Source organism: Gossypium hirsutum, chromosome D12 (genome assembly GCF_007990345.1).
Source record: "Gossypium hirsutum isolate 1008001.06 chromosome D12, Gossypium_hirsutum_v2.1, whole genome shotgun sequence".
NCBI lineage: Eukaryota > Viridiplantae > Streptophyta > Magnoliopsida > Malvales > Malvaceae > Gossypium > Gossypium hirsutum.
In genome coordinates this window covers 55,337,567-55,408,334 of record NC_053448.1, presented here as the reverse complement: position 1 = coordinate 55,408,334, position 70,768 = coordinate 55,337,567, and the positions used below count along the sequence as shown (strand labels likewise).

General features: G+C 32.7%; 8 protein-coding genes and 1 long non-coding RNA gene across 11 annotated transcripts; 3 read left to right on the top strand and 6 right to left on the bottom strand.

Annotated features, from left to right (window-relative positions):
* Positions 1-18,534: 18,534 nt before the first annotated feature.
* On the bottom strand, positions 18,535-20,896 carry LOC107955103 (uncharacterized). Its single transcript, XR_001699807.2, has 2 exons — positions 20,421-20,896; positions 18,535-19,117 (listed from the first exon to the last, which is right to left on the bottom strand). It is a non-coding gene; the product is annotated as an uncharacterized lncRNA (long non-coding RNA).
* A 1,031-nt stretch (positions 20,897-21,927) lies between these two features.
* LOC107955102 (zinc finger CCCH domain-containing protein 2) lies at positions 21,928-26,719 on the bottom strand. Its single transcript, XM_016890815.2, has 2 exons — positions 26,429-26,719; positions 21,928-22,875 (listed from the first exon to the last, which is right to left on the bottom strand). The coding sequence occupies exons 1-2, from the start codon at positions 26,661-26,663 to the stop codon at positions 22,145-22,147; spliced, it is 966 nt and encodes a 321-aa protein (XP_016746304.1). The 5' UTR covers positions 26,664-26,719; the 3' UTR covers positions 21,928-22,144.
* Positions 26,720-38,537: 11,818 nt separating this feature from the next.
* LOC107956276 (probable transcription factor At5g61620) lies at positions 38,538-39,863 on the top strand. Its single transcript, XM_041107242.1, has 4 exons — positions 38,538-38,984; positions 39,174-39,403; positions 39,499-39,656; positions 39,730-39,863. The coding sequence occupies exons 1-3, from the start codon at positions 38,585-38,587 to the stop codon at positions 39,559-39,561; spliced, it is 693 nt and encodes a 230-aa protein (XP_040963176.1). The 5' UTR covers positions 38,538-38,584; the 3' UTR covers positions 39,562-39,656; positions 39,730-39,863.
* Positions 39,864-39,990: 127 nt separating this feature from the next.
* Positions 39,991-41,787, bottom strand: LOC107956819 (GTP-binding protein YPTM2). 2 transcript variants are annotated; one of them, XM_016892325.2, is made up of 7 exons: positions 41,668-41,787; positions 41,522-41,594; positions 41,389-41,436; positions 40,893-40,964; positions 40,648-40,803; positions 40,450-40,553; positions 39,991-40,375 (listed from the first exon to the last, which is right to left on the bottom strand). In XM_016892325.2, exons 1-7 carry the CDS (start codon positions 41,679-41,681, stop codon positions 40,276-40,278), a joined length of 567 nt encoding a protein of 188 aa, XP_016747814.2. In that variant the 5' UTR covers positions 41,682-41,787; the 3' UTR covers positions 39,991-40,275. The 2 variants fall into 2 exon arrangements, with proteins under 2 accessions (XP_016747814.2, XP_040963177.1); XM_041107243.1 differs by having other exon boundaries at positions 40,450-40,543.
* Positions 41,788-42,404: 617 nt separating this feature from the next.
* Positions 42,405-44,236, top strand: LOC107955101 (peptide methionine sulfoxide reductase A1). The gene is made up of 2 exons (XM_016890814.2): positions 42,405-43,144; positions 43,816-44,236. The coding sequence occupies exons 1-2, from the start codon at positions 42,626-42,628 to the stop codon at positions 44,065-44,067; spliced, it is 771 nt and encodes a 256-aa protein (XP_016746303.2). The 5' UTR covers positions 42,405-42,625; the 3' UTR covers positions 44,068-44,236.
* A 5,077-nt stretch (positions 44,237-49,313) lies between these two features.
* On the top strand, positions 49,314-51,093 carry LOC107955100 (cyclin-U4-1). The gene is made up of 2 exons (XM_016890813.2): positions 49,314-49,863; positions 50,616-51,093. Exons 1-2 carry the CDS (start codon positions 49,502-49,504, stop codon positions 50,896-50,898), a joined length of 645 nt encoding a protein of 214 aa, XP_016746302.2. The 5' UTR covers positions 49,314-49,501; the 3' UTR covers positions 50,899-51,093.
* A 197-nt stretch (positions 51,094-51,290) lies between these two features.
* Positions 51,291-54,627, bottom strand: LOC107955097 (glutamate dehydrogenase 2). Its single transcript, XM_041107240.1, has 9 exons — positions 54,149-54,627; positions 53,922-54,035; positions 53,353-53,574; positions 53,176-53,250; positions 52,956-53,072; positions 52,608-52,858; positions 52,244-52,319; positions 52,087-52,173; positions 51,291-51,715 (listed from the first exon to the last, which is right to left on the bottom strand). Exons 1-9 carry the CDS (start codon positions 54,254-54,256, stop codon positions 51,530-51,532), a joined length of 1,236 nt encoding a protein of 411 aa, XP_040963174.1. The 5' UTR covers positions 54,257-54,627; the 3' UTR covers positions 51,291-51,529.
* A 333-nt stretch (positions 54,628-54,960) lies between these two features.
* On the bottom strand, positions 54,961-57,598 carry LOC107955099 (polyadenylate-binding protein 1). Of its 2 annotated transcripts, XM_016890812.2 has the most exons (6): positions 57,282-57,598; positions 57,080-57,182; positions 56,735-56,805; positions 56,062-56,253; positions 55,860-55,978; positions 54,961-55,502 (listed from the first exon to the last, which is right to left on the bottom strand). In XM_016890812.2, exons 1-6 carry the CDS (start codon positions 57,432-57,434, stop codon positions 55,457-55,459), a joined length of 684 nt encoding a protein of 227 aa, XP_016746301.1. In that variant the 5' UTR covers positions 57,435-57,598; the 3' UTR covers positions 54,961-55,456. The 2 variants fall into 2 exon arrangements, with proteins under 2 accessions (XP_016746301.1, XP_040963175.1); XM_041107241.1 differs by lacking the exon at positions 57,282-57,598 and having other exon boundaries at positions 56,740-56,805; positions 57,080-57,149.
* A 388-nt stretch (positions 57,599-57,986) lies between these two features.
* Positions 57,987-59,640, bottom strand: LOC107955098 (pectinesterase 1). The gene is made up of 4 exons (XM_016890811.2): positions 58,987-59,640; positions 58,692-58,901; positions 58,360-58,607; positions 57,987-58,284 (listed from the first exon to the last, which is right to left on the bottom strand). The coding sequence occupies exons 1-4, from the start codon at positions 59,461-59,463 to the stop codon at positions 58,116-58,118; spliced, it is 1,104 nt and encodes a 367-aa protein (XP_016746300.2). The 5' UTR covers positions 59,464-59,640; the 3' UTR covers positions 57,987-58,115.
* Positions 59,641-70,768: the final 11,128 nt, after the last annotated feature.

Sequence of the window (70,768 nt, the reverse complement as noted above, 5' to 3'; positions counted from 1 at the left end):
GAAAGGACTGAATTGATGAAAAATAAAAGTTTTAGTACTCAATTTAATTAAAATAATAATAATAAACTATTGATTTTTGAATTACTCTTCATATGCTTATTGTACCCTTTTGCCAGTACTCTTTATATTAACAATATTGATATTTAAACAAAATAAAGGTTTAAAGATAAAAAAAAAGCTCTTAGTAAAAAAATAAAAATATAGTTTATTTTATTAAGCCTTTAATGACACAAAAAATTTAACTAGGCTCTTTCGTTAACGAAACTATTAATTGATCAGTTTAACCGTTAATTTTGTTGACATGGCATGTTGGTGCGGCAAACAATGCAACAATGTGATATGTCACGCCAAAAAAATAAAAAAAATTATAAAAATATACATCTAGAATGAACATGGACAATCATTGTTTGATTGACTAGGTTCATTCAAGATGAGTACAAAACTATATGTATTTTAAAAAATATATAAAATTTTACTATAAATTATAAAAAAAAGATATAAAAATTTAAATATGTAAACAATTATAAAATATTTAAAAATATCAATAATTTATGATAAAAAATAATGTGTCATGAAAAATTCAAAATTCCGAAACTTGTCAAAAATTAAGCAAAAGTCGTGAGAGAAATTAAAATGAATATGGTTAAATGCAATCTTCGTTACAGGGAGAGGTGAAAGAAAGAAAAAAAGAAAAAAAAAGTATATATAACATTTTTATAAATGATATTTTTTACATATTGAAAATATTATAATATATTTATAAGTTATAGTAAATTTGATCAAAATTGTATTGTTTTGTACTCAGTTTGAGGAGCTGATAAGGCATTTGTTGCAGCAATTTAGAAAAAGCAGTAAATTGGAACCGAATTTCATGAAATTCATCAATAATTCTCTCTCTTTCGAAATAGAAACAAAAGCACGTTTTAGGAGCTGAAAATGAAAGGCAACCAAAGAAAATGTTTTCCACGGCCAATGTAAACAAGTCCTGGAAAACATTATCATTGTTTGGTAGGGGTTTAATTATTAGGATAATTTTAAATTTCTACGCATTCTAAATACATCATTTATATTCTTTTAAAAATATTACTTGCTATAAAAATCATCAAATCTAATATGTATGATATGTTTACTAATAAAAATAGCCCTTATACTCTTCTAAACTTTTAATTCTGAGACTTGAGTCCCTATACTCTTTCTTATTTCAAAATCTTGGTCCCTCCATCAATTTTACTATTATTTGTTGATGCGACTAATATAAAAAAGATAAAATAACTTTTTTAGTCCTCGACATTTATATTTTTTTGTCTATAAAAGCACATAAACAATTACAAAAATTCATTTCTTTTCGTATTTTCAATACAATATACAAATTATTGAAAATGCAAAACTCTTTAAAATAAAAATAAAAATACTTTTTTTTTAAAATATGAAAAAATAAAAATTTTCAAAATTTTAAACAATGTGTTAATTACTTTATGAATGGTCATAAGGTCTCTCCAAACTTTGAGCTACGTATTCAGTTCATATTAAATCAAACTTCTGTAATGACCCAAAATTCACAAGCATTAGAAAAGTACATTATCGCGCCTCCGTCTTAGTAAAATGAGTCAAAAAAATATAATAATAATATTTGAAGTCATTATGAGTTTAGTTGAGTGCTTAATTAGGTATTAATTGGGTGAATTTAGTTTAATTAAGAGAAATTAGGAAAAAAGGACTAAATTGAATTAGGGGTAAAAGTTGAATTATAGATTAATAGAAAATAAAAAGGATTAAAATGGAAATTAAGCCATTAACAAGAAATGGGACGGTATAAGTGATAAAAATCTTAGATTTTTATGTTTTATATTATATTATATTATATTATATTGTATTATATTATATAAATTAAATAGATGACAAATGTATGGTAAAGATTAAGACAAGTGTAATAGTAATAATTACATAGGTACACTTGTAATAAAAATAAATATATGCTTAAATAATAAGTAAAAGATTTTTTTTATATAATATATATTATTAATATTACAAGTTAAAATAAAAGAAATAAAGTAAAGTAAGTAAAATAAAAAGACAAAGAAACAAAAGAAGAACAGAATAGAAACAGAGAAAGAGACGAAAACAGGGGAAGAAAAAAGGGAAAGAAAAGAAAAGGGAAAATTGAGATTTTAAAGCTTCAGTTTAATTGGTAAGCTAAATTTAGTCCTTTTTTCTTTATTTTAATGTTTTAAAAGCTTTAAAACAAAGTTTTGTTGAAATCAAGTGGAGGTTATGGAAGTTCATAGGTTTTTGAACATGATTCATTTTGAACAAGTTGTTAAATTAGGGGTTTAGTTGATAGAATTTCTAGTTAGAATAGATAAAAATATTGATTTGTAAACTAAGTTATAAATTTTACATAGTTGGGATTAAGTTATAAAAAGCCTTAAATTAGGGCTTAATTGTGAATATTGAATAGTAGAGTTAAATATGGCAAGACATTAAGTAGAAAAGAAGTATGAATTAAGTTAGAAAAATAAGTAAGCTTAGTTAGAATTAAATTGGGAATAAGTAGGAATTGAATAAAATTTAATTAATAATATTATTTTTTAATGCTGTAATTAATAGTGAAAATGATTATTATTTTCGTAGCTAACAAGGAAAATGAGGCATTGGCATCCAAAGGAAAAGAAAAGATCGTTGAGGAGTAAACGCGTATTTCGGGTTTGTATTAGTATAACTTAAACTATTTACTAAATGCTATATTGAAATATATGTGAATTGAAATAATAGATGTTTTGAATTGTTTGAGTATTTGAGATTGTTATGGAAATGAATTCGAAATTGGAAAAGTAAAATAATACCATATTAACTTATCGGACTAGATTGGATACAAATGGCATGCCATTGGATTTGTGATGTGATGATGAGATTTGTAGTTCAGCCGAGAAGATGATTATATTATTATATGCTTCAGTTTATCCGAAGAGACATTTAATGCCTTATTGGTGTGTTATGGAGGATTTAAATAATTCCGGGTGTGTTTAGGTTGGATATTCTAGTGTGTTTGGGTGGAATCCTCGTATCTGTCAGAGTCCGAGCCTTGTTAATAGGGTAAATAATTGAAATGAAAATTTGAAAATGAAATTGGTTGATTTGACACTATAGAAAAATACGAGAAAGAATGTATGAGTTAAATTATAAATTGAATTAGTATGTAAATATAGGGGAAATTACCAAAAAAAGCCCTATTTTTTAAAATTTACCGAAATGGCCCTGGTATTTTATTATTTACCGGAATGGGCCATTTTCCCCGAAATCGCGTCCACGTCAGCGCGATGTCAGGGGACGTGTCAGAACATCGCGTCCACGTCAGCGCGCTTTGCTTACGTGGACACAAATCGCGCCTACGAGGACGCAATTTGCTGACGTGGATGAACAGTTTATGTTTTTTAGCTTGGAAAACTTTGAAAGGCCATAACTTTTGGCTCGGTTGTCCAATTGAGACGATTGTTTTTTTGATTTCAAATAAATTTTCGAGATCTACGCGCTGACAAACAGCCGAAGGCGGTTTGCCCAGTTTTCGCCAAAAAAATCCTTTTTTGCCCCTAAATTTTGATTTTTTCGGTTTAAAATTAAATTTTGAAACGTTCAAATCATTATTTTCCTTATTTATTTGAAGTAAACACCGGATTTTTTTTACAGAATTGTTGTATTATTTTTTCTGATTTGACACGTGTATGGAATAGGTTCGATAAATCGTTAGAACGTAAGTAATATAATTAAGATAATAACAGTATTTCTATAATATGTCAATTAATTAGTTTAGCTTAGTTGGTTAAGATGCTTGCTCTTTTCCTTTAGTACCTTGGTTCAAATCTTGTTGGTAACAATTTTGAATCTTTTTTGTACTTGTTGCTATTGATGTAATTTTGAATCTCGCGCTGACGTGGACGCGATTTCCCGGAAAAAGGACCATTCCGGTAAATAATTAAAAAATGGGTCCATTTCGATAATTTAAAAAAAAAGACTTTTATTGGTAAATTACCCGTAAATATATATATATAAATCTTTTACTTATTATTTAAGCATATATTTATTTTTATTACAAGTGTACCTATGTAATTATTACTATTACACTTGTCTTAATCTTTACCATACATTTGTCATCTATTTAATTTATATAATATAATACAATATAATATAATATAATATAATATAAAATATAAAAATCTAAGATTTTTATCACTTATACCGTCCCATTTCTTGTTAATGGCTTAATTTCCATTTTAATCCTTTTTATGTTCTATTAATCTATAATTCAACTTTTACCCCTAGTTCAATTTAGTCCTTTTTCTTAATTTCTCTTAATTAAACTAAATTCACCCAATTAATACCCAATTAAGCACTCAACTAAACTCATAATGACTTTAAATATTATTATTATATTTTTTTTGACTCAGTTTACTAAGACGGAGGCCCGATAATGTACTTTTCTAATGCTTGTGAATGTTGGGTCATTACAATTTCAACAAGTTTTTTTTAAAAAAATTTAAATCAGATTAATTATATATAATTTTTTATGTAAATTTAATTATAAAGTACATTCAATATTAGTATAAAATAACTTTTAGATAAGGATACAAACTCTTAACCAGTTGAGATTAAATTTAATATAACTTTTTTTTTGCTTGTTTAGAAATTATTTTATAATATTTTTTCATATACTTTATAATTAAATTTACATAAAATAATTTTGATTTATAATTAATCTTATTTAAAAAAAACTTGTTCAAATTTAATTTAGTATGGCCCAAATGAATAGCTCAAAGTTTGGAGAGATCTTATTACCATCGAAGTTGTTCACGGGCGAGGCTAGGCGAAATCTCTATTTCAAAAAAAATTCCAGCTTCAACTTCATTTTGCCCAAATGGATCCTTTCTTTGCTTAAAAATAATAATTTATTTTATATTTAAATTTAATTATCAAATTAATATTGATATATTTTTATATATGTTTTTATTATTTTAAATAGTAAAACGAGTCAGCCACGCCAAACCAAGTTTTAGAATATAAGCCCAAGGTCGTCCCAAAACGAGTTGGGCCAATCAAGCCAATTAGGATAGACGACCTGTAATAACCTGATTTTTAGTGATACTGAAAAAGGTAGTTTTGGAATCTCATTTTCGTAAACCAGGTCCATAAATATTAAATATAAATATTTACGGAGTTGGTATAAAGAACATTAAAGTTTAGTTCTTCAATTTATTTTTTAATTGTTTAATTTAGGTATAGGGACTAAATTGTAAAAAGTCTTATCGTTAATAGTGGAAAATGATGTTATCATCCACTAATTTTTGTTATTTATGATTAAGGTTAATTAATTAAAGCTAATTAAAGTTTATCCAAGTATTAATTAAGGTTCTCCTTCAACATGTACACATACTTTATAGAGGACATTCATTCTTTTAATTTTTCCATTATTGCCCATGCTCCCTACTAGCGCTCCAGAACATCAATTGGGCGAGTAGGATCACGCCAACCAGATTTCCTTTGACTTACACACCCAGACTCAAGACATCGCCAAGTCTGGGTGTTACAATTATATAATGTATAAATATTTGATATTGATGGATTGAATGAAATAATTGCATAGATCAAGAATTGGATCAAATCAGAGATAATTGAGGAAAAGCTAAAATTGTTGATTAGTCCCTAGAGGTTCAACTTGTTTACTGTTTAGACCAGTTAAGTTCATATGGTATAAATGTGTTTAAGTTGTTTTGTATTTGATTTGTGTATGCATGTTTGATTGTGGGTTGATTTGTGGTAAATTGGTATAAAAGATGAGAATTGGACTAAATAGTAAAGAATTTTTTTTTGTGTGTTAAAGATGCTTGGGTAAACTCAGTAAATGTTAGGATATGATTGGCATGCCAATAGGGTCTTGTGCACACTCGTACTAGATTGATTAGCTTGGATGATATTTTTTTCTTGTGTATTAAAGATGCTTGGGTGAACTCAGTAAATGTTAGGATACGATTGGCATGCCAATAGAATCTTGTACACACTCGTACTATATTATCAGGACCTTCATTTACTGCGGATACTCAAATGCATGTGACACATGTTTAGCTTGGATGAGTAGCTTGATGTCGTTTTAAAGGTTTATCCCGGACAGGTAACCTGACAAGAATATACTTAGCTCGGACGAGCAATTGGTGTGATGTAGATACCTGTCTATCCAAGTCTGTTTACTAGCGTTCATCGGGCAATACTTCTTATATGAAATGAGGAATTGAATTGTGATAAAAAGAACTTGATGTTCAAATAGAAAGATGTTGAATTGAGCATGAACCATGTGTTTGAATGAGTATGAGATTGAAATCGTTACTTAATATGTCATGAACTAGCATTTGATCACTTATAACATCATATGGTTTGATTTTGGTATAAGACTCACCTTGTTGATGTTATGATATGTTATGTTTAGCCAAAATATATCAACATTATGGTAGCTTAATGTATTTAATTTAAAGATAAGGTAAGTTGTTGTTTAATGCCTATGAACTTATTAAGTACTTTATAAGCTTACCCCGTTTATTTTCCTTTTTTCTTTGTAGATTGTCACATTACGGAACGAGTTAAGCCGGATAGTTCGAAGCTCACACTATCCTATCACTGAATCAGTAGGTGTTTGATCATTTTAAACTTAGGGTTGTGACATGTATATAGGTTTCTTGGTACATACCTTCAGGTATAAAAGTATTGATGAATTGAACATGGAAATGAATTTGGCTTATGATATTTTTGAATGTTGTTCATGGAAATTGATTTGGTTAATGCATAAAATGGTAATGTTTGATGTTTTAAGGAGGTGATATATGTACCTATTTAAATTTAACATATAAAAGATTGTGGTATAAGGTAAAATGAATGATTAAGTTGATGTATGAATTTGTATAGTATGTGTAGTGATTTTGCTTAAGGTATATGTTGATAAATGATTATTTTGGTTCATGGTTAATGTCATAAAAGTGTAAATGAATGAATTATGTGTGTATTAAAAGTGAAATAGTATATTTTGATAGATTTGGTATAGGTAAGGTTAAGCATTTGAATGAATTTGGTTGGTATGATCAAATGGTATTGAAATGCTTTAGTTTAATTGGTGAAAGTGAATTGAATATCTTGTTAAGAAGTTGAATTGAGTGTTTATGTAATACCCCTAACCCATATCCGTCACCAGAACAGGGTTACGGAGCATTACCGGAGTTTACAGATTAAATACAGTTAATTTATATAACTTACTATTCATATCCAAAATAAATCATATAGTCCCTTAAATGGCCCTCGAGGCCCAAAATATGAATTCAAAACAAGTCGGGATTCAACCGGGAACTCAGAGAATTTTTCGTAAAATTTAAAAATTTTTCCTAGGTACAGGGGACGCACGCCCGTGTGGCCAAGCCGTGTAGGCATTCGAAATAGGGCACATGACCGTGTCCCAGCCCATGTCCAATTTAGGTTGTTTACTGACTTGGGTCACACAGCCAAGCCGCACTCCCGTGTGCTAGGCTGTGTGAACAATTTAAATTGCATTAATTAAGTGCAGGGATCACACGGCCAAGATACACGCCCGTGTGCTAGGTCGCGTGTCACACACAGCTGAGACACACGCCCGTGTCTCTGGCCGTGTGAATAATTTTGAGCATTCTGTTTCTCAATTTTTAAGATGCAGAGGACACACAGTCAAACCACACGCTTGTGTGCATGACCGTGTGTCACACACGGCTGGGACACACGCCCCTATTTCTGCCCGTGTGGACAAAAATAGGCCATTTTCAAGGCCATATTTCTCACCCAACTTGGCATCAACCTAACCAACCAAATTTGCACCATTACAAAGTCATAATAAGACCTTCAATTCAGACTAATTTCAAGCTCAATACATGTCATAACATCTCATATTTCCAAGTATTCAATCTTACCTAATTAGCCATATAAATATATATAAGTATATTTTACCAATTCATGCAACCCTTAACATACTTATGTAACTTCTACCATTCAACCATTTCAAACATACACACATCCAACATGTTTAGGCCATATATTTACTTCTCAAAATATACCAAACACAAGCCATACCAATGGCTAGTTTCAACCAAATATTATTATGCCATCATTTGACTAATTTAACCTATACATGCCATATACCAAAAATTAAGTTTGCTATTTATATCGAAATGAGCTAAAAGATAGTGTGATGTTGCTCTGACCCACGTTCAAACTTTACAAGCTTCCAAGTACTATAAAACTGTGGAAATAAGACAAAGTAAGCATTTAATGCTTAGTAAGTTCTTATAACAAGAAATTAATAAGTTCTTATAACAAGAAATTAACTTACCATTCATTTACATTTAGTGTAAGCATACAAAGAAATGCATCTAAGCAAATTTGGCTAATTGCCTAAACACACAACTTCATCAAACATGTTAGCCAAGTATTTCGTGTGAATATCAATAATTAGGGATGAACTCATCAAATATCAAATTTCCATATATTTTCAGGTGTATACAGGTAACATTTCATTCAGAATTCATCTTAACTTATATCAGAACTTTATCCGTTGAACCTTTTGAAATATTGATGGATACACAGGTAGTACACACGAAGTGTACGAATCTATAATCTGTCAATTCATATTCAGGAGTGCTCATTAAAGCACATAATTGGAAAGCCCTCTCTCGAGACATATAACGGGAAGCTTATGTGAGTCATGTAATGAGAAGCTTATTCGAGCTGTATAACGGGAAGCTCATAAGAGCCATATTCAGGAAGCTCATGCGAGTCAATAACGGGTAGCTTCGAAGAGCCATTAATCGGGAAGCTCCGGATAGTAATTTATCGGGAAGTTTAAGCGAGCCATATCGGGAAGCTCACGAAGAGCAATATATCAAGACGCCCATAAAAGTTGCGGTGTGTCCACAACACATTCAGGATCACAACCAATCGGGATGCTTCGAAGAGCTATTAACGGGAAGCTCGCAAGAACCATATAACGGGAAGCTCAAAAGGGCTAATAACGAGACGCTCTTTCGAGTTGTGGTGTGTCCACAACATATGCAGGACCACAACCAAATATGGGAACCCTGTATCCATCAAATTTCATTTATTCAAACGGGACTTAATATTTATCAGGCTTTGTTACATATATGTAATCCATTTCGTGTACATGGCAATGATACAATCACATACATACAATTCAATTAACACATATAAATTCTTAATTTAGTTACACGAACTTACCTCGACAATGTTCGTGAACTTGTATGCTACTAATCTGTTACGTTTTCTTTACCTTGATCTAGCTCCGTATTTGATTTATTCGGATCCAATTAAGCCAAATAAACTTGCTTGAGTTCTCTTCTCTTAGCTAGGGTTTTCATAGAAAAAACTTTGGGAAAGATGATGAAAAAGATGATATTTGCATTATTTAATTAATATCATCTTTTATTATTTTTACTTTCCAATTTAGTTTTTTTCTTTAATTAATTTTTCATGGATGAATTATCAAACTTATCTACTAACTCCTCTTAATGGTCTAGTTGCCATATAAGGACCTCAAATTTTGAATTCCATAGCTATTTGATCCTTTTAGCTACTAGATTTTAACTTTTGCATTTCATGCAATTTGGTCTTTTTATCAATTAAACATGTAATCTGTAAAATTTTTCTAACGAAATTTTTATACGAAATTTTTATCATATGGTAGACCATAAAATAATATTAAAATAATTTTTTTATGGAATCAAATTTGTGGTCCCGAAACCACTGTTCCGATTTCACTAAAAACAGGCTATTACAGTTTAAACTTGATTGCTATGGTTTTAGGTATGTTTTGGACTAATTGAATTTGGTATTTGGTGCAAATATTGTAGGTTTGGGTTGGAAAGTATGAAATAGGTATCAAATGGTTCATTTTTACCAAAAAATAGACTCATTGTCTTGACAAACATCTTTCTTCATCGCAACGTAGATAGACAGTAAATGACATCGTGGCACCCAGTAGTTGATTTTTGCTGTTGAAACCAATGCCAATTAAAGTTGATGTGAGAAGCAACGAATGTAAAAAGTTGATGAATTGTCTTTTTAAATCAAACTTTTCAAACCGTAAAATTTCCCTTTTATGTTGGCACCATCATAACCTTGTCCATGACTTCTTGATGTGCTTAATCCAAATTTAGCCAAAAAAGCATCAATTGTTGCTTTAAGTGATAATGCAGTAGTATCATTAACATGGACAATTCCCAAAAATCTTTCCAAAACATGTCCCTTCTTGTTGACATGTCATGACATAATTCCCATTTGTTCTTTATTTGATACATCACGTGACTAATCTACCAACAAAGCAAACAAGTCATATTAAAGATCTTCAATCATGGTATTTGTGGCCTCTATTGCAACAACTCGTGCAATGTCTTTTTAAATATCAGGAGAAGTTAAACATTTGTTTTCTAGAGCATTTTCCAAAGTAACTTTTTTCACCATATCATTATGATCATCAATTAACTTAAGAAGTTCAAGAAAGACATAAGCAATTAATCTTGTTCGATAAATAGGACGAGCTTCATTATGAAAACTGTCGAAACCAATTTTTTAACAAAAGGGGTCGACTTTCATTTTGAAAATGAAAATGAAAAAAGGGAGTCACCATCGATATTTTATTGAGGTGTGATCGGATCACCTTGCAATTTAATCGTTTTAATAAAATGTTTTAATTTTAAAAAAAGCAATGATTTTGGTCGACGAAATTCAAGAAAAACGGGTTCGGGAGTCGGTTACATGCGAGGAAGGATTAGCACCCTTGTCATGCCCAAAATTGATACCTAATTGATTAATTAATGTCTTAATGTCGAAAATTGAAAATTTTGAGGAGATTTAAAATACGATCCTTTGTTACAAAATCACCTGATTGAATTTTTATAAAGAAAATGTTTCATGTTAATCGAGAAAAAGGATTACGTCTCGTAAGTTATGATGCAATACCTTAAATTCTCGAAACGAGAATAAACAACGAAAATTTATTTATTTTTGGAAATTTTAATTATCTTGGTTTCGGAAAAGAAATCATATCCCATAAGTTGAGACACGATCCTTTTTTGATTCCCGAGATAATTTTAAAAATGTATTTTTCTGAAAATAGTTCGTATATTTGGATTTCACAGGAAAACCGAGACCCCGTAAATTAGGGAATGATCTCTTGAATTTCAAAATACGAAATATTACTTTAGAAAAAAATGCATTTGAGTCGAAATTAATGTAATATTTAAATGTTACACGAAATAAATATTAAACTGACCAATGGCTGCAATACAAATGTATTAATAAATAGTTCATAGCATGTACAACAACAATGATTACATAACAAACATCATTTTAATGCTGATATTATCAATCAAAAAGAATAAAATAAGTAATAAAAATGAATAGCCACAACAATAACCATAATAATAAAATAAAAATTTGAAAGTATTTAAAAAAAGGCAAATAAATTAATGATGGAATAAAACAATACTAATAATGGCAAAAAAAAACATAAAAAACAAATAAAAAAAGCAAGCAATGATAAAATAAAAACTAATATAAGATAGATTAAAAATGAAAATAGATAAATAAAATATTAAATGAAATATTAAATAAAACAGTAAAAAAATGATGAAAATGATGATGATAATAATAATATTGTAAAAACAAGATAATAAATACGTAAATAAAGCATACATATGACCATATTTAAGGATTATAAAAGAAATAAAAAATAAATTAGTAAAAGAAATATTAAGATTTAAATGTACATAAAAATAGATATAAAAACAATATTAACTAAAAAAAATGAAGAACAATAGACAAATCAATAGGTAAATAATAAAGTAAAATTAATCAAAGGACTACATTAAAATCGAATTGAAATTTGAAGCAAAACTTGTAGTAAATTTAAAGATAAAATCAAAATAGGATTAAAATGTAACACGCACGAAGAAACGAGGACCAAATGGGCAATAAACCCAATTCCTGGACACGCGTCACTTCCCCAGAGGATTAGCGCTCGAGGGACTAAATTGCAAAATGGAAAAAATCAGAAGTCCAATTTAAAAATAAAAGAAAAAATGCTAAAAGAACCAAATTGAAACAGACCGAAAATACAGAAGGGCTAAATGTGAAAATATCCCATTAATCAAAAACACACGGATCCTTTCCCTGGTTGGGTCAATGCGCGGGTCGTGGCCTTATATGTCGTTGTTTTGGCCACTGGGATTAAAGCCCAAAATGTCGCCGTTTTGATCCTCTATATAAACCAATTTTTTTTTAAAAAAATCATTTTCTTTCCCTTTCTAAAAAAAAACTTAGAAAAAATCCTCTCCCCTCTTCTTTCAGCCCTAGAATCCGGCCAACCTAGGTTGTCGGACCACCGCGACGGTCGCCGATCGTTGGCGACGGCGCTGCCGTCCGCGGTGGTCGAAAAACTGAAAAGTCACCATTTTTTGGTTTTTTTTTCAGTTTCCGGACCCATGGAACACCGATTTTCATCAGAATCGGCACCTCTCACAAACAAGGTATAGTCTCGGTTTTTATTTTTATTTTATTTTTCTTTTTTTTCCTAAAAAAATGAAAGAAAAAAACAATAGAATAAAAAATCTACCTTCGTAAATCTATTGTTTTGGATTGAATATTTTTGGTATTCTGTTTTCATTCATTCGTAAGTCTATTTAGAATACAGAAACGGGATTTTTATAGCCCAAAAAATCATATTTTACAAACTGTTTTTCCTCCTATTTTTTTGCTTTTAGATTCTTCTAGGCTATTTTGCAAGTACAGTGACGTGGTGGCACACGTGGCGGAGGAGCGGTGTGCTGAGGCTGCTGTTGGGGCACGCGGCTGAAGCTTGCTGTTGCCTAGGCTAGGGTTTTTTGAATATGGGTTTGGGTTTCTATAATTGGGCCATTTGGGCTACATTGTTTTGGGCCAATGTAAATGGACTGAAACCTTATTTTATTTAGTTTATTTTTTGTTTATTTAATTGGGCCCGGGCAAATTGGGCTTAATACAAAAACCATTTGGACCTACAACATGCATGCTTAATCTGTCTTTTTTATTCCAATTGTTGAATCCATAAGTCTCAAGCGTGCTACTACCTTTCTTATTTTGATTAGAACTAAAAAGATAGCAACATAAACAAAATACAACATCTTCTTTAATATTGTATTCTAGTCAATTTCCATAGTCTTTATACCAAGAAGTTGGTGATCTCCGCTCTACTCCCGCAACTTTCTTTAGAGAAAGTTGTGATTGCAAAGTTGACAAGGTTCTTTTTGAAAATATGCCTTTTTTTTATATTCTCTCTATGGTTTGGAGGATAATATGTAACCTTAATTCTCAATCCTGGGTCTACTGTAAGGTTTTCAAGGCTAAACTCAACTTGACTCTTTTGATCCTTTTTTGAAATGGTTTGTATCTCACTTTAGTTAGTCAGTCTTTTTTCTTGTTGTTCTACCTCTACCCTACTAATAAACTTTCTTTTAAAATATTTTTCCATTCTTGTTAAATATTTAAAACAAATAAATCTAAGCCTTAACCACAAAAGTTTTCATGAAGCCAACATACAGCTAGTACTTTTCTTTGACAAAAATAAAAAATAAAAAAAATCACATAAGTGTTTTTTTGGTGTCATGAAAATGCAATATGTCAATTTTCAAATACAAAATTTACAATAATCACACCAACAACAATAATTTCTAAATAATAATGCTACATCTCTAATTAATATTCAAGAAACTTAGGATTATGTAAATACAATCAATCCTAATTTCTTGAAGGATTTGTATTAATTAAGCTCTAAGAACAATTACCCAATCAAGATGTTAATAATCTCATACAAAATCAATATCCCAAAATAACTCAATAAATAAGTCTTGCATAAAGATCCACAAGAAAAGTCACAATCCTAAATTTCTAGAGATTAATCAATAAAAATTGAAAAGAACATAAAGCTGTTACCAAATTATGAAGACCACTTAAAAAGTATTAAAAGATCAATCACTTTTTTTAAAAAATCTAAAAAATAAGAGAGGACCATTTGCGTAAATAGACCATTGAGCAAAAATGCGCGGATCCTTCCCTTGGGTCGGGTCACCGTGCGGGTATAGGCCATTAAACGGTGCCGTTTTGACACCTGAATGCCTTACTTCAAACGGCATCGTTTCCCTTTTATTACTTAAAACAAATTTTTTCTTAAAAACATTTCTGCTTCATTTCTTAAAAAAACAGAAAGAAAGAGAAATGGGAGAAACTTTGCTAGGGTTTCAGCCTTAATCCCCTGAACACCGCCGCTTTGTAGTCTGGCTATTCGGGAACCCTCTGATCTATCGCCCCAACTCCGATTACAACGGAATGAACGAAGATCCGATTAACCAGGTAAAAAACTCACCCTTAAACACTTCTTTCTCTTTTGTTTTTATACATTCATCAACATAGAAGCGAAAAAAAATGAAAAGCGAAACGAAGAAAAAAAATTTAAATCTACCTTTCAGAATACTCTATTTTTGTTTTTTCTTTGAATATATTTTTTGTATTCAATCTCTGTGTCTAAACTTTACAATGGTTCTTTGTTTTCTTTTATATCTCAACCTAGAAATAAAATAGAAAATCCCCTATTATTTGTTATCTTTTCTTGTTATTATTCGCTGTTGTTTTGTCTGCTTCTATTTGTTGTAGGTATGGAGGAGTCCAACTGGCGGTACGGAGACCAACGTGGCGCGGTGGTGGTGATGAAACAGAGGCTGAAGATCCCAGAAACCCTAGGGTTTCTGTTTGTTTCTGTTTTGGGCTAGGGTAGATTGGCTAGTTGGGATGCTGTAATTTGGGGTTTTAGTGATTGGGCTTAAAATCTGAATTTGGCCCATTGTAATTGGACTTTATTAGACTATTTAATTTTGATTGTTTTCATTTGGTTTTATTTCACTAATGGGTCGGGAAAATTGAGCCTATTACAGCTGCCCCTCTTTGCTCATTGTAGTGTAACGGGAACGGAGCAAAGACTTTAAAATGGCCAATTTTGCCCGGTCGTGCTGGACCTTGGTGCTCTTCTTCTTCAAGTAGCTTCATTCCATCCTACTGCATCTTCAGAGGTATAGGAATTGATGCTTCAATCCACTCCGCTGCAACGTCAGGGAGATATGATTTGTGCCTTATAGCTTCTCAAAATAACAAAATTTGTTATCTTTAGTCTGCTCCACTACAATTTTAGGGAGATAAGACTTGTAGCTTCAACTTGTTCTACTGCAACTTTAAAGATAAGTCTGATGCGATCTGCTCTACTGCAACTTCAGAGAGATGAGATCCATCATTTTGATCCGCTCCCCTGTAACTTCAGGGAGATAGGATTGGTTTCTTCTGTTTGCTCCACTGCAACTTCAGGGAGATAAGACTGGATGCGATATGCTCTACTGCAACTTTAGAGATAAGATCGGTAGTTTTAATCCACTCCACTGCAACTTCAAGGAGATAGGATTGGTTTCTTCGAACTACTTCGCTGCCAATACAGGAAGACAAGATCTGCTATTTTCAACCTACTCCACTGCTGCTCAAGGAGACAAGGCTGGGGTCTTCGATCTACTTCGCTGCCAATACAGGAAGACAAGATCTGCTATTTTCAACCTATTCCACTGCTACTCAGGGAGATAAGACTGGTGGCTTAAATCTACTTCCCTACTACCTTGGGAAGATAAGATTCACCGTCTTTGATCTGTTCCACTACTGTTTAGGGAGACATGATCTACAATCTTCGACCTATTCCACTGCTGTCTAGGGAGATAAGAATTGTAATATTCAACCTATTCTACTGTTGTTCAGGGAGATAGGAATGACAACCTTCAACCGATTCCGTTACTGTCCAGGGAAATGAGGCTGGTGTCTTCGATCTGCTTCGCTGTTAGTATATGAAGGCAAGATCTGCTTCGCTGTCAGTACATGAAGGCAAGATCTGCTATCTTTAGTCTGCTCCACTACAAACCCAGAGAGGCAAGGCTGATGTCTTCGATCTGCTTCGCTGTCAGTACAGGAAGGCAAGATCTGCTATCTTCAGTCTGCTCCGCTACAACTCAGGGAGATAAGACTTGCTATCTTCAATCCACTCCACTGCAACTTCAGAGAGATAAGATTTATAGTTTCACCAGTTTGTTCTCTGGGGAACATGACCTGTATAATTCATTTTATGAACCTAATTATGCCTAGTGATTAAGATGTCATGATCAGAATGAGTCAAATGCTCCTAACTAGGTATGTATAAATGATGTTTGCATGAATGCAGAATGTCATTTTTTTTAGAATGATCTTTCTTTATCGTTCAGGTTGTCATTGCTCGAAATTTATTAAGGTTTTATCACTGACGTGCTATAATGCCCTCTTGCTCGGCTGGCGTCTCCAAAGAAACACTTAATCAGATTGCTCCCCACTGTAAACTTCAAAGTTCAATCCACTGAGATACAAAATTTGTACCATCTTTCTCCCATTGTAACCCAAGGGTAGAAAAATCTGGCCTTTTCTCAATTCTCTCCTATCGCAATTTAAGGATACTGAATGTGAAGCTCTTTAGTCTTTTATACCAATCTCAGGGTGTTATACACAAATGAATGATTCTCTTCTCCAAGAAAACCCCTTTTTATTGTTTGGTGGTTATTGTTTGATTGTTCATTTAAGCCTTGTCACCAACCTGTCATCTTATCATTTTGTTCAATCAATGTTTTTGACAATAAAATCCAAAGAGAAAGTCCTAATTTAGACTCTTCCTTTTCAGATTTCCAACCTTTAAACTTGGTGCATTTTAAACAATAGTCCTGTTTCAGGTTACTGTATTATTTAGAAACTTCTAGAGTAATATGCAAAACTTTCCTTGTGAAAGTATTATTAGTCCATTAATTATTATTCCAATGCAACATGCTTGCAAAAAGATCATAACAATAGATAAAAATAGAGTTGGTTTTGAGCATAGCTCGAAATGAATAAATTATCAAAGATAGTAAAGAAAGATAGTAAAGAAATAAGTATTCCAAGAACAACAAATTCAGTACTAGTATGAAGGCTAGGTGCCTTAGATATCGCAGCTAGAATTTCTCTGTACAAACTTTCTGAAAACCATTTTTAGTTTGACATGTGCTTAAGAGATTTACTGTACTCTGTCGATGCCCCCAGATGGCGCGTACCCTTTCCTGCTAATTCAGGTATAACAAGATCACCACATGCCCCTATCTGATCAAAGTTCGAGCTGTTCTGATCACCTTATGCCCCATTCTGATCAATATTAGAGCCGTCCTTTTTGGGTTTTCAACTCAAATTCCCTTTGGTCTCAAGGCGCCCTTTGCGGGTTTTCACTTTGGCCTCTCCATTTTTTGTTTTTCTTATTTTTTTTGGACTCAAAGCGCCCTTTGCGGGTTTTCACTTTAGTCTCTTCTCCTTTTTCAGGTGAAGTATTTGTTGATCGAATCTAAGTCTATAGGATTTGGCAGGTTTTCCATCCATCTCGTTCAAAATCAAAACTCCTCTGGAGAAGGCCTTCTTTACGACATAAGGATCTTCACAATTTGGCATCTATTTTTCTCTAAAATCCTTTTGTAGAGGAAGGATCTTTTTCAATACCAGGACTCCCTCGTGGAATTCTCTAGGATGAACCTTTTTGTTGTAAGCTCGCATCATCCGTTTTTGGTACATCTGACCGTGACGAATAACTTTTAATCTTTTTCCTTTAATTAGGTTTAACTGATCGTATCGAGATTGGATCTTCATCCTACTTCAGCTCAGCCAATACCCAGAGAGAAATAATTTCAACTTTAATGGAAAAATCTTCCACTTTCATTTTGTATGTGAAAGATCTTCTTGGTATCAGATTTCTCTCATAGAGCCTTTTTGGGCGAAACTTAACTATGACGAAAAACTTTGGATCTTCCTCTTCAATTAGGATGAAATCCAACAAAAATGCGGAGAAATAACAACTTGACTTCAATGGGCAAAACTATGATAAGCCAAAGAAGAAGGCATTGCCCCGGCAAAAAATTCTAACTACATTGTTCATGATATAAAAAATAATTTATTATAACTTATTGTTGTAAAATTATAGGTTGCTTTTTGCAAATCTCTGTACGAGTAATGCCATCAGCGAATTAGCAAAGAAAAAAGATCATGGAAAAATCAATTTTCAGATATTCAAGCCATAAACCATCCAACTCCGGGAACTAGTTTGCTATAACATGCATAAACAGATTAGGTGCTCAAACATATTCTTAATTTCAAGCCATTAGAGTTATTTTCGAGATACTAATTGTATGATATTAAAAATATATTGAAATGCGATAATCCAGTTATTGTCTCATCCAGAGTGCCCTCATTTACTGAAAACAAACTACTTCACAGATTCCAGAGTTGGAGAACCTTGAAAAGTTCATATCATGATATCATATATAAACTAAGCAATCAAATTAAGCAAATTAGATTCCATAGTGAAGCAAAAAAATAATTTTCCATTGCCTATCATTAATCCTTCAAATGGAAAACAACATACTCGAATCACCAACTCAGCACTGTTGAATCATAATCACATATAAAACTAAAGAAAAATATTTGCAAATACCAATCAAAACAAACCATTGTGATGCATAATTCAACAAGTTTCGAAGAAACATACTTGTACGAATATTCAAGTATTCCATACGCAGAGACGACATTACTCCTTCTAAACCCTTCAATCCACACAGACATTCCATTTCTTCCAGATTTCACAGGTGAATCGGGACCGATAGTTGAATTGGATAATATAGTACAAGAATCAGCTCCATTAGCCCTTATAGGAATAGTTGAAGTTGAATTGGATAATATAGTACAAGAATCAGCTCCATTAGCCCTTATAGGAATAGTTGAAGCTCTCCTGGAACTGCTGTTTCCTATCTGGGATCTCCTTCTATGACATCTAATACACCAATTACCACTGCTATAGAAATCCCAATAATCAAACCAGATGACTCCCCCCTCATCTCCACTTTCTCTTTTATTATTTGCTATTCAGGCCTGGAATCCATTGAAACAACTGCAAATACAATTCTGGGATCAAACTAAGCCGCTTCTAAACCATCAACAATTTGACCCAAAAAAAAAAACTGTAACACAATACTGAGTCAAAGAATGTTAATTTTACCGAATCTAGAAGGTCAAGTTTAGAACTTCAATGTCAGTTTTTGATATAGCAAATGAAATAAAAGTCAAAATTGAGATACATGAACAAATTTTCAGCCGTCTATCTGAATAGTCTTATCCTAAAAGATTCACGTATTGAGAAAAAAGAAATTTTGACTAAAGCTTGTGAAGCACATATACTTGATCTGGTTAGCATCATTCAGAAACTTATTAATTATACGTTTATGAATAAAAAACTGAAACTTTCAGTTGATTATGGATTATGGGACAAGAATTACTAATTGATCTGTTTGGCTAGAAAGAAAAAAAAAAAAAGAAAAAGTTTACAAACTCCAAAAGAGATTCAAGAAAACGAAAAGCTTGAGTAAACCAACAAGTATCTCCACTTTCCCTTCAGTTAACAGTTTCTTTTTCCCAAGCTTTCACACCAACCAAACAGAGTTCAAAGCAAGAAAAAAGAACGACCAGAAAAGTTTTAACCCATGAAAAACATGAAACCTTGACCAGATACGAAAAAGACCCAGAATTTGTTTCCGATGGAAAAGGTAAAATGAAATACATTGATGAAGAAATAAACCAAAAACATCAACTTTAAAGCGTACCTATATCAATATACAAAGAAAAAATAACCATACATCTCTTCAGTTACATGGTTTCTTTGGAGCAAGGAAAAAAAAGAGAAAAACAACAATGAAAATGTGGCTAAGATTCTTTGAGTGGAATTTTGAAGAAAGAATATGAGGTTTGAGGTTTGAGGTTTGAGGTCTGGGAAGAGAGGCTTCCGAAAGTTGGAAAAAACATATATGGAATGGAATTATATACGGAGTGTATATTTTTATTTTATATAAACATTAATACAGTCTATATTACTTCTGATTTCATCAACTAAAAAAAGCAGCAGAGGCACAACTAATAGTTAAAGCAGTAAGGCAATAAAGCAAAGCAGTAATCCAGAATTTTCCCTGAAAATTCTAATCGAAAGCAGTAAGCCAAAATTTTCCCTGATTCTAATCGAAAGCAGTAAAGCAAAAGAAGTAAAGCAGTAAGGCACAAGCAGTAAAGCAAAGCAGTAAGCCAGAATTTTCCCTGATTAATTTCAAAGTAATCAGTCAATTAATTTCCGTAAAATTCCTGTAAAAATCAAACAATCAGAACCTGAGGAAATAATTAAAGAGAAGAAGAGAAAAAAAACTCACCGGCGGAAGAGGAACAAAGAACCTGAACAAAAAACTTTGAAAGTGAAAATGTGAAAAAAATGAGTATAGAGCTCCAAAGAACCAGAGAAAAGAAACTTTTTTGGGGGGAGAAGAGAGGTTAAAATGAGAAATTATCAGCCAAACGGACTTTTGGCTGAAGAAAAGTTGAAATTTTTAACTTCTCCATCAGGCAAAAAGCACTTCTTAGATGGTGGAAAAAAGTCTGAAACATGGTCGTTCTTCGTTACTTTTAAGAGAAAAGAACTTTTTGTTGCAAAAGTCTGTTTAAAAAGTAGAGGAGAACGGGGCCTAAGTGTAATCCTGTTTGGAATGGGGGTGATGTTCAAATAAAATCTTCCTTCCACTTCAAGATTTGAATTTGATCTAAATACTTTAGAAACGATTTGTTATAAAATTTTCATTAAAAGGAGGGATAAAATAGGATGGGCCTCGAATTATAATGTATTATGTGAAAGAACAATTTTTGGCACTGTAAGTGTGGCATCCTCAGCAACGTATACAAATTTAATTGAGAGAAAAAGATATATATGCGATCAGATTATAACCCTGAAAGATAGGCCTTAAATCGAATACGTTGGTTCCACACTTAAAACATTAGTTGATTAAATTCTTAAAGGAAATATCACCTCAAAAGACTTCATAAATTAATTTATTTAACATTCAAAATGCTTAAACGAATAACTTCCAATTCCAATGAAGCGTTCATTATATATACAGGGATTGTAATCGAGTTAGTCTAAATTATTCATATTTTATTTTTTAAAATTAAATAACATCTTTAACTTAATATAATTACTACATAAAAAAACTAGTATTTAAAATAATAATAATTATATCATCAAATTCAAATTTTGGAGTTGACATTCGGTCAAAATAAAATTAGACTTAGACAATAAAATAGATGAAGACACTTGTGATTTCCACCCCCAAAATCTTTATTTATACTACCAATCTAACTCAGTGACACCAATTCAATTAAGGAAAGTAAGAAAATATCATTCCATAATTAAAATAAATTATATTATTCAAGTGTACTTTAACCTTTATTTTTTTTTTCGAAAAGCCAATAAAAATCTGCAATTTAAACTCCTAACCATTGCATTGTAAAATTTGAACATTACCATTTCCACCAAAAATTTATCTTAAAATATTATGTATATTTTTTTACTTTCATCAATTGTATATATTGATATGTTATTGATTGATATGTTTGCACAAATTAACTGGACATCAACCCAAGATTGATGATAACACCATAACCAATAATTATAATGCATTTAATCTACTTACCTCTTTAAATTTTGTTTTATTCATAATTTAACCTAATTTTTTCATTTTAATATCGTATCTTTTAAATAGAATTTTTAGTATTATTTATATGTGATGGGTTAAAAAGGGATTGATATGCATGTTTTTATATACATGGATATAAAGTTCGAGTAAAAGTGATTAAACAAATTAAAGAGAAGTGAAAATCATTTGAACATAGGAAACTCAAGCACAAACATTACATCAACATTAAACAATCTTTACATAAAACGGCACATTACATTAATTAAACCCACCCTTGATTTACTCTCGATTCTTACTATTTTCAGTCTTACACTGCATGCTATTTATTTCACTAACTCTGTAATCCAGTCAAGATGTGGCAAATCCATATCCGTCATCTCAACCCCGTCCCCGTCCCCATCCTCATCCTCCTACTTAATACTCTTGTTCTTATTTTTCTTATTATTCAGCTCCCTTTCCTCATCTTCCCTCATCTTCAATGCCCTCAAACTCTTGAGCAAAGTCGAAACCCCTTCCAGTTGATGTGGTGGTGGTGGTGATGGCTCCACATACTGTGCCTGCATTGACGTGGAACCTTCTACACCACCTGATGGAGACCCCATCATCATCATCAGCTGATGATCTCCTCCCCTTTTCATCACCATCCTCCCCTTGTGTGCAAAAGGGCCGCTGAATTTGGAGTCGGACCTCAGCTGGTCTGGTGTGTGGGCAAAGAAACAAACCTTACGTTGGCAGAACATGCCAGCATTGCATGCACGCGTGCGGTACTTGACGGGGTGCAGCCAGTACTCGAATACGCCGTGAGCGAACTCGCAGGCGTCGCCTTTTTGGCATTTCCCGTTGCGGAAGGCAGGGCAGGCAATGGCGGTGTAGGGGATCTTGCGAGGGTCCCGGCGTTGAGCCTTCTCACCACGGTGGGCGTAGGGGCACTCCGTCCAATCGTGGCTACGCATCCTGGTGCAGCGTTTGATCTTGTAAGCGTACATGCGGAATTCATCAGACCCATAGATGGCTTCATCAAGGGCATTGTTGTATCGAGACAGAGCTTGAGCCTGAGCCTGTGCCTGAGCTTGAGCTTGAGCTTCAGCCTCGGCCTCAGCATGGGCCCGGGCAAGATTAAAGCTGGAGATAAACTGTTGCTCTGAGAATTCATAGAAACTGGGATTGGTGACACCTTTCGACATTTCTCTAGATTAATGGGAAATAACGAGATAATCCAAAACCAAATGCAGGTGCAAAACATTGATTGATCTTATTCAAAGGCGTTAACTAGTGCAATTAAGCAAGCAAATCAAGCGCCCCAAAGAAGAGATGAAAATTAAAAGAAACTATATCAATATAACGTATTAGCTAGGTTGAGTCTATTAATAATACAAAGTGATAATAGCAGGAGAATGGATTTGAGTAGAATTATAGTGAGCTGCGGGAATTAATAGAGGAGAAGGAAGAAGAACAGAAAAGGGGGAAAAGCCCATGACTGCATGCTGCTACCTTACTACAGAAACCAAAGAGACAAACAAAACAAATAATAACAATAATGATAAATAAAAAAGGTTGTAGGAGAAGATGAAACACTTGGGAAAGTTAAAAGGGATTATATAGAGAGAAGTAGGGTTAAAAAGTAAAAGGCAAGGCACGGTGAAAGTTACATTAGAACTCCATAGGCCATACCTATTAACCTGATCTTTCACCTAATAGTAACCGACGTTTTTCTCTTTCTGTCTCTAATGAAGCATTTGCTCCTTCCTTGCTTTCGCCCTCCTCTAGCCACATGTTTTGCTTCCATCACCTCTACACTTTCTGCTTCCCCTTTTTAATTTACCAACTTTTCTCCAGTATCTATGATCTTATTCATTGTTTAATAAATCTCAATCTTTTTACACAACATTTAGGTTTGTGTCAATTTGGTTTTAGATCCCTCTATACTAGTGGTTCTTTTAAGAAGTTAATTAAATTTATTTGTGCAACAAAATTATAAGATTTTTTTTATAGGACTGCAATTAAAACTTTTAACCCACAAATGAAATTAAAAAAAATGATATAACTACTTAAATTGTATTTTAAAAATAAATAAATGTTTCATGTTTATGGAATTCATCACATATGCCCAATAATATATAATCCTATCAACACTATCATACCTTGGCATATCCCTAAATATCAAAGATGAAGACATATAGTTCAACTACTGTAATGAACGGCTTGAGCCCTATCTATATAAGATTAGTAAATTGGTGATGTGTTGTTTTCAAATGGTATCCATCCGTACATATTGTTTCAGTCTTATTTCAGTATCAAGTAGTATATGTTTTGTCTTGTTTCGGTCAAAATTTTGGTACGTTTCGGCTATTTTGATATGTTCCGATCAATATCAATTTGTATCGGTACGTACTTGCCCATAAATTTTGACATTTTAAATTAAATTAATTTTTTTTATCTTTAACCATTTTAATTTTTTTAAAATTAGGTTTAAAGTGAAAAGTTATCATCGGCCTAAATAATAATTTTAAAAAATATATATTGATATAAATATACTTATATAGATATATTTGCATCCATATATAATATATATTTTATTTTTGACTAAAATAACATATAATTTATGAAAAATAAAAAAAAAGATCTATAAATATATATGTGAAAAATATTTAAATGTAGAGAAAGGATTGTATGACACGCTTTTTGCTCCTGAAAAAAATTCAAATCCAACTAAAAATTAAGAGGAAAAATCTGATTTGTCATTCTCCGATGGGAAAGGGATATAGATGACGTGAAATCATAGTTTCATACAATCCCTTCTCTTTAAATGTATATATAATTTATAAACAAATTAAAAAATAGATTATAAATGTAAATTTTTTTAGAAATAATTATAAATTTTGAATGGTACACTAAAACAGATAAATACAAATACATACTAGCACTAAAATAAAAACAGTAAGATATTAACTACATTAGAGAATAATGTGGATTGCAGTTAAGTGTGAATAATGGAGATTAGAGAGTAAAAAAAAGAGTAAATCATATTGTAGATGGCAATTGCAAATTAATTAATTAATTAAATTTGTGACATTGAAGTAGAGTAGCATATAGCTTAGGAAGGAAATGACATGGACAGTCACACGTGTTGAATATAAGTAGGAGTACTTATATAAGGACAAAACTGAAAAGTTAGATTCTATGGTACAGGTGTTGAGAGAAAGACATGACTCAGCAACCATGCCAAGTTGATAAATTTTGTAAACTCTAATTCCCTCCTGGGACTAATATTTCATCCATTCTTTTATGTGAAAACATATTATTTTATTTATAAATAAATAACTTTATTTTAACCACACAAATTATATATTAATTTAAAATTTAAGCTATAAAATCAAAACTTGATATAAATTCTGCACTCTAAATCTTAAATGAAAAATATAATAATTAAAATTAGTATTTATCTATAAGTCAAATAATTTTTTATCAGGAAATTATATAAATGAAGTTTGAAGTTTGAACCCTTATGATTAGAGTGTCAAACAAAAGACTTTACCTGTTGGCATAGATTATAATAAATGGATTAAAAAATATAAGAGATTATATTTTAATAAATAAAATTTAAATTATTAATTCACCTCAATCTCTGGCATATAAGTTGTTTTTATTGATTCAAATTTGGTTGAAAATTATATTTTTAATTAATTACCAAAAAGCATTGAGATGAGAGTGAGTAGTTGTAACTTCAAAACTACGTATGTTTGCATTCAATTTCATATTTGAAGTTTCAAAACCTCATATTTGTCACTTCAAAATCTAGTTTTGTTAAAATAAACTCACATTACACGATTCACACATTTTTTGCGAATTCAAAAATAATTATATAAACTCAGAAAAATTCAGATATTATAAAATTATATATTCGTTTTTTAAAAAATGTAAGAAAAATCCAAAAAATAAATTATTTTTAAAATAACTCTTATAGTCCTTTGGGACTAAAATTACAAAAAATATATAATAATGTATTTTTAAAATAATTTTTTTTAAAAAAGGAAAAATAAAACAGCAACATTTCATGAAAAATAGAAAAGCGTTTGAGATTAATAAAAAGTATTATAGATATTTATATATTTATATTATTTTGTGTGTGTTTTTTTGAATTTTCGCTTTTTTCTTAATTTTATGTATTTTTTAAAAAGGAAAGAGTATATTTTTATAATTTCTGGAAATTTGTTATCTTTTAAATAATTTTATGGTATTTATTAATTTTTATTTATATGCATTTAAAACATTTTAGATTTAGTAAAGTTGGTTATAAAGATTTTGGCATTACATTTATATATGCTACTAAGAACAGATGATTGGGAAGAAAATGTGATGGCATCCCATTTTTTAAAGAATAACTTAATAGATGAAAGTAATTCCCAATTTTATAGACAGAAGGCCAAGATCCTCAATTTTTTTACTACATTCACATCCTTTGATTTTGAAATATATATTTATGTCAATTAACATCGCTAATGAGTAGTAAATTTAACTAATTTTACCTCACTACTGAATTTAACTTTTAGAATTGTTCATCACCATTGCAATTCATGCCTAAAATCACACCATCTTTCTTCACTACTTTTACCCAAAAAAATTCAACTAGAGGGCCTCAAGATGTAAAAACATGTCCAGAATTGAATCTGAATTAAGTAAATGAATCATCGTACCTTTGTTGCTAATTATCGATTTGCTTCCATAATCATACTTGTCAACAACCGTTTCTCTGTGAAACCTTAAGCATCTTCGACGTTGATTTTTACGATAAGCTTCATACTCATCAAAACATATCAGACGTTCGAGCAATTTGAATAGCTTAATTTTCAGCATCAGTTTTGTGTAGCAATAGTAAATCATTCGACGAGCATATGAAGTATGAATTGATCTCACTAAATCAGAATCCATTGAATTCAAAAGATGAATATGATAGCAGATTAAAAGCTATTTAAAAGGAAATATATTTCGATACGTTCGATTGTCGGTGGAAACGTTTTAAAATATAAACTTCTTGATACGTGATGATCAATGTAAAAAAGCTGAAGTCGTTTAGTGCAATTTTTATTTTCAAATTTTAAATAAAAATTAATATTTTCATTTAAATAATTTTTACAGTGATGCTTTACTTTCAATATCTTCAATAAAAAAGAAAAAAAAATCCAAATGTATATTTTGGCATTTTAGTTAGGTTATCGCCCTTCTTAATTAAACCACTTCAACAATAAATCTACTAATAAAAAGAAAAGCTAATTATATTATAGTTAGATCATAGCAGTTAATGTTGTATCAACATGATGGAATTGTGAAGTGTAAATAAATCTCAATTAATAGATCATAACTGTAGGCAAAATCTTAATGATTTTGTGAATACAATAAACTTAGCTAATGATAGAGTTGGTGTTACGAGTCACTGAGCACCAACTCGATTAAGAAAATGTGTATATCATTTTAGGGTTCTTTAATCTTTTTTTCTTTTTTGAAAAAAGCTAATAAAAAAATTATGTGATTGAATTTAAACTCATATCACTAGGTGAATAAAACACTAACATGACCACTTAAGCAAAGATTTGTTTTAATATAACATTTACGTTTTAATTGTATTATGCATATTTTATTACGTCCATCAATTATATATATTGATTGAGTTGGTGTCACAAGTCAACTCAACACATTTAATATATTCTTAATATGATTTGTTTACATGTTTTAATTTCATTTTATCCATAATTTAATCTGTGTTATTACTAATTAATTTCAAACCATACGTTTCATTATTTATTGTATGTTATTTTTAAATTAAATTGACCTCTAGTTTTTACCACATACTTTAGAAGATTTTATACAAATTAAATTTAGCCAGAATTATTTCATAGTGATTGAGTTTTATTTTTCATAATGGTATGTTTTACATGGGCAAATTTCGTTATTAGTTAATGAGCATTTATATTTTAAATTTATCTATTTTAGTTTTTATATTTTTTAAAATTTGAAATTTCAGTAATTATTAAGTTTATCAAGTTAAATTCCTTGATCTCTAAAGTTTTATACGGCAAATATATTATTATATGTATAACACCATGCCAACTTGTTATCTTCACATAATACTTATAGAAAAGTCAAGTCACTTTAATTAATGGATTTAAGGGCTAAATTGGAGAAGACTAAATCTATAACTTATGGGATCAATAGCAAATTTTGACCTAACAAATTTAATTATTACTGCTTGGGTTAGGACACAATTTGAAAAAGTACAAAGACTAAAAGTACTGAAAATTAGAATTAGAGACGAAGTCCACAACTTCTGTATAGTAGAGGGAGTAATAGCAAAATTTGACCAAAATTGAAAAAGTTACTTTGCTGTAACTTCAGTTTTATCCTAATATAAAATAAAATCATTTAGAATTAAATAAAAGAGAAATGGGGGGGGGGGCATCGACGGAATGGTGGAAGAGAAATGAAATGAAACTGAAGGAAGATGGCGTCAGGTGAAATTGTGATTGTCGGTGAAGAGACAAGGAATTGGAGAGAAAGACAAGACGGAGTTACCTTAATTCCCGCGAGCGTTTCTTTTCTTTGTTCTTTTTTTCTTATGGTTTTCGGTAACAAAATGCCAAAAGTATCCAAACAACCCTGACCTCATTTTTACCCTTTTTCTTCTCTCATAATAAATCTTGGTTGCTTCCACGTTTTTTTAATCAAAAAGCAGAAAATCAGACTAACAATATTTTATGGGAATCAGTTTATCTAACTATTTAATATTTGATACGTTATTTATATGTTTTGTAAAAATAGTTTTAATTGTATTTTAATTTTTTTTGGTCATTAACTTTTATGTTTTTTTAACAGATTTGATAAAAGTACTGTTAAAAAAGTTAACGGGATAATGTGTAATATTTTAATGAGATGTAATTTATTATTTAGATAACCCAATAAAATAATGACATGTGAAAAAGAATAAAATAAATAATTCATGAACTCTTAATTTAAAGAAAATAAATGTAATTATCTAAAAAAAGGTTTTAAAATGAATGCACACCACAGTATTTTCGGTTTGATTTAAATTAGGAGTTATTATCTTATTGAGTTATCTAAGTAATAAATTACATCTCATTAAAAATATTCCATATGAAATTTCACATCATCCCATTAACTTTTTTAACGGTAATTTCATCAAGTCTGTTAAAAAAATTGAAAAAAGGATAAAAGTTTATTACAAAAAAAGGCTCAAAAATACAATTAGGGTCATTTTAAAAAAACATGTTAGAGAGATAAGTAATTGAATGGAGTGAAGAGCTTGTCTATACATTTGATAGAGTATGGAATATATATACAGATTACAAATGTGATCCTGACTTATCTAGTAAAGCTTAACAACCTATTTAAATAAGTAACAACCTATTTGAATAAATAACAAAATATTAACAGATTTATCTAAAGTAGAATACTCAGTCAAAGAGGCCTAAGAAATAGTATTGTTAGCTTTGTTACGCCCCTTCAAGTTGGTGGCTGGCTCGACAAGTGACAACTTGGTGAACAATCGATCAAAGGTTTTGCAAGAAAGCGGTTTAGTAAGTAAGTCAGCCACCTGATCAGCAGAGTGAAGATACTGAACTATAATCCGTTTGTTCTCAACTTGGTCACGGACAAAATGAAAATCGATGGCAATATGCTTCATCCGACTATGGAAAACTGGATTTTTGGACAAATAAGTAGCACCGACATTATCTGTATGTATAACTGGTGGTGTCGAGAGAGTATACCGTAGCTCACGTAGCAAATTAGTGAGCCAATTAGTCTCGGCAACAGCTACAGCCACAGCGCGATATTCAGCCTCTGTGGAAGAACGAGATACAGCTCGTTGTTTCTTGGACAACCAGGAGATAGGTGTATTGCCCAAGTAAGTAATGTACCTCGTTGTAGATGTACAATCAACTGGATCACCAGTCCAATCCGCATCGGAGTAGACAAAAAGACGTGGATTGTTCTCTTTGACTATTCGCAATCTATAGTTTGATGTCCGATTAAGGTACCGAAGCAATTGTTTAAGGGCCCTCCAATGTGATGCTCCAGGACAGTGTATAAAATGAGCCAATTTGTTTACAGAAATGCTATATCTGGTCGTGTGAAGGCAAGATATTGAAGTTTACCCACAAGCTTGCGATATCCCGTGCCATCAACTATCGAATCAGAAGAGAAAGCAACAAGCATTGTGTTAGAGCTCATTGGAGTCAAGACGCCCTTAGAGTCCTGCATATTGGCCTCATGCAGTAAATCTGTAACATATTTTTACTGAGATAAAGACAAACCTCCCTAAGATGGGGCTACCTCAATCCCAAGAAAGTAATGTAATGTACCAAGATCCTTGATTGAAAAACGTTGTGCCAATCTAGAAATGAATTTGTCAACAATTGTAGTGCCATGGCCCGTTACAATGATGTCATCAACATAGATTAACAGATATACTGTGCAGCCAGATTGTTGATAAATAAAGAGAGACGTATCTGACCTTGAACGCTGAAATCCAACACTAACCAGATAATGAGTGAGTTTCGTGTACCACGCCCGTGGTGCCTTTTTCAATTCATAAATTGCTTTCTTTAATTTGCAGACATAAGATGGATTCGAAGAATGCACGAAACTAGGAGGTTGTCTCATGTAAACTTCTTCATCAAGAGTACCCTGTAAGAAAGCATTGTTAACATCAAGCTGACGAATTAGCCATGAATTTTAAGTGGCAATGGTAAGCACAAGCTGCACGGTAGCCGGTTTAACTACAGGGCTGAATGTTGCTTTATAGTCTAGGCCTTCTCGTTGGGTGAAGCCCTTTGTAACCAAACGCGCTTTGTACCTGTCAATCGTACCATTAGGCTTATATTTAATCCGAAATAACCATTTACAACCAACCACATTCCAAGAGGGATCATATGGAACCAATTTCCATGTCTGATTTTTAATTAATGCGTCATGTTCGGCTATCATTGCTTTGTGCCAATGGGGTTGTTTCAAGGCTTGTCTGTAATTTGTAGGCAAGATGTGTTCGGTTTTGGTGGTGGTACAAACTGCGAACAGTTTTGGCTTTGTTATATTATTTTTGGATCTAGTCATCATGGAATGCATGTTGGTGGTGGGTTGCGTGTTGGCTGTGGGTTCAGGTTGGCTTGCATTGTTTGGGGGATCAGCCGAGGGTGTGGGTGTGCAATTTGGTTGGGTGGTGCTAGGCATTAGGATGAGACTGTTTGCTGGTTGATTGCGAGGCATTAAGAGATGTATAGGACATGTGCTGGTTTCAGTTGGAGTGCGAGGTGATGGGAGAAAAGTGGGGCAGGTGGTGGTTTCGGTTGAATTGGGTTCAACGTCGGGCATAGGGGCAGCAGGAGATGCAAGAGTACCTGAGCACGGACGCGACCCTTGATGTTGGTCGATGGAGATGGGAGATAGTAGCCGGAAACAATCACCTGCATGCACACTAAAATCTGTATTTTGATTGAGATTATTAGCCTCTTGTTGTTGATCAATTGATTCCCAAGATGCAAGTTTGAAATTCAATTTGAAACGGTCACACATAGTTTGAAATGGAAAATCATTTTCATAAAACACAACATCTCGGGAGACATAAATTTGGAGGACACCGGATCAAAATATTGGTGACTATAGTACTTGGATGAAAAACCAAGATATACACACGGATTGGATTTTGTGACCAATTTATGTTTCGCATAGGGTCGGAGCCATGGGTAACACAAGCAACCAAAGGTTTTGAGGTTGTCTAGTTTTGGTTTAACCTTGAATAGTATTTCATGAGGAGTTCTATTTTCTAGTATTGGCGTCGGTATTTTATTGATAAGAAAAAACAGCATGTTGACAAGCAAAGGTCCAAAATGTATTAGGTAGACAAGCTTGGTGTATTAGGATCTTTGCGGGGTCAATGACATGTCAGTGGCGTCTTTCAACAAGGGCTACTCGTTGTGGTGTGTACGGAAGGGAAATTAGATGTTGAATGCCATGAGTATGTACATACAGTATTAGCCCAAGATACTCTTTACCACCATCGGTATATAAGGAATAAATTTTGGTGTCAAATTGTCGTTCTAAAAGAGGATGAAGTGTTTTAAAAATGTTCTGAACTTCATCTTTTGTTTTTAAAGTGTATAACCACATGTAGGGGAGTATTGATCAACAAAAAGAACATAATATCGCTTTTGATCAATTGAGATGACTGGGGAAGGGCCCCATAAATCACTAAAATAAGCGGTTTGGTGCCTGGGTAATGTATTTTCAGAAAATGGCAACCTGTGCATTTTATTCGAAGCACATGAATTAAAAACGGATGAAATTTTTGAAGTAGAAAAAGGAATTGAAAACTTATTTAAAATTTGAAGTAAAGTTCGACGATTGGGATGTCCCAACCGTCGATGCTACAGGTCTAATTTTTGCACCGCCACATTGCATTTAGGAGTGGGCAGACACAGATTGTTTTGCGGCCACTCGTACAAACCATCTTTATTCGATCCTTGCATTAAAAGCACTCCCGTACTCAGATCCTTCACAACAAAAGAGAAAGGAAAGAACTCAATTGATGTATTGTTATCAAGGCAAAATTGTGAGACAGAGATAAGATTATAGGCAATATTAGGAGAGCATAGGGTATTGGATAGTTGAAATTGTTGATTTGAAGTATCTAAGTAAGTGTTATCAGTATCGGAGATTGGAATGGTATTACCATTGCCCAAGGTAATCTCAGTCTGTCCGTGGTAGTCATGTGCATGGACTAAGTTTTCGGAATCCGATGTCATGTGGTGGCTTGCTCCGGAGTCAACCACCCATGTTTGTTCAGATTGAGTAGTGTAGCCAGCATAATTAGCACGAGCCTGATGATGATTATGAGATTGTGACCGACACACCTTGACCGTGTGACCAATACGTTTACACAACTGGCAACGAGGTTTGTCATATGAGGAGGTGGTCGAGTTGCGCTGTTGACACCACGGAGCATTGTTTTTGGATGTAGAGCGCCAATTTTGATTTCTTGGGGTGGATGGCCTTTGATTGGAATCGTTTTGGGCCACAACAGCAACAACGGTTGGTGGTTTCTTTCTCTTTTCATTTTGAAGGAAGAGTTCATAATCAAGAAGCTTCTCATACAATTCCTCATATGAGATCGGAGTTGATCGAGAGCGAACGGCAGCAGAGATGGTAGTATATTCTGGCCCAAGCCCTTGTAGGATGCGAACCGTGAGTTGAACATCAGTCAAAGGTTCACCTGCAGTGGCAAGTTCATCGGCAATGGTTCTAATATCATGGAGATAATCAGCAACAGGACGGGTGCCCTTTATGAGTCGGGCAAGATTATCTTGCAAAGTAATAAGCCGGGTTTGTGATTTGTTTGCGAAAGTAGTTTGAAGGGCAAGCCAGGCTTTGTGGGCTGTTGGGGCATTGGCCACGGTTGAGGCAAGTGTTGGTTTAACCGAGGCTAAGAGAGCATTTTGAACAAGCTGGTCTTGTTGAAACCATTTTTGATACGCTGGATTGATGACATTGTGGTTGTCGGTTGTGATCGTTTGTGGTGGGTCGGATAAAGAGCCATCAAGGTGGCCAAAGATGTTGTGGCCGTGCATCAACATGGAGACTTGAGCTTTCCATGTGGAGTAATTTTGGCTACCGATTAATTTGATCGGCAGCTGGGACGCAAGATTGAATTGGATAACTGTATTGGCTGAGGGAGTAGTGTTGTCAGAGTTAACAACCGTGACTGCCATTGTTTCAGAGTAGGAGAGAATGGCAAATAAGAAAGGAGGAAAAAAAATTAACTCGTGTAAGTTTGAGAGGCTCTGATTACCATAAAGAGATAAGTAATTGAATGGAGTGAAGAGCTTATCTATACATTTGATAGAGTATGGAATATATATACAGATTACAAATGTGATTCTGACTTATCTAGTAAAGCTTAACAACCTATTTAAATAAGTAACAACCTATTTGAATAAATAACAAAATATTAATAGATTTATCTAAAGTAGAATACTCAGTCAAAGTGGCCTAAGAAATAGTATTGTTAGCTTTGTTACATATAAACATTAGTGACCAAATTTTTCATTAAGGCTTAAAATTTTGAAATTTCCTTAAAAATAATTATTTAGTAATCTTAATTATTGGATCGAAAATTTGATTTGGCTCATTATAATGTATTAGTACTTGACATATTAAATTCATAAATATGCATTTCTTCATTTTTTCTGTAAATTACCTCATCCTTTCTAATTAACATTGATTCCATTAACATAGTCATCATTATAATTAAAAAATAAAAGATAATTAAGAAAAAGTTAAACTCAATTAAAATTTTCATAAAATAAGATTTTTTTTCATGTTTGTTTAATAATTCATAGATTAATTATTTCGAGTTTCGTAGTTACTTCTCTCAATAATATCATTTTCAAAGTTTGAACCTGAATCTCCTTTAAAAGTATAATAAATATTGTCGATTGAGTCTTATCTCAATTGACATGGACATTGTTGCCAATGTAGAAGGACGTGAGTTCGAGTGCACTGAAACGTATTATCCTCCTATTTATTTTCAAAAAAGCAAAATAAAATTCAAAAAATCTTCTCTTCATTCTCTTCTATTTTTCCTTGATTACTTTAATTATTTTTATATTTTCGTTTTCAAATATAATATATATATGTTTTGATCTAAACAATGATTAAAACTTCCTTATTTTTCAAAATAATAAATATTAATATAAGACAACTTTTATTTTTTTATATTTTTATATAAAATATTATTATAATGAAATTTAAACTTAAGACATCACTAAATTCTAAAGTTCTAATTACTTAATTATTTCAACTAAAGTGTCATTTATTTTTATATAAATTTTTATAAATATATTTCTTACACAATTTTTCATCCACATTGTGAATGCACCGTAATCTAATATAAATAATACACATTTGAACAACAATGATAAAAATCAAACACTACAATAATAGACTGATAATCGAAATATCTTTAAACCTAAAAAAAAGTAATAAAATCTATACGTGATAAAATTTAACAACTATATAGAAAGAAGAGAAGTAAACAAAGAATTAGTGAAAGTTTTGCATTTCTGTAAAGAAATAAAAAAAATATAAATGTCAATCATGATCATTTGATTATACAAATTAAATTTTAGCATATTAAATAATTTAAAAAATGTGAGTTTAATCCTTCTATTTTAAGGATTAAAATATTATCACACAATCAATAATTATTATATAAACGGTGTTTGAATATAAATCAATACAAGATTCGTGTTACACTTTTAAGTATAAATCCATCTAACTTGAACAAATATATATAAACTTAAAAAAAGTTTACATTAAACTATAAATATGTAGAAAAATTAAGGGTAAACTATACCAATAGTCATTCAACTTTGATAAAATAATAAATCAGTCATTAACGTTATCGAAAAGTGGCAAATTAATCACCCACTCATGTTTTCAAAAAGGATTTTAGAAGAGTTTTTGAAGCTGTTGAAAACATCATCCATGGCAGTAACGGTCATCTTTCATCTTCTTCTTTTATTTCCATTGACGCACCAAAGGGTTGTCTCAAGTTCTTGCTCTCTCACTGTTTTTATTTTTCATCCCTTATTGCTATTGCCTATTAAAACTGAGATAAGGAAAGGGAGGAGTTTAGCTCCTTGCAGCGACGGAGGAGGAGAAGGTGTTGTTTGAGGTGGTGGGTCGTTGTCGTTTTGAGAAGTGGCACGGGTAAGGAAAAGTAAGAGGTTTCTCTGTTTGGAAAGAGGGGAAAACAAGAGAGAATTGAGAGGGGATCAGAGGGCAGGGAATGAGGAAGATGGCATGAAAATGGATGGCAGGGATGATTTGGAGATGGGTTTAGAGCGGAAATGGAGGAAAATGTCGGGATAAAGTGAGAAAGGAGTGGTGGTGGCGACGCCAATAAAGGAGTAGTGGAGGGCTAAACTCTTCATTGTTTGGATGCCAGGAAAATCAACAAAGAAAATGAAAGAGAAAACTCAAATCAATAGTGTGTATCTCTTTTTCTTCTTGTTCTTCCATCAGCTAGGGTTTTTACCGTGGCTAGTTAACGTGCCACATCAGTGTCTTCGTTACATTTAGGGGTGTTCATTCGGTTAACCGACCGGTTAACCGACCCGAAATTACTATAACCGAATTAACCGACCTTCCAAAAATTTTAACCGTTAACCGAACCAATTTTTTTTAAAAAAAATTTAACCGAACCGAAATTTTTTCGGTTAATAAGGTCGGTTAACCGAATTAACCGAAAATTATGTATTTTTTATTTTTGGTTAAAAATTACCCGAATTACCCGAATTACCCGAATTACCCGAATTACCGAAAAATACCCGAATTTTTTTTATTTTTTATTTTTAAAATTTAAAAAATTTATAAATTATTAAAGTAAATTGGGTTTTAGACTTTAGTAAATTGGGTTGTCTTTTAGTTTTAGTTTTATTGGATTGGGTAATTGGGTAAACTTTAGTTTTAGTTTTATTGGGTTGGGTAATTGAGTTTGGGTTGGGTTGGATAATTTTATTTATTAATTTTTTCGGTTAACCGAAAATTTTCGGTTAACCGACCGGTTTCGAACCGAATTAACCGTTAACCGAAAAATCATAAAAAAATTAACCGACCCCCGACCGAAAAAATTCGGTTAACCGACCGATTAACCGAATTCGGTCGGTTAACCGAATTTTTTCGGTTTTACCCGAATTATGCACACCCCTAGTTACATTTGTTACAGAAAATAATTATTGGTGACTGATTGATTATTTTTTTAAAAATTTAGTGATTGAGTTGTAACTTTTCAAAGTTTAGTGATTGTTGGTATACTTTAGTGAATTGAAATTTTTGAGCCATGGTGGGAGGGTAGCGGAGAAGATGAAAATTTCGAGCTGACTTAACCTATGGATAAGGTTAGTATTGGATGATTCGATGATTGGTTATCATCATCTCTACATCATTTTTGCTTATCAACAGTATATTTAGTAATTCAAATTTCAGTTGACTTAAAGAAAATTATTTTGGTAAATCAAAATGGTCCGTGCATCAAGGAGACCATGGTTCCAGTGATTAATCACAGTACCTACCGAAACGATTTTACATTATCAATTTATGAGTTTTTAAAAACAAAAAGAAAACTGCAATAGACTGAGGCGACAGACATCATTATGAATATGATTTGTAATTTTTATACTTGCTGTATTCTTATTGCCTTTTTGACTCTTAATTAATATATGTACTCTAAACGTTTTCAAATTTCTTCTTTATGTTCACGAGTGTGGAATTTTAATGTATTTATTAAATTGTATCTACACAATACATTATTTAATTATTCATTTATGATATTCTAAAATTCCACCACTCACAATAACTCAACTCTAATCAACTTCAAATTATGTTTGAATTGAAGAAGTTGGCTTCAATCACAGCCAGTTAGTTGATCCCCTTAAGTGATAGGGTTTTGTTGAGGGAGAAGAGGAGAAAAATCATTAAAAAATCAACCATATTTCAAGATAGCCTCATTCATGATCCTCTCACAATCAAAAGTATGTCATAAAATAGTATTATGATAGCAACCATTAGTTTTTATAGCCAAAATTATGTTGTTGTGAGCTAGTTGTTGAAAAATGTATGATATCGTGTATAATTGTCATTAATTTTAGTTTTGTTAGATTGTTTGTTATTAAGAAAGGTTGAAATAGTTCAAATTGTAGTGTTATTATAGTTTATACATTTGTTGAATTATTTGTCATTAAGAAGGGTTACACCTGTTTGGATTCATTATTAAGTTTTTTTTATAAAATTCCAAATGTACTATTTGGCAGCTTTTATTGGATACAAAAAAGGAGGATATTGAGGAAAATTCAGGTTAACAACATCAAGTATAGATTTCTGAAAAGGTGCAAATACATTGTGGTGGATGATGCTTGGGCATCGAAAATTGAAAATGTTACTATGGAGTTGTCAATAAAGATCGAAGACATGCTCGATATTAATCGGGCAAATACATCAATTATTTCGGTGTCTATATATAATATTCCATGCCTTTTGTATTCTTCCTATTCTGTTGGTCCCACCGTGATTTCATAGCTTAATCCTAGCATGATTTGAAAGTAATAATGTACAAAGTGAAAGATGTGAAAAGTTTAATGTAATAATATTGAAAAAAAAAAGGAATCAAATGACACATCGGGTGTAGTGGAAAAATTGAGTTAACCTCATAATTTGTAACTTTTTAATGGTTTTATATAAGATAAAAATATGGTTATAAAATGTAATATAGATGATTAGAAAGAAAAGAAAAGGAGACCTTATTAAGTACAACATGAATTATATTCCCATCGCACTTTTTCTTCATAATTTGGTTATACAGTGATACAATTGTTGTTAAAAAGAAACTTAATATATTAAAATACTTTAAAATTTCACAAATTCAAGTTTCCAATCCGAGCATAAAATATCGAAATTTTATCTTATGTTGGATAAATATAGTCTGAAAATATAATTATCTCAACACATTGGTTTCAAACATTGTTATTCAACTTGCAACACTCTTTTAAATTTGGATAAAATATTAAAAAAAAATGGAATATGAAAGTTGAATTATCTGTAAAACCTTTTCAATTAGAGGATTATCTGCTCTTAAATAATAATAAACAGCTAAATTGGTTTAGGTTATATTTATTAGTTGATAAGAGAAAACAATCTTGGATAATTTAATATAGATCGTAATACTTGCAGACCAAGGTTTCCCAGCTTTAATTAATCAAAATCTTTATATATAATGTTCTCAAATGAAATTACATAACATCTGCGTATCAAATCTTTCCATGCTCCACACTTTGACAAGAAAATCGGCTATAAATCCTTGCTTTCCTTTTTCACTTTTTGAATCAACCAGAAATTCAGAGATGATGGCCAAGGGAACAGGGAGAAAGTGTTCTCATTGCGGACATAATGGCCATAATTCCAGAACTTGTAGTAATGGGAAGGGGGGTTATGTAAAGCTTTTTGGGGTGAATATAGCTGCCATGGCAACTCAAGAATGTTTGATGCAGAGAAGTTTTAGTGTGGGAAATCTGCCCTTCCATGCTGAAAACCATAACAATGGTGGTGGTGTGGATGATGGGTATTTTTCTGAAGGACACACTCATTCTGAGAACCACAATGCAGCAGCCCATGACATCAAAAGAGGTACTCAATGAGTTTTGTATTTGGAATGGGAATCATCACTTGCTTTTTCTATCTTCTTTCATATATTTGGAACATAAATAAACATGTATTTGATTATGACAAAATTTTCAATTTATTCCTTTTTTTTCTGGTATATAACTTGTAAACTGTACTGTAAAACACTGGGAATGTTTTGTTTTTCTGGAACAGCGAAGCCATGGACGGAAGAGGAGCATAGAATGTTCTTGGAAGGGTTGAGAAAACTGGGAAAAGGTGATTGGAGAGGAATTTCAAAGAATTATGTAACAAGTAGGACCCCAGTTCAAGTTGCAAGCCATGCACAAAAGTATTTTCTCAGGCTGCAAGCTGCAGGGAATAATAGGAAGAAACGCAGACCAAGCTTATTTGACATGTCTTTTCAAGAATCCAAATCCGAATCGGTATTACCTCTTAATGCCATTCTTACAACATGTTTGTATGTACAGTTTAATTTGTTCATGTTGATGACTAGAGTTACATGGTTTAAATTTCACAGAATGAATGTCCTTGGGGTTCCCCTCAAAAGAACCCAGTACTAGAGATTCATCTCAGATTGTGAACCGACTCCCACATCTTTGCTCCGATGATCGTCCACTTATGTCGATGATTGCATTGCCTAGTTCCCCAACTTATAATCAAACGATTCAACACATGGTAAGTACCTATCTGCAATTTCCCTCTCAGATTACCCTACATAGATAACTTCATGAATTAATGTTTTTAACAGGCAGAAGTAACTCCGAATATGATGCAGTCTCTGCCATTCCTGAATGCAATGAATTATGCCGGATATTGCCATGATTACTTCAGTAAAGCCGTTGCAAATGTAGATGTCTGTGCACCGTCTGATCACCCTTCTCCCAGGTCGGTTCAGGACAACATGTTTACAGCAGACCCTGGTGCTTCTTCATCAACAGATGATCTTTTAGAGCTCAAGGTTGCTCCCCCTCAATCATCAAAGAGCACACAACTCTACCATTCATTAGAGTGATTCGAAATACACACAATTTTCATTAATTAGAACTAAGTTTCAGTGTCCAGTGTCCAGTGTCCAGTTTTGAACAGTTTTTCAGACACACACAGGAATATATATGATTTGAAAAAAGTGCTTTTATGGCTATCCATCAAAAGTGAGGAAATATGGCCAAAAAATGATAAAATTAACATTGCTGAATAGCAAACTAGAGAGTAAAAAAGAAAAAGAAAAAAGGCGAATGAAGTACTATAATTCTACATGGTAGCATATTTTTCATCTGTTGAGAGCAGAATTCAACTAAGAAGAGCAGCATCCGCCACTCTTCTGGTTAACTGGTTTTCCTTTTATCTGCACCATCGACGGCCTTGCCGTACTGGACGCTGGCTGGCTTGCCATCCTGCACATGATGGCATGAGATGAAAGTATTAAAATGTTAATGAAAGCAGCTCGGTTGATTGTTAAAGATAGTACCTGTTCTTAATATCAGCTGCCATTGCCAAAAAAGCCTGCTGGACATTAGTAGCATTTTTCGCGCTAGTCTCCATAAACGGAATGCCAAGTTCATCTGCAAACGCCTATGAAACAGAAAATCATTAATGCGATGGTTGTTTTAGTTTTTCTATAGTTTGATGAAAATAAGCAGCAGATGGAACCCCTATTTGTTTTCACCTGGGCTGCTTCGGGTGAAACGACCTTTTTAGCAGTAAGGTCAGACTTGTTTCCAACGAGAAGCTTGTTCACATTCTCACTACCATAACGACTGATTTCATTCAACCATTGATTAACATTGTTGAAACTCTCTTGGTCAGTTACATCATAAACTATCTGCCATATATGAAAGATTACTGTTACAAACGTACCCAAAACCTCTTCATAAATGATCTGGAACCTAGAGATGTGGAGAGAGAAGTTACTATAATGCCATGCGCCCCACGATAATAGCTGCTGGTGATTGTCCGGAACCGTTCTTGCCCTGCAGTATCCCACTGCATGTTTCATGGGGGAAAACGAAGCACACATATATGTGCTTCAGTAGCTATAATTTAAAGAACAAAGCCGTAATTGCACATTTGTTGCAACCAATATTTTATAGAGACTTTTGCCCCAAAAATGGTAAGATTATAGTTTTATCCTTCAAAAATTGTAAATTTATATATTAATACAATAGTAAAAGTGCATTTAACTCCCCAAATTTTACAATTTATTTCGGGTTACAGACAAAACTTTAAAAGTAACATATAAACAACTATATGCTATCTACGAGAAAGTTTAATCAAACAAATAAGGGAAAAGATTGTTACAATTTCTTCCCATCGTGCTCCACAGTGCGTATTTTCTGTATATATATTTGAGTTCCGTAAAAATTAAAATTAAGAACACTTGGAGTAGAGATAGATGAGAGATGCTCACAAAGTCGACGCCAATTGTGCTTATGTAACTGTCCAGATACGAATCATCCTGCATTTGAGTTATGAAATTAAGACGTCGCATTGAAAAAGACTCATTTATTTTGTGACCTTGAATTGTAACACTGGATTCTTACAGCAAATCTTAGGAGAAGACATGATTTACCAACTCCAGAGTCTCCGATAAGCAAAAGTTTAAACAAGTAGTCACTGTACACATAAATTATTAAAATTTTCAAAAATTCATAAAAATGAAAACAAATAAGTGATGAGGGGAGCTTACTATTCAGGATTCATGCCTGTTGTTTGGGTCGGGCCAGTCCGAGGGATGGGGACACAGAAGGAAGTGAAGAGCAGCGTAATATTGTTTTAACCACATTACCGAAAAGTTTGCATCTTTATTAGCATGCCAATCAATCGTATCCTCACTGAATATTTTCCCAAGTCAAACTTTGATCCCTAATCATTGTTTATTTTTTTTCACCGTTTATAAAAAATTATTTTAATTTTAATTTTTAAAAATAAATAAACGTACTAATGTCTATAAATTTGATAATATGATTCTTTTTAAAGCTTGTGCTAAGCTCTCTCTATGCCTCGGGGAGAAAAGCAAATCTTGTGAGCTGGGAAATTTCCCATTAGATGTGAAATTATTTATAAGTTATAAAATAATTATTTACACCCATTTTCTGAAAGAATAATTGTTATGATGTTCACTGTTATCAACTCGCTATCTGATTATTCGTTTGAGTCTTGACCCGACGACCCACATGGTTCGCATCCAAGGGATTGCATGATGTGGGTTGTACCACCATGTAGGAGTTAAGTTCGCATCATTATGTAAGTAAATTCACAATTAAAAACACGTGTTAAATCTAAAATAGAATATATATTAACATATATGAGCATCTACCTACAACATCATATATAAATAATAACCACATCATATAAATACACAATTTAATCCTTTTAAAAAACTACACACTCTAAATACCCATCAATAATGAATTTTGTTACTGAAAAGACCAACAACTAAAACAGTATCTTGACAAAACAGGGGTAACAAAAACCACATAATAATCCACAATATGATAATAAAAATCTCAATAAAATATTTTGTTTTCCAGAAAATAAAAAATAGGAAAAAATCCGAACAAAAATTGTGAAAATATCATCACCATTGTTTCGCCAAGGTCCAATACCCAAAGGTTCCTGACCCAATTTCTTAACACCTACAAACAATGCTTCGAAGCCTTGCGCTTGTTGCCACCACCTCTACTTCCACCATCTCCAAACCTTTATTATTTTCTCCCTCCCCCAAACTCACCCTTTTTTTCTCTCCTTTTTCTCTCCCTTTCCCTCAAACCAAACGATCCCTTTCACTGCACCGGTCCCCCATGAACATCCTCAAAAGCTTCGGTTTCGGAGCCAACAACAAGCCAACCCCATCAATGCAAAACTCCGCTGTCGCTCAAGGTCCGGACGATGACGTCCCTGCTCCTGCTCAGCAGTTTGCTCAGTTTGGTGCGGGGTGTTTTTGGGGCGTTGAATTGGCGTTCCAGAGAGTTCCGGGTGTCACCAAGACGGAGGTCGGGTATACCCAAGGGTTCAGGGATAATCCGAGTTACGAAGACGTCTGTTCTGGGACTACGAACCATAATGAAGTTGTGAGGGTTCAGTATGACCCTAAAGAGTGCAGCTTTGACACTTTGCTTGATGTCTTTTGGGCTCGCCATGATCCTACCACCCTCAATCGCCAGGTGGGTTTCTTTTTAATGATGTGAGAAATTTTGGGTTTTAAGAGATTGAACTTCTATATACTTTCAGCTTGTGAGTTTTGTCAATTTCCCCTTATTGAGCTTGACTGTTGCAATTTTGAATTATCTTATTATATTGATACTTTTATGTTTGGGGGGGGGGGTTCTGTCATCTATTGTTAATTGGTATATTTTGAGGGTGTTATTGGTTAATTTGATTGAATTCATTCATAGATGATAGTAGATGTGTTTTCCTTTCGTTACATAAAGCTTAAAGCTGATGTTCTTGTCGCATCTTTTCCAAAAATTGCATATAAAACTTGTGAACATTTGGAAATGTCAACAGTTAGGACCTTTGTTTAGATGAAGTTTGAATGTTAGGTAACTGGATATCTCACCCTGCAAAAAGTTCTTTCTTTTTCCATAAAATCAAGCCATTTATGTAATTGAAAGTTGGGAATTTTAGATTCTGCTTTCTAAGTGAGTTATGTTCATTATCTCTGACTTACAAATTACTATGAAATAGCAGATGTTATAGTTTATCGTCATAAAATCATGTTATTTTTCTCAGAGTAATGGATCTTATGCAGGGTAATCTTTTATTCATGTTGGTATAACTGTCTGCAGTGCGCACCATAGGCCTTCTGTGCTAACAAGTTCGATTCCATTGACAGGGGAATGATGTTGGGACACAATACAGATCCGGTATATACTATTACACACCAGAGCAGGAGAATGCAGCGCGGGAGTCCATGGAAAAACAACAGAAACTGTTGAACCGAAAGATTGTTACAGAGCTTCTACCCGCCAAGAAGTTTTATAGAGCAGAGAAATATCACCAGCAGTACCTTGCGAAAGGAGGTCGATTTGGTTTCAAACAATCTGCAGAGAAAGGTTGCAACGATCCAATCCGATGCTACGGCTAAGTTGCCACTGTTGCATATGCATTTCCAGGTTTGTGATTGTTTATAGCTATATGCTCTTGCCTGTCAGTGGCATATAATAATACATTTGAAAAACCCTTCTGTTGATGGAATGAATGCTTGCTTATTTATGTAGTTACTGAAAATATGGATTTGTAATTCTTTACCAGAATCTATGTTTGTTGTATGTGTTAAGTGATAGGAATTCATGTTTAAACTTTCAAATGTGTGGATTATGCATTAATTTTGAAACACACCTTTGTGATGAAGACTCCATAATATATTATTGCAGCTCGTTGCATTGATAGTGTGGCTCTATGTTACCGTGTTTTTTTTTGTTTTTTTTTTTGGGGGGGGGGGTGTTAAACATCTCGCTTTCATCAAACGGGAGGGGAGAAATTGCAGCCTTTACTTCACCTTTAGCCACTAGATTAGGTATGGTGCTACGGTTTCGATCTCCGTTGTGTTGCGAACCCAAAGAGGCCATGGAGGAAGTGGTGCTACCTAAAAGAACCGGGGGATGCTGATGGAAAACAAATGGTCCAAGCCTAACACTGTTGCAAAAGCAATCGGAGAAAAGCCTCTATTAAAATGATGAATGATTGACGAGAGAATCGAAAGAGAAGCTAGAAAAATACTGCGCAATTTTTCAGTTTCTGCAAATTTCACCCATGTACATATAAAGAAGGAATTGCTTTCTAAGAAAATATCACTATAAATAGGTTTAGTAGCATAGCAAACAACCAAAATCTTTCAAGTGATAAAGATGGAGGTTTTTTATAAAATAATTCATAAGGAAATTTTCAACTTACTGCAACAGTAGGCAGTCTATTGATAATATAGCAAGTTGTAAGAATGCACCCACCCAAAAACTTAATAGGCATATTAGAATGAAATTTTATGGCTCTTGCAACATCCAACAAATGTTTTCTTTCTGCTACCCCATTTTGCTATGGGGGTATAAACACAACTGCTTTGATGAATTATACCAAGAGATTCAAAGTAAGAATTACCTTCATTATGGAAAAATTCATGAACATTATCACTTCTAATGATCTTGATATTAACAAAAAAAACTGATTTTGAACCATTATAATGAATTGTTTTAAACATACCGTTGCATCAGTATTAAGTTTTAGCAAATAAACCCGTGTTATTCTTGAGCAGTCATCAAAAATGGTTAAAAAGTACCTATGACCACTATAAGTAGAATATTCTATATGCTCCCCAAACATAAATATGAATCAGATGAAACAGGAATTTCTGATCAAGCATTGCTAATAGGAAAAGGCAATTTGGGGTGGGTTTGAATGGGCGGAGCTTTTATTTGCGGTTAGTATAAAAACAGCGGTGGCGATGCGATTAGATACTATAGTGATATTGTAGCGTGAGATAAAAAGTAAGCTAAACGCATTGCACCGCACCGCCCTTCCAAACCCACACTTAGTTTGTTAAGTTGTGTTTATACCCCATAGTTGTATTGATACTATACTGTATCAAAAAGTAAGCTAAACAACGGTGCCACTTGATTGGACTGACCGCTATGAGTATGTTTCTTGGATTATTATGTAATAGTCACAACATTACTTGTAGTGATTACTATGTATACGATCCTCGGGCTTGAGATCATCATTATCCCAACATCATGAGTTGTTTATTTTGATACAGTTAAACGTCCACCGTAACTGGTTGTTCTATAAAGGCTGATGTTGGATATACCACAATCTATGTAGTGGGATATGGTTGATCAATATAGGATTTATCCCTCTTACATAATGGGAGCAATATCTTAGGCCACTTGATTGAGTGAGACTAGAAATGCATGGTTATGCTCAAATAAGTTATTATGAGATACCATATTTATTTGTTTATCATAGTCTGCTCAGGATATCAAGAAACATTAGATGGACTATGCAAGTGTGACTATTCCATGACTTGTGTCCATTATAGATATAAAGGACAAAAGGATTTAATACATAAAGGGTTAATCATAGAGAGGTTATGTCGAATAGTGACTTATTATAATTTAGGTAGCAATGACGCATTGCTAGATACCACTTATTGTTTGTAATATTAGATTCGTTCTAGCATTACTACTAACGTTACAAGAACCTACAGGGTCACACTCTATGGTTGAAATAAACGAAATCCAAACATAATTGATGTTATTTTTAGCTGTCACATGAATTAAATTGATTATAGAATTAATTTAATTGAGCAGTTAAATATCGAACAAACTATAACACATAATGAGAACATGGTTAAATTAATATATATAAATTTGATTCGTATAAAATTTAACTAAACATAATTTACCAAAATCATTTTTATAATTATTGTAATTATAATTTATGATCGAATATTATTATAATTATTATAATTGTAATTTTTCAGTCAAACATGATTATAATTATGATAATTATAATTATTATATTCGATTAATTATTATAATAAATTTTGATTCATATTAAAATATCAACTATTCCCGAATTAGGAAATATAAGATTTTTAAGAAAACCTAATATATCTGAAATAAAAAGAGCGAGGTTTAACATCCGTTATATAGTGAATTCTCTCTGAAAAGTTTAAGAGAGTTCTTGCCACTCGTTGTCATACTGAGTGAATTATGTAGAGGCCGAGACTTTTCATGGCGGCTTGGAATCGGCATACAATTGTGTAATCAGTTTCACAACAGTAATATTTGGTTTTCCATATGATTAAAGGTAATTGTTCATACCCTCATACCCCAATTTATTCCTCGCACATGGATCTCTAGATATGATTACCAAATTTAATTTTTCCCGTTGCGCCATGAGGTGTACCGGTGTTCCTACACACCTAAAGTTGATCCGTAAATAACTTTATGATATGTACCATCAACAAACCCAATTTATTTTTAATCAATAGTGTCAATGCATTGACCTATAATTCTTCCAAGACTTTGATTGATGATCAAGAATCAAAGAAACACTCAACGACTACTTAAGTATACTTCCTTTGCAATTAAAGTATTGTTAATAACGAAAACTAATAAAAAAACCGAGCAACAATAAGAAAACGGATAAACTACCAAAATAGTCACTTTTGTTTGGCTCAGGTTACATTTTAGTCACTTATGTTTGAAATGTTACGTTTTAGTCACTTATGTTATCACGTTGTAACATTTTAGTCACTGAGCCGTTAGTTTCTGTTAACAGTGTAACAGTAAACTGATGTGGCACGTTAAATCATCATTTCAAACAAAAATTCTAGGTTAATTTATACAATCGGTCCCCATATTTTTTCATTTGGAGCAAATTAATTTTTTTCTTTTATGTTTTTTTAACTTTCTTTCTTTTCCATCTCTTATGCTTCTCCCTCTGCTTTCCTCCCTTCTCCATTTCTTTCAACGTAGTTTTTCTATGTTTTATTTTTTTGAAAAATTTAATTTTTTCGAGTGAGGCGAGCTTGTAGACTAGTTACAAATGGAAAGCATAGAAAAACTATGTTAAAAGAAATGAAGAAGGGAGGAAAATAGAGGGAGAAACATAAGAGAATGAGAAAAAAAAGTTAGAAGAACATAAAAGAAAATTTTTTAAATTGTTAAAAATGAAAAATATAGGGACCAATTGTAGAATTTAACCTAAAATTTTTGTTTGAAATGATGATTTAACGTGCCATATCAACTTACCGTTACACCATTGTTGACAATTAACGACTTAGTGACTAAAATGTAACATTTCAAACATAAGTGACTAAAATGTAACCTAAGGCAAACAAAAGTGACTATTTTAGTAGTTTACCCTAAGAAAACATATAGGAGTCTTGGGTGACTCTGATGGTAATGATGAATGATTGATGAGAAAATTGAGAGAGAAACAAGAAAAGTACAATGTAGTTTTTGAATATCCATAAACTGTTTGTCAGCTAACTTAACTAACATTATACATTACTAACTAACTAATACTATTGGAACAACATTTCTAGTTGTCTCGTTACTGATGAAGGGAGGATGAGAAAGAGGAAGTAAGGTCTGAACTTATTTTACTAAAAGAGAAGGAAAATGCAAAGAAAGAAGCCAAATGACGAGTGATACCAAGACTAATCACGGTGATGGCGGTGGCAAAGAGGCTTGCACGAAAAACCTAGAGTTATTAATTTTAGAGAGAAGGATGGTTGAGGAGAAAGATTTGAAACACCATAACACAACCAACGTGTAAAGCATGAAACCCTGAATGAAGAAGAAAGCTCCAATTGCTGTCGTGTCCTAAGCATACTGGTTGGTTCACAATGAAAATGAATAATTTCTTATAAACCACGATAGGTAAGGTGCTTGCTGGACCACACTTGCCTTTGGTAACCGGAAGTTATGAATGATGAATTGCCTCCACTTCTCCTAGTTTGACTTGTTACAGTAGACTTTGCGTGTTTAATTAATTTAATACAATAATGTTTGATTTGCTGATTAACATTAATTTCGTCAAACGTAGTGTACAAGTAAAAATGAAAGTACATTGATTTTAATTCACAATGAATAAGCACACGAGAAGCAAGAAACTTCTTCAAATAATTACACCATCTTTTTGTAATCAAGTTTTTAGGGTAAATTCAAAACTGATTTGTGAAAACATCAATGCATACCCTACCAAAACGCACTTTCCTTTTTCTTTGGATGGCAGTTCACAATCATTTGGTAAATGTGAGATTTACTTTTTCTTATAACTCACTCTGCTAAAATATGAATACATATTACTTCAAATGTTTGAATACACATAAAAATGATTTAACCAATCAAAATTAAATTTATTTTTTCTCAATGATTTCCATGTCACATGTTTTCTTGTTTTACAAGTCAAGTTCTATTTATATTTTTCACAACTCACTAGGATTGTGAAGTTAAATTCATTCATAAGAAAAGGAAACCTCTAATTATGGATTTGCCCAACCTCTACTTACAGAAATATTTACCATTTCCATCCTGTTTAAATGCAAAAATCCCCATTTGAATGATAGCTAGAGAAAACAAAGTTGGTTGAGTTTTATCTCAATCTAACTCAACCTTTTTTTTTTTTAAAGACATCCAAATTTAACAAAATTGGAGTATGAAACAATTGAAATGATGACCTCAATCTCAAAACATAAAGTTAGGAGGGTATTATAAGGAAAGCAAAAGATAGAGATGTAAATTAGTTCCAAATAATTATGGACCCTAAGTTTGCCTAATAACATGTGCTCCTATTTAAGCCTTGGAGGGCCAAAAACAGCTAAACTAAGCCCCTTTGAAATTATGTGAATTCGTCCCTTGACCAAGCCAAAAAAAAAAAAAAAAAAAACAACAACAACAACAACCTAAACAAACGCTATATCTTATTAGACACAGCTAAGCTAAGCTAACAGCACAAAGAACAAATACTCAAACACCCAACCAACCCAACCCAACAAACAACAAGAAAAAACAATGGCAGAAGCAGAGACCAACACCATCATCAACGACAAGGACGACCAAGAAACTGTTCCCAAGATCATAACTTTCTTGTCTTCTTTGCTGCAAAGAGTGGCAGAGTCGAATGATCATTGCCGGTTGTTTCAGTCGCAGAAGATCTCAGTTTTTCATGGTCTTACTAGGCCTACTATTTCCATCAAAAGCTATCTCGAGAGGATCTTTAAGTATGCAAATTGCAGCCCATCATGTTTCGTGGTTGCCTATGTTTATCTCGATCGCTTCGTGCAGATGCAACCGTCTTCGCCTATCAATTCTTACAATGTGCATAGGTTGCTTATAACCAGTGTTTTGGTTTCTGCCAAATTCATGGATGACATGTAAGTTTTTCTTTTAATTTATGGTTCCCGAAAATTACTTTCTTAGATCTTCATGGTATTTTTTTATGTTTATTTCATGATTGGGCTTCTCTTAGATTCTTTATTAAAGACTAAACATGTTCTGTTTCTATATGTCATGATCTTTCAGTTTGCAACTTCAAAATTCATCTCAATTTCAATGTTTGATTTGTGTTGATATGTTCTTTCCTGCAAATTTTACAAAGTATCTATCTCCTCATAACACAAATCAAGCAAGCCTGGAATGTTTTCCAAACAAGTACAGCCAAAAATGGAAATTTATTTTTTCTTACAGCCATGTGAAAAAAAATCATTTCTGACCAGACAACCCTACCGTATATGTGCTGGTGTTGTCTCTGTCAATCAAGGCACGCCAGTAAATTCTCATAAAATTGCAACAAATTTGTAAGAATGACAAGAGCTGTCATTATTATTAGTCATTAGAGCTAATGACAGCTCAATCATGACCATGCAATTTGTTGTAAACAAGCCAAAATATACTGAGTTCCGTGTTCAATTATTGGCTTAACATGCACCCTCCTGATTTTACAAGCAATCACAGCAGTTGTTTAACTGTCATTTTTTCTTTTCACTTTCTAACTTTACTCATAAGCAATTAAAGTTTTACCAATGGATTAACTGTTGTGGATAAATGCTTTAACCAGAAAAAGGAAAAAAAAAAGCTTATATTTTCATATCTCACCATCAAGCTTAATCTTTTATTTGTTTTTCAGGTATTACAACAATGCCTACTATGCCAAAGTGAGAGGAATTAGCACGGTAGAGATGAACCTTCTTGAAGTTGATTTTTTATTTGGTTTGGGGTTCCAATTAAATGTGGCACCTACAACTTTCCACACTTACTGCACTTTTCTCCAAAGAGAAATGTGTATGCAAATTCAATCCCCTTTACAACAGTTGCTGCCTCAACCTTCTTTCAACATTGGGAGGCCCTTGAAGATCCATTGCTGTTTCAATGAAGATGAATCCTCTCATCACCACCAACTTGCAGTTTAAGCCATTGTTCTTATGGTGGATTAGACGGCCATATTTTAGTAGTGTATAAAAAAAAAGAAAAAAAAAAAAGCTCCAGAGATGTTGCCTCAACCACATTGATTCAAGACATGAAAGTCAAATATCTCATTTGGGTTTCTTTGCCTTTCTGTCAATGTGCTGTAAGAACATGTCAAAAACATCAGTTTTCTTGGTTAATCATGGTTATCCACTTCCTTCTTTTTCCAGTTAATTTAGTGCAATGGCGGATGAGAGTATGGTGTTTACACTTTACAGTCTGGCTAACATGATTTTGCCATGGTTGTTTTAAAGTGGGTCACTGAGTTAGACTCCCTGGTGCCGACCATTCAAAGACCAACTGAATAACTTCTATATTGTTGGCTTTAAGGAAAATATTTAAATGTTGATTACACAGTTTTTGTGTTTATTATGGTATTCAAAATGCATTGTTCCAACACAAAGCTGGTACAAATTGAAAGTTAACAATACCCCCCATAAATAGAAATGAAGTTTGATAAAATTTCGTGAAGGATAAAATGGGAGAACAATTACTAGCTAAGAGCTTCAAAAGCTCAAATGCTTTAAGCTTTTCCGATGGAGATTAGAAATCATAAGAGGGAAAGAGAGCCATTTGTTATGCTTCCCAGCCTCGGAGGAGAGTTGCACGAGCAACACGGTTAACACCGAGTGTAAAGGCACCCATCCGGAGATTGCAATGGTGTGTCTGGCACATGGTTTTGATGTTGTGGAAAGCTTGAGTCATGTACCTCTTCAGCTCCTTGTTCACTTTGTCTTCATCCCACATGAAACCTTGAATGTTCTGCCAAATTGAATGTAAAATAATTAAAAACATGCTATACTATCTACTTTTATCAACTCCACTGAATTGTTCTCCCCAGCCGGATAGGATGATCAAGTCTTTCCCTTACAACTGTCCTTGGGAGTTTCCTATCTTATTCAGATGAAGAAAAAAAGTGCAGACATAACAAACAATGCTGCGATATCTTTGACTTTCGTTGCACCATGAGAGAGTTTGATCAAAGCATCATACTAGGTTGTTGTGATTCTTTAATAGCATCAGGCTTTATTTTATTTGAAAGGTTCCATGGTTTAAACTTTAAATAGAAAATGCATGGCAGAGTAGAAAACCTTTTTCTTTTTCCTCTCGATGTTTTCAAAATAAAATCTAACCTGAACCCACTCAAAGTAGCTGACAGTCACCCCTCCTGCATTTGCATATATGTCTGGCAGTATTATTACTCCTTTCTTTGATAGAATCTACAACAATGGAGGCTCAGATCAGAATTTTGCTTTGACATTAGAAGCAGAAAAGATGGAGCAAATATACCTCATCTGCTTCCGGGTCAGTGGGATGGTTTGCAGCCTCTATTATGAACTTTGCCTTCACATGTGCAGCGTTTTCCCTTTAAAGGTGAACATGATGTGTCAATTGATGGGAATATAAGATGAACCCAACCAAGATACGGTAAAAGAGAGTTTGTTCCCGAAAAGATTGCAAAAGAGCTAAGAATTTGTTCTACTTCGACTATATTAACCTATATAGAACAAGTGTATCATAGTGTTTCAGCCTCTAACCCCATTGAGTCATTACCAATCCAATAAATTTCTACACAGGATAAAGTAAACTTTGCGCTACAACAGTTTAGATGAAATAAATGTGCGGAACAAGATGTTTGGCAAAGAATCCTAACCTGTTCAGCACTCCACCTAAAGCACATGGGACAAGAACATCGCATTCGTGTACCAGCAGTTCACTTGGATCCAGGGAATCTCCGCCACTGAAGCCTGTCAAACTTCCAGTAGTTTCTTTATGCTTTAGCAGCTGAGGTATATCAATTCCATTTTGATTCTTAACAGCACCAGTGACGTCACTCACCGCAATAACCTTACCACCCCTCTCATGTATGAGCCTTGCTACCCAAGACCCAACATTACCGAAACCCTACAACAAAATTAATAATATAAGCATTACCAGAAGTTCGGGAACATCTCAAAGGAAATAGCATTTTAACCATCTACGAATTCATGTTGACTTTTACCTGGATAATGAAGGTCAAACCCTTAACTGCCTTCCAATATTCAGCAAGTAAAGCTTCAGTTGCATATACAACACCTCGACCTGTTGCAGCTTCCCTGCCTAGCGATCCGCCTAGATCCTAAAATTCCCAATATAACAATATTTACATTTTGTTATACTAAGATTAATGATATCTTTCTGGACAGATTACAAGCTTTGAAACTCAAGTCTTCATAACTTACTATCGGCTTTCCTGTAACAACAGCCGGGGAGTGTCCATGAAACTTAGAATACTCATCCAAAATCCATGCCATTGTCTACACATAATTATTCTCAATATACAAATAATTTAAGAAAGTAAATGAAATTGAAACAAAGTTAATGGGAAAAGAAACATATCTCATTGAGGACTGTATAACCTGTGCATTAGTTCCCATGTCTGGGGCAGGAACATCTGTATGTATACCAATGAGATCATGGATCTTTTGAGTGAAGACGCGAGTTAGACGTTCCAATTCACTCTTACTTAAGTCCCTAGGAGAGCATCCTATTCCACCTTTTGCACCACCATATGGAATGTCTGCTACAGCAGTCTTCCAGGTCATTAGTTGAGCAAGTGCATTTACTTCATCAGGGTCAACCTTCAAACAAAATAAACAAACATAGGATGTCAAAGCTCATAGTTTGTACTTCCATGATGTAAGAACATCACATATATGCACATTGAAACATGCTTTCCTATAATTCCTAAGAGGCCAAGAGCTAGCTTTTAGATTATTATAATTATGGCATTCAAATCAAAGTATATATTGGAGTTTTAAAGGTTACTTTTTGGCGATCTATCAAAAAAGTTGTAACAGGAAAATAATATTATATTACTCTAATTCCACAGATATTAGGAAGGCTCTAATGAAACAACAGAATCAAAAAACAAAAACCAATAAAAGACAAAAATACCAACAGAAGAGATGAAAAAGAAAATGTTAACCTCAGGATGATATCTGATTCCTCCTTTCATGGGACCACGAGCATTATCATGCTGTATTCTGAATCCAACGTAGGACACCAAGGTTCCATCGTCCTTGGGAATTGTGCACTCCACCTGATAATCGAGAAACACCATTCAAAACATACAACATTCCAAGACCAAAGGACTAAAGAAATACTTTCCATCAAACAACCAGGAAAGATGAGATTTTTTTTTCCCTGCAATACCTTGATCTCTCTAAATGGGATCAGAAGAGACTTTTCAAGCTTAGAGTCCAAGCCAAGTAGGCGAGAGGCCAGGCGGAAATTGCGGCTAGTTCCAGCAAGAGCATTCATGGCTACCAATTAAAACCTCAAAACGAGAAATACCCAGAAGTGGGACTGATCGAAAGATGAAGAGAAACAACAGTATGAAGCATAAAACAAGGAACTGTAAGAGAAACAAGTTGATCAATGAAAGAAGAGACTTTTTTTTTTCTTGGGTGCTAAAAAAGAACGTTTCTTTGAAGGAAGAGAAGGGGCATATCATATACTTCGGGAAGTTCCTTTAAGAGAGAGTAAAATGAAGAAAGAAAAAAGAGAATGGGAACAAGCGACTGTTAGGAGGCGTGAATTGAGCGGAGGAAAATCAAAGAATTTTAAGAACGAGTATTGGTTCCTATATTTAACTAACTTTAATTTGGGATATTTTGCATTAAAAGCTTTACTATACGAAACCCACTTTTTCTTTGTTTTTCATATATATTGGATAAAAGTGGGCCCATGTAATGGATTGTTCTTAAAACTTCAGAGCCATCCATGGTGGGTTACAGTAAAGGAGTCGACCGATTCACATTTTGATCAGTAGTAAAATAGAATCAAATATTTAGTTACTATTTTGGCAATTTAAAGCTTAGTTTAGGTTACTTTAGCTAAAGTTTCGATCAAACAGCTAGTGCATGCCACCCGGTCTTGCTCTGCTCGATTTATTGCTTATTGTATTAATTTTCAAATTCGTACTGGATTACCAAGTAAGAAAGAAAATCAGCTTGAGCTGAACATTAACCAAAAGACTAGTTTACCATTAATGGGAAGTGGAAGCCAAAGTACAAACACATATCACATTGTGACCAGACACGTTGCCATTGATGTTTTTTTTTTCCAACTGAAGCTGTCTTCCTAAACAGTTTGGTCATCACTTTAAAGTTTAAACCCCAAAAATAAAAGTTGATCCCATATAAATCCTAATCTTTAGAAAACTAAAGCAACAGGAAACTGAGAAAATTAAATCGTATTTTCTACAACAAGGAATCCTTAGATATATTTCAGAAAACTTGGCATTTATCACTGTTGAAGCAAAGCACATAGTCAAGCTCGGATTAATGGATCCATCACACTCTGCAAGCTCACAATTTGAGAAAAATTGTGCCCACCCTTTGGCAAGCAAACTGTACCTCATCCTTCTCCTTCCATATTATAGAACAACAATGTGACCATTATAAAATTAGCAATGGTCTTCCCAAAATTGCTGCTTCTGAGTCTGATGTGTGATCCATCTTAATACGGCCGGTATCTCATGGGCCGCCTGAACCTTGGAACCCTCCTGAAACCAAGGTCAACTGAGTTAATATTTTCGATAACAAGGTTACTTGGAAGAAACTATCATATTAAATTCCCCTAAATTGTTTTATCAGGACTGACTTGGGAGCCATGGATGACTGCCAAAAAGTGTAAACATTACAGGCATAGCAAATGCTAGATAACAGAGATCATCTCGGTATGATTTGTGACCATTTGTGAGATCTTTTCCACTTCCATGCGTCTAATTCCAAATAACCAAATAGATGTTATGGTAAAACCAAAACCCACTCAACTAACTTCCAGGGAACCTGAAACATATCAAGTTATCCTTTTCTTCCTATCCAACAACCATACAAAGCAAACAAAATTTCATGCTTACCCATAGCCATAGGGAGGATAAAAAGCAGGCATGAAAGGCCTTCGGGAGCGGAAGTAAGGATTGGAAGGCCTTCCTCGATATTGTTTCATTCCAGGAATATTTGTTCGCTTAGCCGAGACCTATGGATAAACCAAACACACTTTTATTGCCATGTAGCTTATATTCATGAACTAAAAATTCACACATATATCAAGATATAAACCTTCAACTGGCGACCATGCAATTCTGATTCATTTAACAGTAGAGCATTTTGGACAGCATCAACTTCAACAAATTCAACGTAAGCAAATCCTTTAGGTTGACCAAACTTATCGGTCAAAATTGTAACTCTGTTCACTGTTCCACAGGATTGAAAATGCTGTTGTACTTCCTCAGGTGTACATGCATAGTCTACCTGTTTTTAAAAAGATATATAAAGAAAAAAGAATGTTAGCCCACATCCAGATCATTTGTTCACAAGCATAGAGGAATCATCTAGTTATACTTTCATTGAGATAATTTGTTGTACATCAAAACACTTCAAAAGTTACTTAAAGAAAAAAAAACGGCATTAAACATAAACTACATTAATATTTCAATCAATTTGTTTTAATCACATTTAAGTTTACATCAATACAAAACTAAGACATGATTTTTCATGCAATTACATGCACATAAAAACACATTTCAAACAACATGATATGCACAAACATAAAACCAAAATTGAAAAGCTTTCCTATACCCTTACTGGCCAAACAAAAGCACAATCATACTTTCAGCTAACTTACAAGTAAATTTTTAACATTAAGATAATAATTGGACCACAAGTAAGGTAAATGAGACAATTTAACTAAATAAACATATATAAGGCATAGGAAAGGGTTGATAAACCTCACATTACCAACATAAATCGAGCGGGAATCCACTTCCTCCTTTTCAGCTTGACTTGCAGAAGCACTTGAGGAATCTTCATAGACATCCAGGAAAAATAAGTAAAATCAAATCAGTTTGCTAGACATAAACAATTCATACACAAAACGGTTCATAATTCAAAAAGAAATCAAATCAATTATAAAGAAGTTCAATTTCAATTTCATGATTAAGAAGAGATTCTCCTTCTCAAACAAGACAAGTAAATTCCAATCAAAGTCAAACTTGTTAAAACATACAGCCAAAAGCTCAGATCAAATACAAACTAAAAAAAAATTAAAATAAAAAGTTAAGAGAAAAAGAGAAAGAACCTTGGACAGCGCCCATCTCCTTCTCGACTTTAGCCTGCATTTCACGTAAAGCTCCCGCCTCTTCCTCGATTTCCCTAAGCCTCTTTTTCATGTCTTCCAAGTCCTAATTTTTTTTTCAAAATAAAAACATTTTTTCATCAGAAAAATAGCTCAGCTAAAGATAAGAAAAAGGAAAAAAAGCTAAAATGAAAAAGAGGGCAACTTTGGAGGAACTAGGATCTTGTTGAAGGCCTTGGTCGTTGCCTTGGTAATCCTCAGCTCCAGCAGTCATATCGAACTCCGCATCCATCTCTCCTTCCTCGTCAGGTATCTCCCCTCCGTACACCTCGTGCTCTTGCTCTTCGTATTGATCCATTCTAGTAAAATTTGGGGGAATTTTGGAATTAGGGTTTTATTCTTCGTTATGGATTTGGGGGAAAGGTTAGGGAACGGATGGACAAAGATTAAAACCTGGCACTTGTGCGGGGAATGATAGTTAGGCCCGTCACGTGTGTCTTCGAGATATATTTCTTTAATGCGGAGATGGACCATCTAACGGTGTTAAAAGAAATTTAAAAAAAGAGATTAATTTAACGTATCATACAATTTTTTCACAGTTAAATAAATATAATTAAAGTATAAATATAAATATATGTTTGAATGATTGTCAGTATCAAATAATTATAAATATAATAAAAGAATTATTAAGTAAAATTAAATTAGTATAGTCAAATAAATTGAATTAACCAAACTAAACCCAATTGAATTTAGCTGACTCAAATTTTCATTAGTTTATTAAATTTTTTATTGAAAAATAAATGAGAGCAAAGCAGTGGATTATTATTATCTGTAGTATGTTAAAATGATTGAGAAAAGTAAGTAATATTTAATCAACATAAATAACATAAGAAATGGTGCGAAAATAAAATTAAAAAAAAAGTGATCTAATTTCTTATTTACTTGAGGTATGTGACATGTTACAAGCCAATGGCATAGGAAGATAATAATAAAAAAATAGATGCCTAGTTATTTTCCACCCGAGGGTGGGCCTGAATGGCTAATTAAATTCATATTTAGGAGGAGGAAGCAGCCATTTGGTAGCTTCAATGAAGTTAAGAGCCAGGAATGGTAGGACTTCCGCACCTGATAGCTGCTTCACGAATGGCTCTCGCTTACTGGGATTTGCACCTGGCCCCTTGCACTTGTATTCTCCATAATAAACAGTTCTGCATCATTCTCACCTTAATAAGATTTTGTTTCTTGTAAGGATTAATATATATAGAAAAAATAATTTATCTTACTTGGCTCGTTCAGGAAAATTGTTATGAGTCCATCCAGCAGGATTGACGACGTTGCTCATATCAGTATATGCATAAACAACTCTTGGATTGCTCCTCCAAGCCCTCCCCAAAAATGAATTGCTTGCTGTTCCGGTAACGCTGCCATGCACGAACGAATAACCCGTGTCTTCCGATGAACTTTCTCTCGCTTGTGCTGTTATCACTGTAAATCCTCCACCTTCTCGCTTCTCCACGAATATGTCCGTGTTCTATATCCAACTTTTCCAATCAATATATACATTTAATATAACATGTGTTGTTGTTAAATTTATTTTGGTCAAGAAGAATAGTACCAGATACAAAGATTTCCCACTTCCGAAAATGAAATCAACTGTGCCCGAAACATAACAGTCCTTGAAGAAATGGTTACCCTTGTCATCACACAACGTGTCCTGGAAACCGTAGATATTGCAGTTATAGATAGCTGACCTATCGCCGGACACTCTCAAGGCAACCGCTTGTCCTCCTACCGTTTTCCCTCTTTCTGGCTTCGGAGCTGAGTTCTATAAAAGCAATCCCAATTCATTAAGATTCAAACTTACCCATGCAATGCATTCAGTTCAACCAATTATGTCTACATTAACATACCACTATATTGAGATTAGCTGCCACAAAGTAATTAGACTCAGCAATTAGAGTGGCGCTGTTAACGGTTCCATACTCCTTGGCGGTGCCGCCGAATGTCAAATTGGGCATGTTTTTTGGATTTCCCAACAATGTAATGAATGGCTTCCCTCGTTCAATTTTGATTTTCTCTTTGTAAACCCCAGGTCCGATGGATATAATCACACGCTTGGTATTCCCTAATGCAACACTCTCGATGGCTTTCTTTACGCTATTGAATTCTCCACCACCACCTTGCCTCACCTTTATGACTTTAGGATTACTCTCAGCCTGAATCAACTCTGGGTCTAAGCTGTTACCCCTTTCTTTCACAGGCTTGATAATGCCTTCAAACCAAGCATTTACTTGCCGTTTATCTGCCGGTATTTGTTGGGATACAATTACCGGAGCAATCAAGAGAATACTTATGCAGATTACTGCATAAACTTCACTGTTTTCCATTCTTTTTCTTCCCCCTCTTTTTTTGGGTAATATGTTTTTTTGGGTAATATTTTTTATTTTTTATTTTTATTTTATGGTGTGTTTGCTTTTTGAGTGACTCCAATTTATAAGATAAATTGGTGACGAAAATGTCTGGGAACGTAAGCTTTGGAGGATTCCTCGCATTGCCACTCATTTATGGTTTCGTGCCACTCATATGTTTAAGTAGTTCCTGCTTGAAGCTTGCTACGAAATTCAAACCAACTCTTTCGGTTAGTGGCGCCATTAATGAGTTATATATATTGAATATTGTTGCTTATACACAACACCCATTATTGTTTCGGTCTTAAAAGTCTTGACTCTTGAGATAATATCTTCTCATTCATTTGAATTTTATTTAAGAATGGAAACTCACGTGTGCCTCATTAAGAAATTATTTATTAGGTCTATATAAATAAAGAAAAAGTTTATCGCTAGATGGAATTTGGAATTCAAGTTTCAAATGATTTTTTCTTTCAATTCATGGGATGTGGGCAAAATTTTTTAGGTGTCTTAGTCTCGGTATCTTAATTATGTGTTATTTATATTATATATAAAATGATTGATTAAGTTAATATTAAAATATTTTTATATTAAAATATCAAAATATTTTTATATTAAAGGATAATTAATATTATTATAAGGGTATTTTTATTTTTTAATATTTATATATAATATTTCAAATAAAACAACTAAAAAACATTATTTAATAATCAAATACAAGATCAACTAATTCATATAGAAATTTCTTATCACTCCAACATTAACCATTTGTTGAAATAACTTTATTAATACAAAATATTTTCATTCACCCACATTGTGAGTGATAAAATCTAGTATTGATAATTTTAGAAACAAATATCGTAAACCCAAAATGATATCTTTTGATCATCAATTAATTACTGTATTGCAGAATTTGATGAAATTATTGATGTTAGAAAACTGAACCACGTAAAACTCTTAGTATCAAAAATGAAAATGCACCACGTATAATCTATACTATTATGTAAGTGATTGAATGGGTTGATGTCACTTATCTGTTTGGTTCCAACTAACTTGTGAAAATACCAAAGATTCATTATTTTTATAGTGAAAAATATTGTTTTAAGGGTGTTTTTTTCTTTTAATATATTTATATAAAATTTATAAAAATACACATATAATGTAATTTGAACTCAAAACATCATTACTATATCAACTCCATTATTTCAACCAAAGCCACATTTGATTTTTTTTATCATTCTTTTTTTATAAATTTGTTACATAAAATTTTCACCCACATCGTGTTTGTGCCATAATTTAATAGTCATTTATAATTTTGTTAGAGGTTGTTCACTTTTAGCACTATTAAAACTATGTGCTTGTTTTGTTCATAGTGAACATTTATAAGAGAGACCCCAACTCTTATGTTTATATAGGTAGTGTTTCTGTCAAAAACAAAGGAAAAAGAAAAAGAAAAAGAAAAAGAAAAAAAAGATAGTGTTCCTTTTATATTCCCAGTCACTTCAAAGATAAAAGTTTACAACAAACTTTTGATGAGCGATAGTATTACTTTTGATAAGGTTAAAATCAGCGATGATAGTGAGATTAAAATCAACTATAAGATGTTTGTTTGGATTCAAACGCAATTATAACATTAAAATGAGAATTGAAATGACTATTAAGGGCATTACATTAAAAATGATGTATAATAAAAGTTTAAATTATTTTATTTTTATGAAATTACTAAAAACACGTGAAATTGTAATTTTATTTAATAAAATAATATGTATCAAAATATTTTTATAGATATTTTTATTATTTATTTTATTAAATGATACATAATTTTTAAATTTTTATAGTTAATTAATTTTGTTATAACAGGCAAGTATATATCAGCAGATCGAAAGACTATACTTAAGTATATATTTTTATAGTTAATAAAATTTTAAGTATGTCGTTTTTAGAAAACAATTAGGGTTTTGGATTGATTTTTTTTATATTTAGAGAAATAAGCCAATTATATTTCTCTCTCCTCAACTTATTTTTTGTGTGTTTAAAATTTAGGGAGAAAACTTTATTTGTGTTTGTGTCTAAGGTAGACATTGTGATAGTTTTAAGGTATATTTGAGTTTACGATGATGCGATAGCGCTTGAAGACCTACACATTTCATCTACCGTGTCGGGATGGAACCATTACCTTAGAACCCCATTGCATTGCAACTCAGGCTCCGAGTTCATGGTGTTTATAGGTCACAGGTTGAGTTATAACTAGGGGTCCTAGTTGATGGTGTTATGCAGTCACGGGTTAGAGTATAACTCAGGAGCCCTGTTAACAGTGGTTATGCGATCACGAGTTCAAGTTTCATGATACCAGGAGAGGATGCTTTATAAATCCGATACATAAGTTTGAGATCATAATCATAGGGAAAACTAAAAGGCTTTCTGATATAATTAGCTTATTCTTTTTCTCCATCTCCATCAAAGTAATATCCTTAACCTCCCTGTTTGAAACCTATGACGGATTTGGGGCAAGAGGAATTTTAGGGGGAGTGTAATATCCCTAAATTGGGTCTAGTAGTTTCAGGTATATTTTTTGGGTTTCGAGTGTGAAACTAGGAATTTATTGGATTTCTAGTAATTTTTTAATTTAATTTAGGAGGTTAATTTCATCTAAAATCGATTATTGTGTCCAGAAAAATAAAAATATTTTTAGAAAATTAATTTTAAAGATTTTAAATATTTATTAGTGAAAATAATTAGTTTGGGTTGAAAAACAATTTTAAAATAAATTTTATTGGGGGTTTATTTGAGTTAAATTTAAATATTAATTAAATTGGGTTTAATAGCAAAACAGGAGAAAATTTAAAGTATTTATTTGGCAAATAAACCTTAAAATTTTAAATTTTGGAGGGAAATGATTAAATGGTAAAACAAGGGAAATGTGGGAGTGGCCATTAGGCAAATTCCCCAATTTTTAAATTCTAATGGGTTGTTTCAGTTTTAAACACAATGCATCTAACTTACTTTTCACACCATTTGCATCAGATTAGAGAGATATAAATTTCGTTTTCTTTGCATGGTTTTAAAGATCTATCATCAGAGAATAGATCCAACAATTTTCCTTCTCAAAATACTCTCTCAATTCACCCAAAATTATTCTCAAAAGTAGTCAAAAATATTTTGAAATTTCTCAAGCTTCATAATTCAAGATTTTCAATCAACGATTTAAAGCTAATCAAAGGTAATCTTCAATCCTAAACTTATTTTTATGAAGATTAGAAACATTTTTACATGATTTGAGAGTCAATTAAAGGGGTTTTTTTATCAATGTCATCTTCTTCAAAAGTTTAAGGTGTTTTAATGGTGGATCTTGAATTTTGAGAGGAAATCCACAAATAAATGAAAGTTCCAATTCAAAATGGATCTATTAAAAGGTTTTTGGTCTTATTTATCAAGTTTAAACATGAATTGTGAGGTAATTTGAAGAAATCTGAATTTCACCATCTTCATGAACCGATTTTTTGAATTTTTGTGCAATTGATTTAAATGTGAAATTAATGCTTAGTTTATGTGTATTTGGTTTAGTATTGATGTTTGGAAGTGATTAGGAAGGCCGAAGAAGTTGATTTTGTGAGGAATTGAGTTTTCGACTTGATGTTACAAATTTAGTAACGTATCTTTGTGAGTGAATTTCTATAACACTCCTTAACCCCAAACTGTCGTCGGAATAGGATTACGAGGCATTACCGGATATCTCAGACAATTTACAAATAATTATTAAATAAATAACAAATATATTATAAAATGATTATAAATTCATATAAATTTATGCTAATTGGCTTCATTCAATTTTTTTTATATTTCGACAGTATTTCTACTTATTTTTACATAAAACCCCTTGCAAATTTCAAAACACAACCAACCCAATTCCAATATTTCAACCAAGGCATTTATATACTTAAATGTTGTAATGGCATGAATTTTCAGTGGTGTCGGAATGGTGATTCGAGATCACTAAATCTGACAAATGAGTAGAAAATATTATTAATTTAGTAAGAATAAGTAAATGTGAAGTTAGGAAAATTTTTGAAATAGTGAATAGTGTACTAGGAATAAATATTAAAATAATTAAAATCAAAAACGAGGTATTGAGACCTTGAAGATTTTAAACCGAGCCATAAGTATTTTTAGAAATATTTTTAGAGTGTCATTGAGTTGGTATTAAAGTTTCGTTAGAAAATTTTAACGTTCGGATAGTTAATTAACTAAAAAGGACTAAATTGAAAATAGTGTAACATTTCTTAAATTGTGATTAAATAGCTTAAGTGATTAAAAAGGAGGGATTTAAAAGGAAATTAGGCCCAAATTATATGGGCTAGACGGTTGGGCAAGAAAAATCTGGAAAAGTGATGTAATAAGGGTAAAATTGGAAATTTTGTAAAAGTTAACAAATAAAAAAAAATCTCAATTAAAAGAGTTTCTAGGTAATTCTTCATAATTATCAGCCAAAAAACGCCATTTAAGAGTCCCTACAAGCTGGTTTTTCATATATTTGAATCACGTAAGTTTAATTCTTGATTATTTCTTCTAATTTTTGTGGTTTTGATTCTTTTACAATTAGGTCCAACTAATTGTTTCATTAATTATTGATTTTATGGCTGATTTTGAAAGTTACCATTGATGAGTACTGAATTTTTATGATGAATAAACATGGAATTAAAGCTTTAATTTTGTTATATGATGATTCTATTAAGTAATTTTGATAGAAATTGATTTTAGGGACCTAATTGTGAAAGAGTTGGGAATTAGGGTTTGGTGTTGTGGTTTTGAATATGAAAGGCTATGTAGTAGTCTAAAATAGTTGGAAAAGGTGTTAATTGAGAAAAATTAGATCAATTGAGGGGTTAATTGAGTAGGGACCAAATTGTAAAAATTGTAAAGTTTGGGGTAAAAGTGTAATTTAAAAAATTTAAGGGCATAAATTGTGAAATGAGTTAGAATTGAATTATATGCTGATGAATGAATAAATTTTTATTTTAGATCGAGAACCCGAAGCAAGTCGAGGAAAAGAAAAAGTAGTTGATTAGTCCCTGAAGTTTTACAAATTCTGCAAATCGACCCAGGTAAGTTCATATGGCTGAAATTGAATGATTAAATGTTAATTTCATGAATTATATAATGTATGATGAAATGTATTTAGTGTTGAAATGAGAGTAAAATAAAAATGCGAAAATCGAATAAATGATCAAATTAAGCGGAACGCCGGATTTGAGTACTTCTGATCAAGAGATAAAGTGATAAGTGGTAGCTTTAGCTACACTTATCTGATCAAGTGAAAAAGTGATAAGTGCTACACTTATCTGATCAAGAGACAAAGTGATAAGTGGTAGCTTTAGCTACACTTATCTGATTAAGTGAAAAAGTGATAAGTGCTATACTTATCTGATCAAGTGACAAAGTGATAAGTGGTAGCTTAGCTACACTTATCTGATTAGGGACAAATGATAAGTGATCATACGTAAGACCATAGTTATACTATGGTAAAATGAAAGTGAAGTAGTCAATTTTCCGTAACCGTTCCTTAATTTTGATCAAGGATGGTAAGTGACAAATGGGCCCAAAGGAATTATGGTAAAAGAATAAGTAGAGTTTATACCAAGGAACTCACCAAAGATTGTGGTTGACAGGTAAACTTAGTAATGGTGTATATTGTATAAGTGTACAAATGTTTGGTAAGATTTATGTTTTATGCCTATGAACTTACTAAGCTTTTCTATAAGCTTACATGTGTATGTGTTTATTGTTTTTGTAGATTAACGTATTTATACATTCAGAGGATTGGATCTACATCGAGAATCACACTATCTAGATATACTCCGGTAGATTTTGTTAAACAACTTTTTGGATTTATATGGCATTTATAGGGAATTGAAGTAAAAAGTAATAGAATGAATGACTAAGTATGTAAAGTAAAATTGAATGTGATGGTTGTGTTAGACATTGAAAAATACATGTTTTTAGTTTGAAATGGTTGATTGGTTGAACTTCATTAGTATTCAAGTGAAGTAGTTGAAATACTGAAGTTGGTTGTGATTTGAAATTTGCAGGGAAGGTTAGGTAATTATAAAGGGGTTATATTGATTTTTTTTAAATTTCCAATAGAACAGTTTTTGACTAGCAGCATTGATGTAACTTTTAAAAATCACCAAAAATAGTGGAAATAGAATTAGAAGTTCAGTGAGATATGAAATTAAAGCTGAAAGAGTTTACTTTCACATGAAAGCAATAGAGTAAGCAAAAGAGTTATATAGTTTTAGATATTTGAAATTTAGTGAGACGGGTTCAGAGTGATTTTGAAGTACCCTGTTCTGACTTTAGAAATTCATTAAAAATTGTACAAAAGGAATTATCAGTAATAATTTATATGTTTAAATTAATTAATGAGTCTATTTTAAGTAGAAATAAGTGGAAGCACCATATGAAGTCTTTTCAATGAGGTAATTGAATTTTAGTGACAAGAGGCAGGATAGCCGATTAGTGAAACATGGGAGACTTTAACTAATAAACTGTACTAATTGGCTAAACAAAAAATTCTTAAAATTTATGGTGAATATATATATGAGTCTAGTTTCATTGAAAATTTACAAATCTAAATTTCGAGTTTCGTATCTTGAGTTATAATTATTTTAGTGACTACTGCGCAGGTGGATAGCTTTATTGTGAATGGTGAAATTAATTTTTAAAGTAAATTTTTATGCCCCGAACTTTTAAGTTAAGTCAAGTAACGCCTCATGCTCGACTCCGAAAATGGTCTCGGGTAAGGGGTGTTACATTTTATTGGTATCAGAGCCCGATTTAGCCGGTTCTCGGAATATGTGTGAAGTGTAAAGTGTTTAGAAATACATGCCATATAAATCTGTGATAGTGTGATGTGTATGATCCGATCTAATCTTTGTTATTTTTATAGATATTCTCCGATTATAAAGATGTCAGATATACCTGAACGTACTGAGCAAGAAGAAGTCAACAATTGAATACAGAATTCTGAGCAAAAAACAATCAGTGATGTTCCAATTTCCCAAATGCGAGAGCAAGAACTAAAGAATATGATTTATGGGATTATGAATCAGTGGTATACTGAAATGAGGCAAGAAAGAAATCAGGCTGAACCACCTCCTCCCTCTACTGCTCCATCGGTTGTACCCCCAGTTGCTCCTCCACCTCCTACAACGACTGAATCCAGTAAGCGTTCTCCATTGGAAAGGCTTAGAAAACTTGGAGCCGAAGAATTTCGAGGAAGGATTGATGATGATCCCGTCAAGGCTGAATATTGGTTACAGAGTTTGATAAGAATTTTTAAAGAAATGGCTTGCTCACCAGATGATTATTTGAGATGTGATGTGTCTTTGTTGAAAGAAGAAGCTTATAGTTGGTGGGAGACGATTGAGGCTGTGGTTCCGGCAGAGAAAATTTCTTGGGAATTTTTCCAAAATGAATTTAAGAACAAATATGTGGGCAGACGGTATTTGGATCAAAAGAAAAGAGAATTTCTCGACCTACGGCAGGGAAATAATGTAACAGCCCGATTTTGGGCCTAGTCGGAGCAGTGGTTTCAGGACCACAAATCCGACAAGAAAAAATTTATTTTTCTTATATTTTTGTGGTCTACAATTTCACGGAATGATTTTGTGAAAATTTCATTCGAAAATTTCGACGTTTGGGCACTCAATTTAGTCAAAAGGACTAAATTGTAAAAAGTGTGAAAGTTGAGTTCTACATGTTAGAGGTGTTCAATTGTTATGAAACTTTAAATTGGAGGTCCTTATATGGTAATTAGACCATTGGTTAAGTTGGTAGACAAAAATGGGTATGAGATAAGTGAAATAGAAAATTTTTTAAGTTACGGGCAATTTGGTAATCTAGTAATTAAAATGAATTAAAAGGGAAAAAGATGACAAATTGTGCTCATCTTCTTCATTTGGACGAAATCAGCAAGGGGGGAAGCCATTTTTAGGGTTTTCAAGCTTCCAAGCTCCATAGTAAGTGATTCTAAGCCCCGTTTTTAGTGTTCTTTACGTTTTTAGAGTCCCAATAACTTGATTTTACTTATTCTAGCAATAATTTAATCTAGGGTTTATATTTGGAAAAATACCCATATGTGAAATGTGTTTATTTTGATGTTTTATGGTAGAATATGAAGCTAGAAATTATGTTAAGCAACTTTTGCTAAGCGATTTTGAGTGAAAACGAGTAAAACGACATAATCGATAAAAATGCTAAATGTTCATAAGTAAGTGTTAGAGTGGGAATTTGATGTTGCCATAGAAGGGAAAAATGTTCAGCATGTCATAATACATAAGAATAATGGATGAAGTTTAATTTACGAGCTTTGGGGCAAAAAGTGTAAATATGTAAAAGTTTAGGGACAAAATTGTAATTTTTTAAAAGTTTGAGTCAAGGACTGTTTTGATAAATGTGAGTACTAAATAAGTCAAATGTGTTATTATAGATCAAGAAAGAAGTGGAATCGACCTTGACCGGAGAAAAAAATAGATTAAAGACTAAATTGCTAAATTTTTATATTGTTGCATCAAAGTAAGTTACATGTAAATAATAGTTATATTTTTATAAATTGTGAATTATATTTGATATGTGAATTAATGTTCAATGTGGAAGGAAAATTATTCATGAATTATTCAAGTGATAAAGTGTTGAAAACAAAGTGTTAAGTGTAAATTCCCGGTTGAACTTAGGAATAGAAGTGGATGCAAGTGACATGTCACTAGAGATCAGTGTTACAGTGTTACAGTGAGTCCCAAGTGCTGGGTGATCTAGCATGTGTTGCAGACACCTGACAGCTTGTGTGAGCGGGCCCGTGGACATTTTCAGTGTTATTGATCAGTGGTAGCTTCGGCTACATATCAGTGGTAGCTTCGGCTACATTTCAGTGGTAGCTTCGGCTACATATCAGTGTGGCACTTATGTGCTAATTCTCTACGTATCCGTGTATATTCCGAGTGTTCAACGGGAAATTGACTACGTGAAAATACATGAGATCATGTAACGATTAAGTGTAATTGAATAATGAATATATGTGTGGAATTGAATTGAATATTGACTTGAAAATGGAAAAGTGAATTTTGAATTGAATAGTGATTAAAAGTTAAATTATGAAAAAGTAGAATTAGCAACAAAACAGTTTTGGATAGTAACAATAGTGTGACTTTGAAAAATCACCAAAAATGGTGGAAATTGAATTAGAGAGTGAATAAGATATGAAATGAAAGGTTAAGGAGTCTATTTTACATAAAAGTAACAGATAAAGAAAAAGAGTTATACGTTTTGAGATATTTTAATTTTAGTGAGGCAAGGTCGGATTGATTTCGGAATCCCCTATTCTGACTTTGGAAAATAATTAAAAATTGTACAAAAATTATTATGACTTATAATTTATATGATTAGAATCATTAATGAGTCTATTTTCAAAAGAAAAAACGTAAATATCATCTGAGTTCTGTACAATGAGATAATTCATTTTTAGTGAAGAGAGGTCAGAGATGCTGAGCAGTGAAACAGGGGTGACTTTAAAGAATAAACTGTACTAATTGGCCAAGTCAAAAATTCTGAAAATTTTATGGTAAGAATACATGTGAGTATAGTTTCAAGGGAAATTAACGTATCTTAATTTGGACCTCTGTACCTTCGGATAAAAATGATTTAGTGACTCTGACTCAAATAGACAGCTTTGAATTTAAATATAAGTGAATAGTGAAATTATGTATAATGCTATTTAAGCATGTTTTATACATAAAGGATGTGGAATGGAGAGGAGGAGGAGGACAATAAAATGTATAAAAGGATTGTGTATAATTGTCATATGCCTGATTATAATCGGTAAATATTAAATTGAATGGTAAATACATATTAGTACTGAAGGAACTATTGCGGTATTGAAAAGCAATTGATCAAATGTTTAAGAAATTTAGTCATGACATATATATATGTGATAATAATGATATATGGATGATTATATCATTGATTTGCATTGATTAATTCGGTTTATGTGATGGAAATGTCAAGAATATTTGTCTTTGATATGTGATGATCATGGTTTAAGCTCATATGGGAAAATAAAGTTTCATAGTATGAGAGTGTGGTATTGAAATATATATATATTGGATTGAGAAATTGATTTGAATTGTGAACATGAAAGATTCTGAATTGAATAAAATGGAAATGGAGCTTTGAATTACATGAGTAAGTATCCGGTCTCGTAGGCCCTATTTGTTATGAATATAATATTTTGAGGATATGTTGTAAAGAATTATAAAAGCATGTTAAAAATTTGAAGAGTTTAAATTTGAATGAAATTTTGTAACTTGGTTTAATACGTTTACATGTGTAAGTGTTCTAGTAATGCCTCATACCCTATTCCGGAGTTGAATAGGGGTAAAGGGTGTTACAAATAAATCAGTGGCTGAATATGAAAGAGAATTTGTCTACCTTAGCAAATATGCCCGAGACATTGTACCTACTGAAGAAGAAATATGTATCCAGTTTGAAGAAGGGTTAAATGATGAAATTAGAATGATGATTGGGGGTAATGAAATACGAGAGTTCGTTGTTCTGTCAGATGGTGCTCAAAAGCTCGAAGAAGTATACAACAGAAAAATGCACCGGGATCGAAAAAGTAAAGAGCCATTCAAAAAAGGTGCTTCTAAGTCATTTTTAGATTTTCCAGTGAAGAAATCTAGAGAAGAAATTAGTCGAACTACATCAGTGTCGGGGAGATCGGGCAGAGATAGACCAAGACAATCTGATTTCAGGGTATTCGATAGACCTGCAGCAAGTGTGAGAAGTGTTCAGAATGCTTCCTGGCCTAAGTGTCAATATTGTGGAAGATATCATTTCAGAGAATGCAAGACTAAGATGGGGGCTTGTTATAAATGTGGGGCCACTGATCATCTTATTCGAGATTGTCCCCGGCTACAAAAAGATGAAGTGGAACAGAAGAAGATACAAAAAACCATTCCCCAAAGAAGTAGGCGTTCGGGCCAGAGCAGTGCTACAGGGACTACCCGTTCGGGTACGAGGGAATCAGTTGGTCGATCAGAGAATAGAGCATCAGCACGTACCTACGCCATTAGAGCAAGGGAAGAAGCTACGGCTCCTGATGTAATTGCTGGTACTTTCTATCTTTATGATGTTATTGTTTATGCATTGATAGACCCTGGGTCTACTCATTCATATATTTGCACTATGTTAGGATCTGAAAAGAAATTATCTGTTGAGTCCATTGAATTTG

Bases quoted from the DNA above. Each gene is read 5' to 3' on its own strand.
- LOC107955102 (XM_016890815.2), bottom strand. From the start codon at position 26,663: ATGGATTCTGATTTAGTGAGATCAATTCATACTTCATATGCTCGTCGA. The intron at 22,876-26,428 runs GTACGATGATTC...ATGAATTCTCAG, and splicing joins ATCGATAATTAGCAACAAAG to AGCAACAGTTTATCTCCAGC.
- LOC107956276 (XM_041107242.1), top strand. From the start codon at position 38,585: ATGAAATTACATAACATCTGCGTATCAAATCTTTCCATGCTCCACACT. The intron at 38,985-39,173 runs GTACTCAATGAG...TTTCTGGAACAG, and splicing joins AGCCCATGACATCAAAAGAG to CGAAGCCATGGACGGAAGAG. The intron at 39,404-39,498 runs GTATTACCTCTT...TAAATTTCACAG, and splicing joins AAGAATCCAAATCCGAATCG to AATGAATGTCCTTGGGGTTC.
- LOC107956819 (XM_016892325.2), bottom strand. The intron at 40,965-41,388 runs GTGAGCATCTCT...TGAAACATGCAG, and splicing joins GCACAATTGGCGTCGACTTT to TGGGATACTGCAGGGCAAGA. The intron at 40,804-40,892 runs GTAACTTCTCTC...CATATATGGCAG, and splicing joins GTGGGGCGCATGGCATTATA to ATAGTTTATGATGTAACTGA.
- LOC107955101 (XM_016890814.2), top strand. From the start codon at position 42,626: ATGCTTCGAAGCCTTGCGCTTGTTGCCACCACCTCTACTTCCACCATC. The intron at 43,145-43,815 runs GTGGGTTTCTTT...TTCCATTGACAG, and splicing joins CTACCACCCTCAATCGCCAG to GGGAATGATGTTGGGACACA.
- LOC107955100 (XM_016890813.2), top strand. From the start codon at position 49,502: ATGGCAGAAGCAGAGACCAACACCATCATCAACGACAAGGACGACCAA. The intron at 49,864-50,615 runs GTAAGTTTTTCT...TTTGTTTTTCAG, and splicing joins GCCAAATTCATGGATGACAT to GTATTACAACAATGCCTACT.
- LOC107955097 (XM_041107240.1), bottom strand. From the start codon at position 54,256: ATGAATGCTCTTGCTGGAACTAGCCGCAATTTCCGCCTGGCCTCTCGC. The intron at 52,859-52,955 runs GTAAAAGTCAAC...ATTTTGTTGTAG, and splicing joins GTTTGACCTTCATTATCCAG to GGTTTCGGTAATGTTGGGTC. The intron at 51,716-52,086 runs GTTAGATTTTAT...TCAATTTGGCAG, and splicing joins GCTACTTTGAGTGGGTTCAG to AACATTCAAGGTTTCATGTG.
- LOC107955099 (XM_016890812.2), bottom strand. From the start codon at position 57,434: ATGGATCAATACGAAGAGCAAGAGCACGAGGTGTACGGAGGGGAGATA. The intron at 57,183-57,281 runs GTTGCCCTCTTT...AAAAAAAATTAG, and splicing joins AAGATCCTAGTTCCTCCAAA to GACTTGGAAGACATGAAAAA. The intron at 56,806-57,079 runs GTTCTTTCTCTT...ATGTCTATGAAG, and splicing joins GGAGATGGGCGCTGTCCAAG to ATTCCTCAAGTGCTTCTGCA.
- LOC107955098 (XM_016890811.2), bottom strand. From the start codon at position 59,463: ATGGAAAACAGTGAAGTTTATGCAGTAATCTGCATAAGTATTCTCTTG. The intron at 58,608-58,691 runs GTACTATTCTTC...AGTTGGATATAG, and splicing joins GTGGGAAATCTTTGTATCTG to AACACGGACATATTCGTGGA. The intron at 58,285-58,359 runs GTAAGATAAATT...AGAATGATGCAG, and splicing joins AATTTTCCTGAACGAGCCAA to AACTGTTTATTATGGAGAAT.